Source organism: Scyliorhinus canicula, chromosome 5, assembly GCF_902713615.1.
Source record: "Scyliorhinus canicula chromosome 5, sScyCan1.1, whole genome shotgun sequence".
Taxonomy (NCBI): domain Eukaryota; kingdom Metazoa; phylum Chordata; class Chondrichthyes; order Carcharhiniformes; family Scyliorhinidae; genus Scyliorhinus; species Scyliorhinus canicula.
The window spans coordinates 220,988,748-221,044,582 of NC_052150.1; the positions used below are offsets into that span (position 1 = coordinate 220,988,748).

The window sequence follows — 55,835 nt, forward strand, 5'->3', positions numbered from 1 at the left end:
GCGAGGGTTACCCTCATCCCCATCCAAAAGTACCCTAAAACTTACGGTATTGTGGTCACCACTCAAAATGTTCCCCAACTGAGACCTCAACCATCTGTCCCAATGCCAGGTCCAGTACTACACCATCCCTAGTCTATTGCATCAAGCCTTACTGGATACACCTTACAAACTCTGCCTCATCCAAGCCCCTAGCACTAATGGGAATCCCGTTCAATATTGGGAAATTAAAATCCCCTACCACAACAACCATGTTACTTTTGCACCTATCCAAACTCTACCTATCTGCTCCTCTTATCTCTTGGGGGTGGTGGGATGGGGCCTGTAATAAAGTCCAATTTAGATGCAACCTGTCCATAGGAGCAGAAGTAGGCCACTCGGCCCACTGACTGCTCCGTCATTCAATCATGGCTGAGATTCCTCCCCCCCCCCCCCCCCCCCCCAATTCTCCTGCCTTCTCCCCATAGGGCAGCACGGTAGAATGGTGGTTAGCATCAATGCTTCACAGCTCCAGGGTCCCAGGTTCGATTCCCGGCTGGGTCACTGTCTGTGTGGAGTCTGCATGTCCTCCCCGTGTGTGTGTGGGTTTCCTCCGGGTGCTCCGGTTTCCTCCCACAGTCCAAAGATGTGCAGGTTAGGTGGATTGGCCATGCTAAATTGCCCGTAGTGTCCTAAAAAATAAGGTTAATGGGGGTTGTTGGGTTACTGGTATAGGGTGGATACGTGGGCTTGAGTAGGGTGATCATTGCTTGGCACAACATCGAGGGCCGAAGGGCCTGTTCTGTGCTGTACTGTTCTAATTCTAACCCCTGATCCCCTTATTCTGGGGCAGGGAAATCCCAGCGGTCCAGAAATCTGAAACTCCCTACACCAGTTTAGCCACATATTTAGCTGCACTATCTTCCTATTTCTAGTCGCGCTGGCGCAGGGAGTAATCCTGAGATTACAACCGTACAGGACATGCTTTTTAGCTCACTGCCCAACTTCCTGAACTGCACAGGATGTACATGCACCACAAGAAGATAGTTGACTATTGTCTTCTCAAGGTTAATTAAGGATGGGTTGTAAACATTGGCCTAACGGGTGTCTCTGAATTGAAGAGCAAACAAAAATCAGCAATTCATAACTTTTTTAAAAAAAAATTGTATTTATATAACAACGTACCGCAATAAAATACCAACAATAACAAGTCATAAACATTTGCCCATCCTCCATGAACAACAAAACATTAACAACTTAAATTAACAATATTAAGTAACCATAGAATTTTTTGATGAAAAATAAATAAATAAACAATAAAGAACACCCTCTTCTTTCCCCCCCCCCCCCCCCCCCCCCGGGTTGCTGCTGCTATTGACCAAGATACCTATCTTTGAGCCAGAAAGTCCAGAAAAGGCTGTCACCGTTTATAGAACCAATGTATTGATCACTCCCGGCTCTGCCGCAACTCCAAAAATCACGAGTCCCCAACCTGGTTTGTGCAATTCATAACATTGAACACCTCTTAACACATTTCCTCTTCACCTAATTTTTTCCATAGATTACATGGGGTATAAATCATACTTCAGTGATACTGAGCCATGGTTAGACCACATGAGTGCATATTGTTCTGGGGACCTAATATTGGGAAGGTTGTATCGGCCTTGGAGAGAGTGCAGAATGACAACTGGATTACCTGAGGCAAGGACGACAGTCAGGGACGTTATTATGAGATGAAGTTTCCAAAAAGTTCTATCTGAGGGGATTGGGGCAACTGGGTCTGTATACACGTGAAGGTAAAAAAATGGGATCACATTGAAAAGTATAAAATTCTGACCGGACTGGACTCGGGGAGTATCCAGAACAAGGGGTCACAGCCTCAGGGGAGGCCATTTAGGACACATGAGTAGAAATCTCTTGAAGAGTGGTGAGCATGTGGAATTCTATACCACAGAAGGCTGTGAAGGCCAAAACGTAGTGATATCTGTGTGTGGTACAGTGATGTGTGTGTGGGCAGTGTGGTACAGTGATATGTGTGGGCAGAGTGGTACAGTGATATGTGTGTGTGGGCAGTGTGGTACAGTGATGTATGTGTGGTACAGGGATATCTGTGTGTGGGTCAGGGATATACAGAGAAAAGTACAGCAAAGGAACAGGCCCTCCAAGCCCGTGCCGACCATGCTGCCCGTCTAAACTGAAATCTACACTTCCAGGGACCGTAACCCTCTATTCCCAACCTATCCATATATTTGTCCAGATGCCCCTTAAATGTCACTATTGTCCCTGCTTCCACCACCTCCGGCAGCGAGTTCCAGGCACCCACTACCCTTTGTGTAGAAAAAAAAACTTGCCTCGTACATCTCCTCTAAACCTTGCCCCTCGCACCTTAAACCTATGCCCCCTAGTAATTGACCCCTCTACCCTTGGGAAAAGCCTCTGAGTATCCACTCTGTCTATGCCCCTCGTAATTTTGTATGCCTCTATCAGGTCGCCCCTCAACCTCCGTCGTTCCAGTGAGAACAAACCGAGTTTATTCAACCGCTCCTCATAGCTAATGCCCTCCATACCAGGCAACATCCTGGTAAATCTCTTCTGCACCCTCTCTAAATCCTCCACATCCTTCTGGTAGTGTGGCGACCAGAATTGAACACTGTGTGTGTGGACAGTGTGGGTCAGGGATATCTGTTTGTGTGGGTCAGGGATATCTGTGTGTGTGTGTGTGGACAATGTGGGTCAGGGATATCTGTGTGGACAGTGTGGGTCAGGGATATCTGTGGACAGTGTGGGTCAGGGATATCTGTGGGTCAGGGATATCTGGACAGTGTGGGTCAGGGATATGTGTATGGGGACTGTGGGTCAGGGATATCTGTGTGTGTGGACTGTGGGTCAGGGATATGTGTGTGTGGGGACTGTGGGTCAGGGATGTCTGTGTGGGTCAGGGATATCTGTGTGTGTGGACAGTGTGGGTCAGGGATATCTGTGTGGACAGTGTGGGTCAGGGATATCTGTGTGTGGACAGTGTGGGTCAGGGATATCTGTGTGTGGACAGTGTGGGTCAGGGATATCTGTGTGTGTATGTGGACAGTGTGGGTCAGGGATATCTGTGTGGACAGTGTGGGTCAGGGATATGTGTGTGTGTGGACAGTGTGGGTCAGGGATATCTGTGTGTGGACAGTGTGGGTCAGGGATATCTGTGTGTATGTGGACAGTGTGGGTCAGGGATATCTGTGTGTGGACAGTGGGTCAGGGATATCTGTGTGTGTGGACAGTGTGGGTCAGGGATATGTGTGTGTGTGGACAGTGGGTCAGGGATATGTGTGTGTGGACAGTGTGGGTCAGGGATATCTGTGTGTGGACAGTGTGGGTCAGGGATATCTGTGTGTGGACAGTGTGGGTCAGGGATATCTGTGTGTGTGGACAGTGTGGGTCAGGGATATCTGTGTGTGTGTATGTGGACAGTGTGGGTCAGGGATATCTGTGTGTGTGGACAGTGTGGGTCAGGGATATCTGTGTGTGTGGACAGTGTGGGTCAGGGATATGTGTGTGTGTGTGGACAGTGTGGGTCAGGGATATGTGTGTGTGGACAGTGGGTCAGGGATATGTGTGTGTGGACAGTGTGGGTCAGGGATATGTGTGTGAGTGTGGGTCAGGGATATCTGTGTGTGGACAGTGGGTCAGGGATATGTGTATGTGTGGACAGTGTGGGTCGAGGGGTATCTGATTATTTTGCTGACAGTTTCCGGATTTTCACTGATTCTGATTCCGGGTTGGACGGAAGCGGCTGTCACGTGATGGGGATGTTGTAGCAAAGTCGGAAGAGATACAGAGACAGTGAAACACACACAGAGATTGAGACACAGCGAGATAGAGAGACAGACACACACAGTGAAACATACATGGAGAGACTGAGACAGAATTAGATAAAAAGAGAGAAACAGAGTGAAACCCAGATACAGACACAGTTACAGAGGGAGAGAGTGCAGCAGCTCCTCAGTCTCCCTGTCTCTCTCTGACCCACTTTCCCAGTCAGTCCCTCCCTCCTCACTATCCCAGTCCCTCCCTCCTCACTATCCTAGTCCCTCCCTCCTCACTATCCTAGTCCCTCTCTCCCTCCTCACTATCCCAGTCCCTCCCTCCTCACTATCCCAGTCCCTCTCTCCTCACTATCCCAGTCCCTCCTCTCTATCCCAGTCCCTCCTCTCTCTCTCTCCCAGTCCCTCCTCTCTCTCCCAGTCTCCCTCCCGGTCACCGATGCTCCGGCTCCAGGTGCTGTCTGGCCACCTGGCCCCGGACTCCGGGCAGCTCCGGGCCCCGGGCTCCGGGCAGCTCCAGCCTCGGGGACAGGGACACGGGAGGCCTGGCGGAGCCCCGGAGGTGGTTGTGGTTCACGGAGTGAGGACAGCGATCGGCAAAGCCAAGAAAGGAAGCTTCAAGGTACCGGGAGAGAGTGAAAGGGAACAGATGGAGAGGGAGTGTGTGGAAGGGGAGAGAATGGAGAGGGAGTGAGTGTTGAAGGGGGAGAGAGTGGCGAAGGAGTGAGTGTGGAAGGGGAGAGAATGGAGAGAGAGGGGAGGGAAAGGGAGGAGGGGGGAGGGAGAGAGTGGAGAGGGAGTGAGTGTGGCAGGGGAGAGTGGAGAGGGAGTGAGTGGAAGTGGAGAGGGTGAGAGTGAGAAAGGGGAGAGGGAGTGAGTGTGGGAGAGGGAGTGAGTGTGGGAGAGGGAGTGAGTGTGGGAGAGGGAGAGAATGTGGAGAGGGGGCGAGAGGGGGTGAGTGTGGGAGAGGGAGTAAGTGTGGAGTGGGGGCGAGTGTGGAAGGGGCGATAGAGTGGAGGGGGCGAGTGTGGAGGGGGACAGTGTTTGGAATGAATGATTGGAGGAGGGGAGAAGGAGGTGGTTCTTGGGTAATGAGGGAGTGAATGAGTTAATATCTCTAGTCTGTGAACTTTGATCCTTGCATTTGGCCATTGGCCGAGTTTGTCTGGAATGTCTGAACTTTGAACAGTGGGGAGTTGGCAACTGGAGATATTCCCAAACACCTGGAGCCTTGACATCTCCCCCTGCCCACATTAAAACTCTCAGTCTCGTACCAATCTCTCATCCCCCACCCCCTCGTTCCCAATCCCCCCCATTCCCCACCCCCTGTCCCTAACCCCCTCATTCCTCACACCCCCATTCCCCACCTCCTATTCCCTAACTCCCACGTCCCCTAACTCCCACGTCCCCTAACTCCCACGTCCCCTAACTCCCACGTCCCCTAACTCCCACGTCCCCTAACTCCCACGTCCCCTAACTCCCACGTCCCCTAACTCCCACGTCCCCTAACTCCCACGTCCCCTAACTCCCACGTCCCCTAACTCCCACGTCCCCTAACTCCCACGTCCCCTAACTCCCACGTCCCCTAACTCCCACGTCCCCTAACTCCCACGTCCCCTAACTCCCACGTCCCCTAACTCCCACGTCCCCTAACTCCCACGTCCCCTAACTCCCACGTCCCCTAACTCCCACGTCCCCTAACTCCCACGTCCCCTAACTCCCACGTCCCCTAACTCCCACGTCCCCTAACTCCCACGTCCCCTAACTCCCACGTCCCCTAACTCCCACGTCCCCTAACTCCCACGTCCCCTAACTCCCACGTCCCCTAACTCCCACGTCCCCTAACTCCCACGTCCCCTAACTCCCACGTCCCCTAACTCCCACGTCCCCTAACTCCCACGTCCCCTAACCCCCACGTCCCCTAACTCCCACGTCCCCTAACTCCCACGTCCCCTAACTCCCACGTCCCCTAACTCCCACGTCCCCTAACTCCCACGTCCCCTAACTCCCACGTCCCCTAACTCCCACGTCCCCTAACTCCCACGTCCCCTAACTCCCACGTCCCCTAACTCCCACGTCCCCTAACTCCCACGTCCCCTAACTCCCACGTCCCCTAACTCCCACGTCCCCCTAACTCCCACGTCCCCTAACTCCCACGTCCCCTAACTCCCACGTCCCCTAACTCCCACGTCCCCTAACTCCCACGTCCCCTAACTCCCACGTCCCCTAACTCCCACGTCCCCTAACTCCCACGTCCCCTAACTCCCACGTCCCCTAACTCCCACGTCCCCTAACTCCCACGTCCCCTAACTCCCACGTCCCCTAACTCCCACGTCCCCTAACTCCCACGTCCCCTAACTCCCACGTCCCCTAACTCCCACGTCCCCTAACTCCCACGTCCCCTAACTCCCACTCCCCTAACTCCCACGTCCCCTAACTCCCACGTCCCCTAACTCCCACGTCCCCTAACTCCCACGTCCCCTAACTCCCACGTCCCCTAACTCCCACGTCCCCTAACTCCCACGTCCCCTAACTCCCACGTCCCCTAGCTCCCACGCCCCTAGCTCCCACGCCCCCTAACTCCCACGCCCCCTAACTCCCACGCCCCCTAACTCCCACGCCCCCTAACTCCCACGCCCCCTAACTCCCACGCCCCTAACTCCCACGCCCCCTAACTCCCACGCCCCCTAACTCCCACGCCCCTAACTCCCAAGCCCCCTAACGTCCCACGCCCCTAACTCCACGCCCCCTATCTCCCACGCCCCCTAACTCCACGCCCCCTAACTCCCACGCCCCCTAACTCCACGCCCCCTAACTCCCACGCCCCTAACTCCCACGCCCCCTAACTCCCACGCCCCTAACTCCCACGCCCCTAACTCCCACGCCGCCCCTAACTCCCACCGCCCCCTAACTCCACGCCCCCTAACTCCCACGCCCCCTAACTCCCACGCCCCCTAACCTCCCACGCCCCCTAACTCCCACGCCCCCTAACTCCCACGACCCCTAACTCCCACGCCCCCTAACTCCACGCACCCCTAAATCCCACGCCCCCTAACTCCCACGCCCCCTAACTCCCACGCCCCCTACTCCCACGCCCCTAACTCCCACGCCCCTAACTCCCACGCCCCCTAACTCCCACGTCCCCTAACTCCCACGCCCCCTAACTCCCACGCCCCCTAACTCCCCGCCCCCTAACTCCCACGCCCCCTAACTCCCACCCCGCCCCCTAACTCCCACGCCCCCTAACTCCCACGCCCCCTAACTCCCACGCCCCTAACTCCACGCCCCCTAACTCCCACGCCCCTAACTCCCACGCCCCTAACTCCCACGCCCCCTAACTCCCACGCCCCCTAACTCCCACGCCCCCTAACTCCCACGTCCCCTAACTCCCACGCCCCCTAACTCCCACGCCCCCTAACTCCCACGCCCCCTACCTCCCACGCCCCCTAACTCCCACGCCCCCTAACTCCCACCCCCCTAACTCCCACGCCCCTAACTCCCACGCCCCCTAACTCCCCACCCCCTAACTCCCACGCCCCCTAACTCCCACGCCCCCTAACTCCCACGCCCCCCTAACTCCCACGCCCCCCAAACTCCCACGCCCCCTAACTCCCACGCCCCCTAACTCCCACGCCCCTAACTCCCACGCCCCCTAACTCCCACGCCCTAAGCTCCCACGCCCCCTAACTCCCACGCCCCCTAACTCCACGCCCCCTAACTCCCACGCCCCCTAACTCCCACGCCCCCTAACTCCCACGCCCCCTAACTCCCACGCCCCCTAACTCCCACGCCCCCTAACTCCCACGCCCCCTAACTCCCACGCCCCCTAACTCCCACGCCCCCTAACTCCCACGCCCCCTAACTCCCACGCCCCCTAACTCCCACGTCCCCTAACTCCCACGTCCCCTAACTCCCACGTCCCCTAACTCCCACGTCCCCTAACTCCCACGTCCCCTAACTCCCACGTCCCCTAACTCCCACGTCCCCTAACTCCCACTTCCCCTAACTCCCACGTCCCCTAACTCCCACGTCCCCTAACTCCCACGTCCCCTAACTCCCACGTCCCCTAACTCCCACGTCCCCTAACTCCCACGTCCCCTACTCCCACGTCCCCTAACTCCCACGTCCCCTAACTCCCACGTCCCCTAACTCCCACGTCCCCTAACCTCCCACGTCCCCTAACTCCCACGTCCCCTACTCCCACGTCCCCTAACTCCCACGCCCCTAACTCCCACGTCCCCTAACTCCCACGTCCCCTAACTCCCACGTCCCCTAACTCCCCACGTCCCCTAACTCCCACGTCCCCTAACTCCCACGCCCCCTAACTCCCACGCCCCCTAACTCCCACGCCCCCTAACTCCCACGCCCCCTAACTCCCACGCCCCCTAACTCCCACGCCCCCTAACTCCCACGCCCCCTAACTCCCACGCCCCCTAACTCCCACGCCCCCTAACATCCCACGCCCCCTAACTCCCACGCCCCCTAACTCCCACGCCCCCTAACTCCCACGCCCCCTAACCCCCACGCCCCCTAACTCCCACGCCCCTAACTCCCACGCCCCCTAACTCCACGCCCCCTAACTCCCACGCCCCCTAACTCCCACGCCCCCTAACTCCCACGCCCCCTAACTCCCACGCCCCTAACTCCCACGCCCCTAACTCCACTGCCCCCTAACTCCCACGCCCCCTAACTCCCACGCCCCCTACTCCCACGCCCCCCTAACTCCCACGCCCCCCTAACTCCCACGCCCCCTAACTCCCACGCCCCCTAACTCCCACGTCCCCTCCCACGCCCCTACCTCCCACGCCCCTAACTCCACTCCCCCTACTCCCACGGCCCCCTAACTCTCCCACGTCCACCCTAACTCCCACGTCCCCTAACTCCCACGTCCCTACTCCCCACGTCCCCTACCCCACGTCCCCTACCTCCCACTCCCCTAACTCCACGTCCCCTAACTCCCACGTCCCCTAACTCCCAAGTCCCCCTAAGCTCCCCGTCCCCTAACTCCCACGTCCCCTAACTCCCACGTCCCCTAACTCCCACGTCCCCTAACTCCCACGTCCCCTAACTCCCACGTCCCCTAACTCCCACGTCCCCTAACTCCCAGTCCCCTAACTCCCACGTCCCCTAACTCCCACGTCCCCTAACTCCCCACGTCCCCTAACTCCCACGTCCCTAACTCCCACTCCCCTAACTCCCACGTCCCCTAACTCCCACGTCCCCTAACCCCCACGTCCCCTAACTCCCACGTCCCCTAACTCCCACGTCCCCTAACTCCCCGTCCCCTAACTCCCACGTCCCCTAACTCCCCGTCCCTAACTCCCACGTCCCCTAACTCCCACGTCCCCTAACTCCCACGTCCCCTAACTCCCACGTCCCCTAACCCCCACGTCCCCTAACCCCCACGTCCCCTAACCCCCACGTCCCCTAACCCCCACGTCCCCTAACCCCCACGTCCCCTAACCCCCACGTCCCCTAACCCCCACGTCCCCTAACCCCACGTCCCCTAACTCCCACGTCCCCTAACCCCCACGTCCCCTAACCCCACGTCCCCTAACCCCCACGTCCCCTAACCCCCACGTCCCCTAACCCCACGTCCCCTACCCCCACGTCCCCTACCCCACGTCCCTAACCCCCACTCCCCTAACCCCCACGTCCCCTAACCCCCCACGTCCCCTAACCCCCACTCCCCTAACCCCCACGTCCCCTAACCCCCACTCCCCTACCCCACGTCCCCGTAACCCCCACGCCCCCTAACCCCCACGTCCCCTAACCCCCACGTCCCCTAACCCCCACGTCCCCTAACCCCACGTCCCCTAACCCCCGTCCCTAAACCCCACGTCCCCTAACCCCCACGTCCCCTAACCCCCACGTCCCTAACCCCCCACGTCCCCTAACCCCCACGCCCCTAACCCCCACGTCCCCTAACCCCCCACGTCCCCTAACCCCCCACGTCCCCTAACCCCCACGTCCCCTAACCCCCACGGCCCCTAACCCCACGTCCCCTAACCCCACACGTCCCCTAACCCCCACGTCCCCTAACCCCCACGTCCCCTACCCCCACGTCCCCTAACCCCCACGTCCCCTAACCCCCACGTCCCTAACCCCCACGTCCCCTAACCCCCACGTCCCTAACCCCCACGTCCCCTAACCCCCACGTCCCCTAACCCCCACGTCCCCTAACCCCACGTCCCCTAACCCCACGTCCCCTAACCCCCACGTCCCCTAACCCCCCCTCCCCTAACCCCCACTCCCCTAACCCCCACGTCCCCTAACCCCCACGTCCCCTAACCCCCACGTCCCCTAACCCCCACGTCCCCTAACCCCCACGTCCCCTAACTCCCACGTCCCCTAACCCCCACGTCCCTAACCCCCACGTCCCCTAACCCCCACGGCCCCTAACCCCCACGTCCCCTAACCCCCACGTCCCCTAACCCCCACGTCCCCTAACCCCCACGTCCCCTAACCCCCACGTCCCCTAACCCCCAACGTCCCCTAACCCCACGTACCCCTAACCCCACGCCCCCTAACCGCACACGTCCCCTAACCCCACACTTCCCCTAACCCACCCACGTCCCTAACCCCCACGTCCCCTAACCCCCACGTCCCCTAACCCCCACGTCCCCTAACCCCCACGTCCCCTAACCCCCACGTCCCCTACCCCCACGTCCCCTAACCCCCACGTCCCCTAACCCCCACGTCCCCTAACCCCCACGTCCCCTAACCCCCACGTCCCCTAACCCCCACGTCCCCTAACCCCCACGTCCCCTAACCCCCCACGTCCCCTAACCCCCACGTCCCCTAACCCCCACGTCCCCTAACCCCACGCCCCCTAACTCCCACGCCCCCTAACTCCCACGTCCCCTAACCCCCACGTCCCCTAACCCCCACGTCCCCTAACCCCCACGTCCCCTAACCCCCACACGTCCCCTAACCCCCACGTCCCCTAACCCCCACGTCCCCTAACCCCCACGTCCCTAACCCCCCACGTCCCCTAACCCCCACGTCCCCTAACCCCACGTCCCCTAACCCCCACGTCCCCTAACCCCCACGTCCCCTAACCCCCACGTCCCCTAACCCCCACGTCCCCTAACCCCCACTGTCCCTAACCCCCACGTCCCCTAACCCCCACGTCCCCTAACCACCCACGTCCCCTAACCCCCACGTCCCCTAACCCCCACGTCCCCTAACCCCCACGTCCCCTAACCCCCACGTCCCCTAACCCCCACGTCCCCTAACCCCCACGTCCCCTAACCCCCACGTCCCCTAACCCCCACGTCCCCTAACCCCCACGTCCCCTAACCCCCACGCCCCCTAACCCCCACGTCCCCTAACCCCCACGCCCCCTAACCCCCACGTCCCCTAACCCCCACGTCCCCTAACCCCCACGTCCCCTAACCCCCAACGTCCCCTAACCCCCACGTCCCCTAACCCCCACGTCCCTAACCCCACGTCCCCTAACCCCCACGTCCCCTAACCCCCACGTCCCCTAACCCCCACGTCCCCTAACCCCCACGTCCCCTAACCCCACGGCCCCTAACCCCCACGTCCCTAACCCCCACGTCCCCTAACCCCCACGTCCCCTAACCCCCACGTCCCCTACCCACGTCCCTACCCCACGTCCCCTAACCCCCACGTCCACTAACCCCCACTCCCCTAACCCCCACGTCCCCTAACACCCCACGTCCCCTAACCCCCACGTCCCCTAACCCCCACGTCCCCTAACCCCCACGTCCCCTAACCCCCACGTCCCTAACCCCCACGTCCCTAACCCCACGTCCCCTAACCCCACGTCCCCTAACCCCCACGTCCCCTAACCCCCACGTCCCCTAACCCCCACTCCCCTAACCCCCACGTCCCCTAACCCCCACGTCCCCTAACCCCCACGTCCCCTAACCCCCACGTCCCCTAACCCCCACGTCCCCTAACCCCCACGTCCACCTAACCCCCACGTCCCTAACCCCCACGTCCCCTAACCCCACACGTCCCCCTAACCCCCACGTCCCCTAAGCCCCCACGTCCCCTAACCCCCACGTCCCCTAACCCCCACGTCCCCTAACCCCCACGTCCCCTAACCCCCACGTCCCTAACCCCCACGTCCCCTAACCCCCACGTCCCCTAACCCCCACGTCCCCTAACCCCCACGTCCCCTAACCCCCACGTCCCCTAACCCCCACGTCCCCTAACCCCCACGTCCCCTAACCCCCACGTCCCCTAACCCCCACGTCCCCTAACCCCCACGTCCCCTAACCCCCACGTCCCCTAACCCCCACGTCCCCTAACCCCCACGTCCCCTAACCCCCACGTCCCTAACCCCCCGTCCCCTAACCCCCACTTCCCCTACCCCCACGTCCCCTAACCCCCACTCCCCTAACCCCCACGTCCCCTACCCCCCCGTCCTAACCCCCACGTCCCCTAACCCCCACGTCCCCTAACCCCCACGTCCCCTAACCCCCACGTCCCCTAACCCCCACGTCCCCTAACCCCCACGTCCCCTAACCCCCCCCGTCCCCTAACCCCCCCCGTCCCCTAACCCCCCCCGTCCCCTAACCCCCCCCGTCCCCTAACCCCCCCCCCCCTAACCCCCCCCCGTTCCCCTAACCCCCCCCCCGTCCCCTAACCCCCCCCCGTCCCCTAACCCCCCCCCCCCCTAACCCCCCCCCGTCCCCTAACCCCCCCCGTATCCCCACGCCCCCCGTTCCCACGCCCCCCGTTCCCCACGCCCCCCATTCCCCACGCCCCCATTCCCCACCCCCATTTCACACCCTATCCCCTAACTCCCACGTCCCCTAACCCCCCCATTCCCCACCCCCCCCTCCCCCGTCCCCACCCTATCCCCTACTCCCACGTCCCCTAACCCCCCATTCCCCACGCCCCCCCATTCCCCACGCCCCCCATTCCCCACGCCCCCATTCCCCCGCCCCCCATTCCCCCCCCCCCATTCCCCACGCCCCCCATTCCCCAGCCCCCCATTCCCCACGCCCCCCATTCCCCACGCCCCCCATTCCCCCCCCCCCATTCCCCACCCCCCCATTCCCCACGCCCCCCCTTCCCCACCCCCGCCCCCATTCCCACGCCCCCCATTCCCCACCCGCCAATTCCCCCCACCCGCCAATTCCCCCCACCCGCCAATTCCCCCCACCCGCCAATTCCCCCCACCCGCCAATTCCCCCCACCCGCCAATTCCCCCCACCCGCCAATTCCCCCCACCCGCCAATTCCCCCCACCCGCCAATTCCACCCCACGCCCTGCCAATTTCCCCCCCACTTCCCAAGTCCCCCCATCCGCCATTCCCCCCACGCGCCAATTTCCCCCCACCTCGCCAATCCCCCCACCCGCCAATTCCCACCACGAGCCCAATTCCCCCCACGCGCACAATTCCTCCCCCCCACCCGCCAATTCCCCCCACCCGCCAATTCCCCCCACCCGCCAATTCCCCCCACCCGCCAATTCCCCCCCACCCGCCAATTCCCCCCCCACCCGCCAATTCCCCCCACCCGCCAATTCCCCCCACCCGCCAATTCCCCCCACCCGCCAATTCCCCCCACCCCCAATTCCCCCCACCCGCCAATTCCCCCCACCCGCCAATTCCCCCCACCCGCCAATTCCCCACGCCCCCCATTCCCCACGCCCCCCATTCCCCCACGCCCCCCCCATTCCCCACGCCCCCCATTCCCCACGCCCCCCATTCCCCACGCCCCCCATTCCCCACGCCCCCCTTCCCCACGCCCCCCATTCCCCACGCCCCCCTTCCCCACGCCCCCCATTCCCACGCCCCCCCATTCCCCACGCCCCCCATTCCCACGCCCCCCCATCCCCACGCCCCCCATTCCCACGCCCCCCATTCCCCACGCCCCCCATACTCCCCACGCCCCCATTCCCACGCCCCCCAGTCCCCACGCCCCCATTTCCCCACGCCCCCCATTTCCCACGCCCCCCATTCCCACGCCCCCCACTCCCCACGCCCCCCACTCCCCACGCCCCCCTCCCCACGCCCCCCCCTCCCCACCCCCCCTTTCCCCACGCCCCCCTTTCCCCACGCCCCCCTTTCCCCACGCCCCCCTTTCCCCACGCCCCCCATTTCCCCCGCCCCCCATTTCCCACGCCCCCCCATTTCCCACGCCCCCCATTTCCCACGCCCCCCCATTTCCCACGCCCCCCATTTCCCACGCCCCCCATTTCCCACGCCCCCCCATTTCCCACGCCCCCCATTTCCCACGCCCCCCATTTCCCACGCCCCCCATCCCACGCCCCCCCATTTCCCACGCCCCCCCCTTTCCCCCCCCCCCCATCCCACGCCCCCCCATTTCCCACGCCCCCCCATTTCCCGCCCCCCCATTTCCCCACGCCCCCCCCATTTCCCACGCCCCCCCCATTTCCCACGCCCCCCCATTTCCCACGCCCCCCATTTCCCACGCCCCCATTTCCCACGCCCCCCATTTCCCACGCCCCCCATTTCCCACGCCCCCCCATTTCCCACGCCCCCCATTTCCCACGCCCCCCATTTCCCACGCCCCCCATTTCCCACGCCCCCCATTTCCCACGCCCCCCCATTTCCCACGCCCCCATTTCCCACGCCCCCCATTTCCCACGCCCCCTTTCCCCCCCCCATTTCCCCGCCCCCCCATTTCCCACGCCCCCATTTCCCACGCCCCCCATTCCCCACGCCCCCTTCCCCACGCCCCCATTCCCCACGCCCCCCATTCCCACGCCCCCTTCCCCACGCCCCCCATTCCCCCCGCCCCCTTTCCCCACGCCCCCATTCCCAGCCCCCCACCCCCGCCCCCCACTCCCCGCCCCCACTCCCCACGCCCCCCACTCCCCACGCCCCCCATCCCCACGCCCCCACGCCCCCCTCCCCACGCCCCCCACTTCCCACGCCCCCCACTCCCCACCTCCCCGCCCCCCACCCCCCACGCCCCCCATTCCCCACGCCCCCATTCCCCACGCCCCCCATTCCCCACGCCCCCCACTCCCCACGCCCCCCACTCCCCACGCCCCCCACTCCCCACGCCCCCCACTCCCCACGCCCCCCACGCCCCACGCCCCCCACGCCCCACGCCCCCCACGCCCCCCATTCCCCACGCCCCCCCCATTCCCCACGCCCCCATTCCCCACGCCCCCCATTCCCCACGCCCCCCCATTCCCCACGCCCCCCCATTCCCCACGCCCCCCATTTCCCACGCCCCCCCATTTCCCACGCCCCCCATTCCCCACCCCCCCCATTCCCACCCCCCCATCCCCATTCCCCACCCCCCATTCCCCATTCCCCACCCCCTGTCCCTCACCCCCCCATTCCTCACACCCCCATTCCCCACCTCCTATCCCCTAACTTGTCCCCCAACTCCCTCGTCCCCCAACTCCCTCGTCCCCCAACTCCCTCGTCCCCCAACTCCCTCGTCCCCCAACTCCCTCGTCCCCCAACTCCCTCGTCCCCCAACTCCCTCGACCCCCCCGACCCCCTCGTCCCCCGACCCCCTCGTCCCCTGACCTCCTTCGTCTCTTTTTTAAAAATAAGTTTGAGGTACCCAATCCATTTTTTCCCCATTAAGGGGCAATTTAGCGTGGCCAATCCATCTATGCTGCACATCTTTGGGTTGTGGGGCTGAAACCCACGCAAACACGGAGAGAATGTGCAAACTCCTCACGGACAGTGACCTGGGGCCGGGATCGAACCTGGATCCTCGGCGTCGTGAGACAGCAGTGCTAACCACCGTGCCCCCCCCCCCCCCCCCCCCCCGAATCTCTAACCTCCTCTATTCCACACCCCTCAGGCTCCAACCCCCATTTACCCACCCCCTCAATCTCTAAATCCCCTTATCCCTAGTCCTCTCGGTCTCTGCACCCTTATTTTCCACCTCCGAGACCCCCCCCCCCCCCACACACACCTGCCTCTGACTTAACGGGGGCGCCCGAGTAACTTCTGTGATCCCTACAGGACACGGGACCAGGTGAACTGCTATCCGCTGTCATGTTAGCTGTGCTGAGAGATGTCGGACTTCAGCCTCATCATCTTGGGGACATATGTGTTGGTAACTGAAGCCTATCTATCCTGTTACTTTTTTTTATTGAAAAGTCCCTTTTTGTTTTTCAATCTTTAATCCAATTCAGAAGAGAGAGTGCTGTCATCAGGGATCCAGGCTGACTCTCCTCCAGAATATTCAGGGAGTGTTGAACTCTTGTGATGTAGCCCTTGTTCCATTGTAGCTCATCTGCACACTGGAATCAAATAAATGACCAATGGAGTTCTGGCGGCATGGTCACACAGTGGTTAGCACTGTTGCTTCACAGCACCAGGATCCCAGGTTCGATTCCCGGCTTGGGAAGCCTGCACGAGTGCTCCGGTTTCCTCCCACAAGTCCCGAAAGATGTGCTGTTAGGTGAATTGGTCATTCTGGCGACTAGGGGCTTTTCACAGTAACCTCATTGCAGTGTTAATGTAAGCCTACTTGTGACACTAATAAAGATTGTAGAAGAGTCGTATCGGACCGGAAATGTTACCCTCTTCACAGATGCTGCCAGACTCGCTGCGTTTATCCTGCATATTCTGCTTTAATTTCAGATCTTCCGCTTCTGTGATATTTTGCTTTTATATTTCATAAATGACCAGAAAAAAAATCTCTCTCTATGTCGAGGGATGTAATAATAATGATAATCTTCAATGTCACAAGTAGGCAGCCCGGTAGCATTGTGGATAGCACAATCGCTTCACAGCTCCAGGGTCCCAGGTTCGATTCCAGCTTGGGTCACTGTCTGTGCGGAGTCTGCACGTTCTCCCCGTGTCTGTGTGGGTTTCCTTCGGGTGCTCCGGTTTCCTCCCACAGTCCAAAGATGTGCAAGTTAGGTGGATTGGGCATGATAAATTGCCCTTAGTGTCCAAAATTGCCCTTAGTGTCCAAAATTGCCCTTGGTGTTGGGTGGGGTTACTGGGTTATGGGGATAGGGTGGAGGTGTTGACCTTGGGTAGGGTGCTCTTTCCAGGAGCCGGTGCAGACTCGATTGGCCGAATGGCCTCCTTCTGCTCTGTAAATTCTGTAAAATTCTGTAGGCTTACCGTAACACTGCAATGAAGTTACTGTGAAAATCCTCGAGTAGCCACATTCCGGCGCCTGTTCGGGTACACAGAGGGAGAATTCAGAATGTCCAAATTACCTAACAGCACGTCTTTCTGGACTTGTGGGAGGAAACCGGAGCACCCGGAGGAAACCACACAGACACGGGGAGAACGTGCAGACTCCGCACAGACAATGACCCAAGTTGGGAATCGAACCAGGGACCCTTGCGCTGTGAAGCAATAGTGCTACCCACTGTGCTACCGTGTTACAAGAATCATCATAGAATCCCTACAGTGCAGAAGGATGCCATTCGGCCCATCAAGTCTGCACCAACCCTCTGAAAGAGCACCTTACTCAGGCCCACGTCCCTGAACTATCCCCGTAACCCCACCAAACCTTTGGATACTAAGGGGTAATTTAGCACGGCTAATCCACGTAACCTGCACATTTTTGGATTGTGGGAGGAAACCGGAGCACACCCACACGGGGAGAACGTACAGTCAGTCACCCAAGATGGGAATTGAACCTGGGACCCTGGAGCTGCGAAGCAGCAATGTTAACCACTGTGCTATCCTGAGGAGGCTTCCCTTAAATGTTCTTCTGGAACCTTTAATGTCTGCTTTCCAGGGTAATTAGTATTTTGCCTTCACACCTTAACTGAAAGAAGACACCTCGGACAGTGCTGCACTCCCTGGGTGCTGCACTCGAAACATCAGCCGGCTTCCTGTGCTCGAGTCTCCCGGAGTGGGGCTTGAACCCGCTACCTTCTGATTCGGAGATGAGAGTTGGCAAAGGCCAAGTTTCTTTATTGTTCCACCGGCGAGGCTAACATTGCTGCCCATCCCTATCTGCCCTTGAACTGAGTGGCTTGCCTTTGCTGAAGGCAGTGAAGCGTTGTGGTGACTTGAGAATTATTATTCGACTATTATTAGTCAAATGCGTCATTTTAAAGAAAGAAGTTCTTCATATAAACAGCAAAGTTTAACAACAACAGTAATAACTATGAAAACAGGAGCAGTAGTGAACCGATCTTGTTCACAGAACACTCTTGCACACTGCGAACCCCGCCCCCCCCCCCCCCCCCCCCACCCAGCTCGCACATGCTCAGAACCCTCCAGTAAAACAATTACATTGGAGAAAGAACACTCAAAATGACACTCTGCCGGGGAGGCAGTGGCACAGTGGTGTTGTCGCTGGGCTAGTAATCCAGAGATCCCGGGTGATGCTTTGGGGACCTGGGTTCAAACCCCACCAATGCAGATGGTGAAATTTGATTAAATAAAAAAAACGGAATTAAAAGTCTAATGCTGACCATGAAAGCATTGTCCGTTCAGTCAGCAGTTCAGAGGGAAAATGCAATGTTAGCATTCATGTCGAGAGGACTAGAATACAAGACCAGGGATGTATTAAGGCCATAGTCAGACCCCATTTGGAGTATTATGAGCAGTTTTGGGACCCGTATCTAAGGAAGGATTTGTTGGCCTTGGAAAGGGTCCAGAGGAGGTTCACAAGAATGATCCCTGGAATGAAGAGCTTGTCGTATGAGGAACGTTTGAGGACTCTGGGTCTGTACTCGTTGGAGTTTAGAAGGATGAGAGGGGATCTTGTTGAAACTTACAGGATACTGCGAGGACTGGATAGAGTGGATGTGGAGAGGATGTTTCCACTTGTAGGAAAAACTAGAAGCAGAGGACACCATCTCAGACGGAACGGACGATCCTTTAAAATCGAGATGAGGAGGAATTTCTTCAGCCAGAGGGAGGTGAATCTATGGAACTCTTTGCCGCAGAAGGCTGTGGAGGCCAAATCACTGAGTGTCTTTTTAAGACCGAGATAGATAGGTTCTTGATTAATAAGGGGATCAGGGGTTATGGGGAGAAGGCTGGAGAATAGGGATGAGAAATTATCAGCCATGATTGAATGGCGTAGCAGACTCGATGGGCCGAGTGGCCTAATTCTGCTCCTGTGTCTTATGGTCTTATTGTCGATTGTTATTTTTTTAAATATAATTTTTATTGGAATTTTTTACAGAAAATATAAAACATAACGACAAACAATGAAATGCCACAAAATAACCCATAATAACTGTAACACCCCCAGACCATATCGACGCATGTATCCCATCCCCCACCCCCCCCAACCCCAATGAACAACAAAAGAACTTAAAAATAAATTTAAATTAAATAAACAAACATAGTCATCGTCCGCCCCCCCCCTCACCTTTTCCCTCCCCCTCCCCCCCCCCGGGTTGCTGCTGCTACTGTCCCTGTACCCTATCGTTGAGCCAGAAAGTCGAGAAAAGGTTGCCACCGCCTAAAGAACCCTTGTACCGACCCTCTCAGGGCGAATTTGATGTTCTCTAGCTTAATGAAACCCGCCATGTCATTGATCCAGGTCTCCACGCTTGGGGGCCTCGCATCCTTCCATTGTAGCAAGATCCTTCGCCGGGCTACTAGGGACGCAAAGGCCAGCACACCGGCCTCTTTCGCCTCCTGCACTCCCAGCTCCACCCCAACCCCAAAAATCGCGAGTCCCCATCCTGGCTTGACCCTGGATCCCACCACCCTCGACACCGTCCTCGCCATCCCCTTCCAGAACTCCTCCCTTTGTCGATTGTTATTAAAAAGCCATCTGGTTTACTAAGCTTTGACAAAGAGTCATCGGACTCGAAACGTTAGCTCTTCTCTCTCCCTACAGATGCTGCCAGACTTGCTGAGATTTTCCAGCATTTTCCCTTTCGTATCTGGTTCACTCATGTCCTTTAGGGAAGGAAATCTGCTCTCCTTACCCGGTCTGGCCTACAGACCCACAGCAATGTGGTTGACTCTTAAATGCACTCAGGGATGGGCAACAAATGCTGGGCCGGCCTGCAAGGCCCACATCCCCTGAACAAATGTTTTTAAAAAGGCCACTCGGCCCATCATGTCTGCGCCAGCCGCAAAATGAGCTGCATCCCCTTTTCCAGCATTTGGTCTGTGACCCTGACTTGAGGTTGCCAATCCAGACACCTTTACAATTGAGTTGAGGGTTTGTACCTCTCCTACCCCTTCAGGCAGCGAGACCCCCACAACCCTCTGGGGGCAGAGTCAGCCGGGTAAGGGCAGCAGATTCCCTTCCCCGGATGGTCACCCTCACTGACGATGAGCTTTAATTCCAGATTTAATGATTACATTTCAATTCTGTTACAGCTGCTGTGGGTGGGATTTGAACCCACGTCCCCGGAGCATTAACCTGGGGCCTCTGGGTTACTAACCCAGTGACATTACCGCTACTCCACACTCCCCCGCGTTGGTGAATGCATTTTCCCGTCTACAGAGGTAACGTTAAGGGATTGCAGGTTGTGAATTGGAGAGCGTGTGTGTGGATGAGGGCACTGCTGATCCTCCTACAGGGACAGCACCGTGACGGAATGTCACTCACAGTCTGGGGCCCATGTCAACCACTTGATGCATTTTCAGTGATAAGAAATGCAAGCCTTGATGCGCTATCAATTACGACGAGACGAGAGTAGAGTGTAATCGAGGCTTTATTACACAGAGATGTGCGGCCTCCTGCAGCAGCTGACGAAATGGCTGCTGTACGGGGAGCACACATATTTATACTCCGCCTACTGGGCGGAGCCAGCAGGCAGGGATCTACCCCCCATACCTGTAGTACAGGGGCCTTACCGTAATACCAGTATATACAATATAATACAACAGTGGTTACTGCCGCAAACATCCTATGTCGCCGCATTAATCGTTCCTTTGATCTTCCATTAGGTAATGTCTTGCAGCCGGGTGCTGGAGCGTTTATGGCGAGGGTAGCTCAGTTCTCGAGGTACTTGCTTTCATTTCGTTTTGTTTCCTTCCAAATTGTTTTGACCCATAGATTCTGTCGTCTAACCTGTTTACCGTTTCTCCAGCGGCATTCCCGAGTCTGTCCCTGTGTACAGCGTCAACCGGCAGTGTTCCTCAGGACTTCAGGCTTTCATTAACATTGCAGGTGAGTGTGTGGGTCTCCGTGCGTGGGAATAATCCCCATCCACACCTGTGTAGGGCCTGGAGTAGAGGAGCTGTTGCCTCATTAACCATCCGTAACACAGGAAGAAAGCCTTCCGTCTGTATCGTGTTTTCACAAGCAGTGCAGCACTTTGTGAAGCGTGGTCACGGTGGGCAGCACGGTAGCACACGTGGCTAGCACTGTGGCTTCACAGCGCCAGGGTCCCAGGTTCGATTCCCGGCTTGGGGTGCTCCGGTTTCCTCCCACAGTCCAAAGTTGCGCAGGTTAGGTGAATTGGCCGTGCTAAATTGCACTTCGTAGCCAAAGAGGTTAGGAGGAGTTATTGGGTTATGGAGATAGGGTGGAAGAAAGAGCTTAAGTGGGTCGGTGCATACTCAATGGGCCGAATGGCCTCCTTCTGCACTGTATGTTCGATGTTCTCTGTCACCGTTGAAACATGGCAGCCAGTTTGGACACAGCAAGATCCCGCAAACAGCAATATGATAACGGAAAAAGTACTTGAGGGGGAGAAAGTTGCAGGGCGGTGGGGAATGCGCAATATGTAATGGAAAGGCGTGGAGTCAGCACAGCAGAGTGGGTAGCCATTCGGCCCATCGGGTCTATGCCAGCTCTCTGTCGAATATACCCCGTAGCTCTGCAAGTTTAATTTCCTTTTGACGTTATTGAAGATGCTGAATCGTATTGACAAGGTGGCTGTAGGGAGGATGTTTCCTCTCGTGGGTGAGTCCCAAACTAGGGGGCACTGTTTTAAAATTAGGAAGCCCCCCTTTTAGGACAGAGGTGAGGAGAACTTTTATCTCGGCGGGTTGTGCGACTTTGGAACTCTCTGCCTCAGGAGGCGGTGGAGGTGGGGTCACTCAATATTTGGAAGGTCGAGGTAGACATGATTCTTATTGGCTGAGGGAATCAAAGGTTATCGGGGGGGGTAGATGGGAATGTGGAACTCCACATACGGATCATAAGAACACAAACTATGAGCAGAATTAGACAATTCAGCCCCTCGAGCCCGCTCCACCATTCAATGTGATCGTGGCTGATCCCATCCTGGCCTTCACATCACCGTCCTGCCCGTTCTCTGTAACCCTTCAACCCATTACTCATTAAAAATCTGTCTATCTCCTCCTCAAATTTACTCAGTGTCCCAGCATCCACCACACTCTGGGGTAGTAAATTCCACAGATTCACCACCCTTTGAGAGAAGTAATTTCTCCTCGTCTCTGTTTTAAATCTGCTACCTCATCATAGAATCACAGAATCCCTTCAATGCTGAAGGAGGCCATTCGGCCTATCCAGTCTGCACTGATCCTCTGAAAGAGCACCCGCCCAGGTCCACTACCCCGCCTTTTCCCTGTGACCTAACCTGACACCCCTGGACATTTAAGGAGCAATTTTTCATGACCAGTCCACCTAACTGGCACATGTTTGGAATGTGGGAGGAACCCGGAGTACCCGGAGGAAACCCACGCAGACACGGGGAGAACGTGCAGATTCCGCACGGACAGTGACCCAAGGCCGGAACTGAAATAAGAAAAGTATAGCACAGGAACAGGCCCTTCGGCCCTCCCAAGCCTGCGTTGACCATGCTGCCCGTCTAAACTAAAATCTTCTACACTTCCTGGGTCCTCTATTCCCATCCTATTCATGTATTTGTCAAGATGCCCCTTAAATGTCACTATCGTCCCTGCTTCCACCACCTCCTCCGCCACCCTCTGTGTAAAAACAAAACTTGCCTTGTACACCTACTCTAAACCTTGCCCCTCGCACCTTGAACCTATGCCCCCTAGTAATTGACATCTCTACCCTGGGAAAAAGCCTCTGACGATCCACTCTGTCTCTGCCCCTCATAATTTTGTAGACCTCTATCAGGTCGCCCCTCTGTCGTTCCAGTGAGAACAAACCGAGTTTATTCAACAGCTCCTCATAGCTAATGCCCTCCATACCAGGCAACATCCTGGTAAATCTCTTTTGCACCCTCTCTAAAGCCCCCACATCCTTCTGGTAGTGTGGTGACCAGAATTGAACACTATACTCCAAGTGTAGCCTAGCTAAGGTCTATACAGCTGAAACATGACTTGGCAATTTTTATATTCAATGCCCCGGCCAATGAAGGCAAGCATGCCGTTTGCCTTCTTGACTACCTTCTCCACCTGTGTTGCCCCTTTCAGTGACCTGTGGACCTGTACACCTAGATCTCTCTGACTGTCAATACTCTTGAGGGTTCTACCATTCACTGTATATTCCCTACCTGTATTATACCTTCCAAAATGCATTACTACACATTTTTCTTGATTGAACTCCATCTCCAAATGATCTAAATCCTGCTGTATCCTCTGACAGTCCTCATCGCTACCCGCAATTCCACCAAACTTTATGTCGTCCACAAACTTACTAATCAGACCAGTTATATTTTCCTTCAAATCATTTATATATACTACGAACAGCAAAGGTCCCAGCAGTGATCCCTGCGGAACACCACTAGTCACAGCCCTCCAATCAGAAAAGCACCCTTCCATTGCTACTCTCTGCCTTCTATGACCTCGCCAGTTCTGTATCCATCTTGCCAGCTCACCTCTGATTCTGTGTGACTTCACCTTTTGTACCAGTCTACCATGAGGGACCTTGTCAAAGGCCTTACTGAAGTCCATATTGACAACATCCACTGCCCTACCTGCATCAATCATCTTTGTGACCTTCGAAAAACTCAAGTTAGTGATGCACGACCTCTCCTTCACAAAACCGTGCTGCCTCTCGTTAATACGTCCACTTGCTTCCAAAGGGAGTAGATCCTGACTCGAAGAATTCTCTCCAGTAATTTCCCTACCACTGACGTAAGGCCTGTAGTTCCCTGGATTATCCTTGCTCCCCTTCTTAAACAAAGGAACAACATTGGCTATTCTCCAGTCCTCCAGGACATCACCTGAAGACAGTGAGGATCCAAAGATTTCTGTCAAGGTCTCAGCAATTTCCTCTCTACACACCCTTCTCCAGGCTCAACATCCACCAATTTCTTCTCTTTGGTGAATACTGATGCAAAATATTCATTTGGTACCTCACCCATTTCCTCTGGCTCCACACATAGATTCCCTTACCTGTCCTTCAGTGGGCCAACCCTTTCCCTGGCTACCCTCTTGCTTTTTATGTACATGTAAAAAGCCTTGGTATTTTCCTTAACCCTATTTGCCAATTACTTTTTGTGACTCCCTTCTATCCCTCCTGACTCCTTACAAAAGTTCCTTCCTACTTTCCTTATATTCCGCACAGGCTCTGTCTGTTCCCAGCCTTCTAGCCCTGACAAATGCCTCCTTTTTCTTTTTGACGAGGCCTACAATATCTCTCATTATTCAAGGTTCCTGAAATTTGCCATATTTATCCTTCTTCCGCCAGAACAGGCCAGTCCTGAATTCCTTTCAACTGACATTTGAAAGCCTCCCACGTTAGATGTTGATTTACCCTCAAACATCCGCCCCCAATCTAGGTTCTTCAGTTCCTGCCTAATATTGTTATAATTAACCTTCCCCCAATTTAGCACATTCACCCTAGGCCCTTGTCCACCAGCATTTGAAAACTTACTGAATTGTGGTCACTGTTCCCGAAATGCTCCCCTACTGAAACTTCTACCACCCGGCCGGGTTCATTCCCCAATACCAGGTCCAGTACAGCCCCTTCCCTAGTTGGACTGTCTACATTTGTTTTAAGAAGCCCTCCTGGATGCTCCTTACAAACTCTGCCCCGTCCAAGCCCCTAGCAGTAATTGAGTCCCAGTCAATATTGGGGAAGTTAAAGTCTCCCATCACAACCCTGTTGCTTTTATTCCTTTCCAAAATCTGTCTACCTATCTGCTCCTCTATCTCCTGCTGGCTGTTGGGAGGCCTGTAGTAAACCCCCAACATTGTGACTGCACCCTTCTTATTCCTGATCTCTACCCATATAGCCTCGCTGCCCTCTGAGGTGTCTTTCCGCAGTACATACTGGCCCAATTCCCTAGTTGTCTCTCAAATGTTTTCACCTTCTGACCTATTGCTCCGGTACCCACCCCCCTGTCATACTAGTTTGAACTCTTTCCCCCCCCCATGTGAACCTGGGTTCTTGTCGCTGTGATGCAACAGTGCTAACCACTGTGACGCCCTATCCTAAAACTATGACCTCTTGTTACAGATTGCCTAACGAGAGGAAACATCCGCTCTACATCTACTCTGTCCATACCTATTATCATCTTGTATACGTCAATTAGATCTCTAATTCTTCTTAACTCGAGAGTATAGCCCAAAACTGCTCAATCTCTTCATTTAAAAAAAAAATCTAGAGTACCTAATTCATTTTTTCCAATTAAGGGACAATTTAGCGTGGCCAATTCACCTACCCTGCACATCTTTGGGTTTTGGGAGAGAAACCCAGGCAAACACGGAGAATGTGCAAACTCCACACGGTCAATCACTCTTCATAAACTAAATCCCTCCTCTCCGGAATTAATCTAGCGAATCAGTCATCATCTTGAGGATGCTCGAGGGGCCGAATGGCCTACTTCTACTCCTGTTTTGTATGTTCGTATGTCTTTGCTTCCAACACCTTTGTAGGCAGCAGGTTTCAGGCTTGTTCAAGGGGCTGACACAGGTATGTTGGACAGAATGGTCTCCCATGCTCTAGCATTTGAAGGGTTAAAGTAATCACTTGAAGTCCGAATTGCTTTGTAACAAATCTATTTTCCTTGGATGTAGCAGTGGATTCTATGATGAGCACTCAGTCACTGACTGAAGCAATGTGTTTCTTTGCAGGTGGTATCAGGAACGGCTCCTATGACATTGGTCTGGCCTGTGGGTAGGTTTATTGTTGGGTAGAGTGTCCTGCACCAGTTCTGTGCCCCTGCCTCGCTGACCCACAGTCCTCAGAAGCAGCGGCCGTGATTGGGATATGACTGGAACGTTTGCTAGTATCCCTCGGTATCCCCTTTCGCAAGTACCGCAAGTCAGGCCACCGGTTTCCTTGCTCGTAATTTGAACGGGTTTTGGGCAAAGTCCGCAAATGGATCGTGCGCCATCCGTGGCAGGAAGTGACGGGCTGAATGGGCCGTTTGGTCTTCCAGCGTGAGCCGGGCTGGTGGACCTTCGACCAGATGCGGGGAGATTGGACTTGAGACCCTGAAACAGCGATTGCGAGTGGCGAATTGTTGGGTTTTGCCCAGTGTTAATTAAGACAACCCTGTTAATAATATAATAATCGGCTATTGTCACGAGTAGGCTTCAATGAAGTTCCTGTGAAAAGCCCCTAGTCGCCACATTCTGGCGCTTGTTCGGGGAGGCCGGTACGGGAATTGAACCCGCGCTGCTGGCATTGTTCTGCATTACAAGCCAGCTGTTTAGCCCACTGTATTGTTTGGGCAATCCGGCATTGCCACATCATATTGATTCTGACCAGATGTGTTGGTGGGACAAATATCTCTTGCGTTGTGCTGGTTGAAAGCTGCCAACTCTTCTACGTGCCTCTGCTGCGGCCCAATTTGCACGATGAAGGCCCTTCAGCCCATTGAATCCTGTCCTCCCACGTCACTCCACTCAGCCCTCCCTTCTCTAGTTCACAGCTGCCCTACATTTGTGTCTCGGACTCTCTGGGAAGAACGTTCAAGAGGAAACCTGTTTTACTTGATCCAATTTAAATTTAATCCATTTTAAATAATCCACCATTCCTGCCTGAACGAGAACCCACGGCATTGACAGCCATTGAACCCTGCTCGGTTTTAACCTCAAATAGTCTACAACAGACCCACAAATGAGATGGAATTAACCACCGTGATGGAGAATTTCAGGAACCCCAGATGCCCAAGGTGTCCTGTTCACCCCCCTCCCCCATCCCCGCAATTGTACTTCAGATAATCTAACGTGGTAAGTTCTGAATCCGTGTATATTTCAAAATCACTGTTGCATTTTCTTTTTTTTTTTTCTTTTTTTTTATAAATTTAGAGTACCCAATTATTTTTTCCAATTAAGGGGCAATTTAGTGTGGCCAATCCACCTATCCTACACATCTTTTTTGGGTTGTGGGGGTGAAACCCACGCAGACACGGGGAGAATGTGCAAACTCCATACGGACAGTGACCCAGGGCCGGGATTCGAACCCGGGTCCTCAGCGCCGTAGGCAACAATGCTAACCACTGTGCCACCGTGCTGCCCAACTGTTGCATTTTCAACGTGGGTTTCATTAAAGTGAAGACTTTCGCATGCCATCCACTTCAACCGTGGAAACATTGGCACAGTTAGAAATTACTGCTCCCCCACCCCATTGCCCCTCCCAGTGTTGGGTTGTACACGGAGAGAGCTCTACAAGGACAATTTAGCATGGCCAATCCACCTAACCTGTGCATCTTCTGACTGTGGGAGGAAACCGGAGCACCCGGAGGAAACCCACACATGAATTGGTTTAGGAACTGCGAACGTGAAGAGTTTGCTGCTCCGCGTTGGTACCGATTGGTTGCCTTTCTTCAAATTATTACAGCCGAGACAGAGGCCATTTGGCCCATCATGTCTGTACTATCTCTTTGAAAGAACAATCCGTTTCCACTGCCCTTTCTCCATAATCCTGCAAATTTACATCCTTCAAATATTCATCCCATTCCCCTTTTGAAAGTTACAACTCCACCACCTTTTCAGGCAGCACCTTCCAGATTGTAACAACAAGCTACGTTCATACAGAAAATGTTCCTCACCCCTGGCTCTTCTGCCCTTCGCCGTCATTCTGTCTCACCTGGTTGTCGGCCCTCCTGCCAGTGGAAATAGTTTCTCCTCATTTACTCTGTCAAAACCCTTCATGTGTTTGAACCCCTCCATCGAATCCCACCTTGACCCTTCTCTGCTCCAAGGGAAACAATCGCAGCTTGTCCCCCCCAATCCCAGCGACCCCTTGGGTAGATCTCCTCACCGCCCTCTCCAAAGCATCAACGCCCTTCCTAACGCGCGGCACCCAAAAGCTGACACCGCTGGCGCTGAGCCAAGTGAAGAAGTGGCTGATGGTTCGGATCACTTTGAAGGACAATGTGCTTGTTTTGTTTGATGCAGAGTTGAGAGCATGAGTCGGAGGAGTGCGGGCGGTGTCGACAACCTCGGGGACATCAGCAGTCGGATGATGGACAACGAGAAGGCCAGGGACTGCCTGATTCCCATGGGGTAACGAATCATCTTCTCTCTGAACCTTAGCATTATACGTCAACCATCATTGAGTGGCTCCTTCCTTAAATGGTCAACATTCTGAGATAACACGCTACCCTAAACTGTTATAAACCAACAGCGCACATTCTGCCATAACATCAATACATTCATTGTTTGAAACTGCCTCTTTGTTTAAGATGATATAAAGGAAAAGTGATTCATGAGGTACCTGTTGCAGCAGGGTAGGTCTGGGGGCTCAAATCTCTTTGACTAATTGATTAGAATTGGCTACACCTAACGTTCTGTGACAGCTCATCAATGGGAACTATCCCAATAACATGCAAGCATCGGCAAGGAAAACTTAATTCTTCAAATGTTGAGCATGTGAAGAGTTCTTGTACCTCGGGATGTTCCCAAGCACTTTTCAACCAGTGAGGTATTTTTGAAGTGCGACTATTGTTTTAATACAGAAGCCAGTTGATGTGTAGATGAATTCTTCCTGTCGGGAACCGTGGTGACCCGAGTGCTGATTTCTTCTAGGATAACGTCCGAGAACGTGGCGGAGAGGTTTGGGATCTCCAGGGAGAAGCAAGACATCTTTGCGATGGCCTCTCAGCAGAAGTACGTTACACCCAGCCCCAAACCCAGCAGCTCAGTATGTACACCAATCCGACTAATAGAACCGTGGGATTTTCACAGCATGACCCGAGACTGTTTGGCCCGTCCTGTTGGTGCTAGAACCTAATCCCACTGCTTTGTTCTCGCTTCCCCCCCCCCCCCCCCCGTTGGCTGTGCATCATCGCTCTGTTTCAGATAAGCAATGGTCTGTTCCCCATTCGCTTGGTGGCGAATCATTGCACATTCCAACAATCCTCCCACCGCTTATTAACAGTGACAACTTTAATTTAGTTTAATGGGGGAGATTAGCGATCGAGTGTTAACGTCACTGGACTAATCCAGAGACCCAGCCAGGTTTGTGGGTTCAAACCCAACCACAGCAGCCGGTGGAATTTAAAACCAATTAATAAATCTGGACAACTATCATCGATTGTCCTAAAAACCCATCTGCTTAACTAATTCCCTTAGAGGAAGGAAATCTGCCATCTTTACCTGGCCTGGCTTACGTGGCTCAAAACCTGTAGCGTGTATTGAGTTATAAAATGCCCTTTGGCCGTCTGTGTCAGCTATCAAGCACCTATCTATTCCAATCCCATTTTCCAGCACTCTGTCCGTAGCCTTGTCCACTTTGGTGTTTCAAGTGCTCATCGAAATGCTTCTTAAATGTTGTGCGGGTTCCTGCCCCCACCACCCTTTCAGGCAGTGAGTTCCAGAGTCCCAACACCCTCTGGGTGAAAATGTTTTCCCTCAAATCCCCTCTAAACCTCCTGCCCCTTACCGTAAATCTATGCCCAAATATTATTGATCCCTCTAGTAAGGGGAAAAGTTCCTTCCTATCTACCCGATCTATGTCCTTCATGGTTTTGTACACTTCAAACAGATCCCCCCCCCCCCCCCCCCCGTCCCTCAGCCTTCTGCTCAAAGGAGAAGAACCCCAGCCTATCCAGCCTCTCTTCATAGCTGAAACGCTCCAACCCAGGCAACATCCTGGTGAATCTCCTCTGCATCCCCTCCAGTACAATCACATCCTTCCTATGGTGTGGTGACCAGAACTGCTCACCGCACTTTAGCTGTGGCCTAACCAGCGTTTTATACAGTTCCATTATAGCCTCATTGCTCTTATATTCTATGCCTCGGCTAATGAAGGCTAGTATCCCTGAAGCTTTAACTTAACAACCTGTCCTGCTGTGTTCAGGGATCTTTAGACACGCACCTCAAGGTCTCCCTGGTCCTCTATACCTCCTCATGACCTACCATTCATTGTGAATGCCCTTGACTTGTCGGTCCTCCCAAAATGCATCACCTCACACTTTTCAGGCTTCAATTCCATTTGCCACTGTTCTGCCCGTCTAACCAGCCCGTCTACATCGCCCTGTAATCTAAGGTTTTCCTCCTCACTATTTACCACACCATCAGGTTTTGTGTCATCTGTGAATTTACAGCTCAGACCCCCACATTCTCATCTAGATCATTAATGTACACCGTAAACAGCGAGGGACCCAGCACCTACAGTACACCACTAGACACAGGCTTCCAGGCTCAGAAACGATTGTCAACCATCACCCTCTGCTTCCTGCCACTCAGCTAATTTTGGATCCGATTTGCCAATTTGCCCTGGATTCCATGGGTTCTTACCACCTTGACCAATCTCCTATGCGGGACCTTGTCACAAGCCTAACCGAAGTCCATGCGGACTACACCGTGGGCAGCACGGTAGCATTGTGGATAGCACAATCGCTTCACAGCTCCAGGGTCCCAGGTTCGATTCCACGCTTGGGTCACTGTCTGTGCGGAGTCTGCACATCCTCCCCGTGTGTGCGTGGGTTTCCTCCGGGTGCTCCGGTTTCCTCCCACAGTCCAAAGATGTGCAGGTTAGGTGGATTGGCCATGATAAATTGCCCTTAGTGTCCAAAATTGCCCTTAGTATTGGGTGGGGTTACTGGGTTATGGGGATAGGGTGGAGGTGTTGACCTTGGTTAGGGTGCTCTTTCCAAGAGCCGGAGCAGACTCGATGGGCTGAATGGCCTCCTTCTGCACTGTAAATTCTATGATCAACCACACTGCCCTCATCGACACACCTAGTCATCTCCTTGAAAGATTCAGTCAAATTTGTGAGACATGATTCCCCTTCTTAACTGCCCTTTGAAATGGCCGACAAGTCACTCAGTTCAAGGGTAATTAGGGATGGGGAACAAATGCTGGGTCTTGCCAGCCATGAAGAAAGACACCCCTCCACACACCCACAGGAGGAAATATCCTTCCTGTATAGGCTCCCTGGTTTCTCCTCTCCCATTCCAATCTCCAGTCACGATAGAGCAACTGTGTTGAACACCACATCCCCGCTGTGTCTGAATGCGCCCAATATTGGCAGATGTTCAGGAAGTTACGGGTTTGCTGCTGCTGGTGGGAGTGGAGGCGGGGATCGGGTTTATGATTCATGATGCTTAAGGCAACACGGCTGTGAGAATGGGGACAGTTGAGTCGGCCTTTTGCTGTTCGTCCGGTTCCGATGGTAAAGCCAACTGTCCTCGAGGCTGAATGGCCCCATCCTATCCCTGTCAAATTGTAAGAAGTCTTACAACACCAGGTTAAAGTCCAACAGGTTTGTTTCAAACACGAGCTTTCGGAGCACAGCTCCGAAAGCTCGTGTTTGAAACAGACCTGTTGGACTTTAACCTGGTGTTGTAAGACTTCTTACTGTACTCACCCCAGTCCAACGGCGGCATCTCCACATCTTGTCAAATTGTAACATTCCTCCCGCCATAAAATATATTGCGTTTTGACTTATTTATTCACTGGGTGTGGGTGTCGCTGGCAAGGCCTGCATTTCTCTGCCCATCTCTGGATGCCCTAGGCTTCTTTACCAGGCATTGCAGGTTAAAGTTCAGAGTCAACCACATTGTCGGTGTTGACTATAGGCCAGACCAGCTAAGGTCTGGAGCATCGTACGGCGCCAGGGACCCTGGTTCGATTCCGGCCTCGGGTCACAAGTCTGTGCGGAGTCTGCACTTTCTCCCCGTGTCGGCGTGGGTTTCCTCCGGGTGCTCCAGTTTCCTCTCTCAGTCCAAAGGGGTGCAGGTTAGGTGGATTAGCCATGCTAAATTGCTCCTCAGTGTCAAAGATGTGTAGGGTAGGTGGGGTTACGGGGATAGGGCGGTGTATTGGGCCGAGGTAGGGTGCTCTTTTGGAGGGTCGGTGCAGCCATGATGGGCTGAATGGCCTCCTCCTGTGCCATAACAATTCCGTGCTTCCTGTGCCCACGTTGTTCTGGGAGTGGCGCCCAGATCTCCCGGGGGGGAAAAGTGTTGGGTTTTCATACCATGCCGGAGAGCTGGATTAGGTGCATCCACGTCCGTTTTGCATTGCAGGGCAGCCAAGGCCCAGAGGACAGGCACCTTCGCTGCGGAGATCACACCGGTTCAAACGACCATCCGCGACGAAGCCGGCAACGAGAGAACCATCACCGTCACCCAGGACGATGGGATCCGAGCCAGCACCACCCTGGCTGGCCTCGGCAAACTGCGGCCCGCCTTCAAGGAGAATGGCACCACCACCGCAGGTACGAGCCCTGGCACCTGGACACGCCCACAGGGGTTTCTCCCTGTTACATTAACCGAGCTCCCAACACCACACTGGCCGGATCTTTCCTGGGCATCGCTGGCAAGGCCGGCCTTTGTTGCCCATCCCGAGTTGCCCCATGAACCGAGAGGCTTGCTCGGCCGTTTCAGAGGGTAGTTAAGGGTCTGGAGCCACATGTACATCAGACATGTCACAGATAAGGGTGGCCGATTTCCTCCCCTAAAGGATATTAGTGAGCCAGATATGTTTTTGTGGCATTACTGAGATTAACTTTATCTTCCGGATTTTGTTAATTGAATTAAAATTCCATCATCTGCCCTGGTATTTGAACCCATGTCCGCTGGCTCTCTGGATTACTAGTCCAGTGACAGTGCGCCGCCAGGGGCATATGGCCAAAGGAGAACACTACGTGCACGTTCAATTGATGTTAATCTTCCTCGTTCTGGCACAGAGACTATCTATCGAAGGTGAGAAGGTGGCATGTGAGGAATCTTGTCTTTAGAGAGGACCCACTAGCGGCCTCCTTGTTCTCGATCCTTTTCTCGTTGTAACCTTGCACAGCGATGTGCTTCGAATGAGGGATGTCAGTGCCCGGAAATGGGGAAACTCTTGACTTATCTCCTCTGTTGCTCTTGTTAACCCATGGAATCTCAGAGTCAGGGGTCGTCCATTTAAAACGGAGATTATTTTTTTAATCCCAGAATCTTTACCGCAGAGAGCTGTAGGGGCTGCATCATTAAGTATGTTCAAGGCTGAGATAGACCGATTTTTAATCGGTAAAGGATTCGGGGGTTATGGGGATAAGGCAGGAAAGCGGATTACAGCATCAGATCAGCCATGATCTTGTTGAATGGAAGAGCAGACTCGATGGGCTGAATGGCCGACTTCTGCTCCTACTCATGGTGGCTGTGGTGGTTAGCTCCTGTTGTGAAGTGTTGTTGAGGTTAGAAAGCCGCCTGCTTTATTGTGCTGGTAGTGACCCTAACCCGATTGGTCTGTGACCGACCTCCCTCACTCCCTCTGATGTCCCGCGGCGGCTCTTGTGTATTTTCAGTGTCAACACTGATGATGTTGTTCTTGTTGCCAGGGAACTCGAGCCAGGTTAGCGATGGTGCTGCTGCAGTTCTGGTGGCGAGACATTCCACGGCCGTTGAGCTTGGCCTTCCCATCCTGGGCGTGCTGAGATCTTACGCAGTTGTCGGAGTCCCACCTGACGTCATGGGGATCGGCCCCGCCTACGCCATCCCAGCAGCGCTAGAGAAAGCAGGTAAGGTGAGCCGGGTCACATGTGCCGATGCACAGTGAAAAGTATTTATCTGCGGCCGAGGGAACGTACGCAGTACGTACATAGTAGACAACAAGAATAATCAACAGAGAACATTGACAAATGGTACATCGACAAAACAGTGATTGGTTACAATGTGGAACAAGGGGCCAAACAAAGCAAATACATGAGCAAGAGCAGCATAGGGCGTCGTGAATAGTGTTCTTACAGGGAACAGATCAGTCCGAGGGGGAGTCGTTGAGGAGTCTAGTAGCTGTGGGGAAGAAGCTGTTCCTATGTCTGGATGTGCGGGTCTTCTCACATCTGTATCTTCTGCCTGATGGAAGGGTCTGGAAGAACAAAGAACATACAGCACAGGAACAGGCCCTTTGGCCCTCCAAGCCTGTGCCGACCATGCTGCCCGTCTGAACTAAAATCTTCTAAAAGAACAAAGAAAAGTTAGAGCACAGGAAGAAGGCAAGGCCTGGGTGGGAAGGGTCTCTGATAATGCTGCCTGCCTTCCTGAGGCAGCGGGAGGTGTAGACAGAATCAATGTGGGGGGTGGCAAGCTTGTGTGATGCGTTGGGCTGCGTTCACCACACTCTGCAGTTTCTTGCGATCTTGGGCCGAGCAGTTGCCGTACCCAAGCTGTGATGCTGCCCGATAGGATGCTCTCTATGGCACATCTGTAGAGGTTTGTGAGCGTCGATGCAGACATGCCGAATTTCTTTAGCTTCCGCAGGAAGTAGAGACGTTGTTGGGCTTTCTTGACTGTTGCATCAATGTGAGTGGACCAGGACAGACATTGGGATCAGGCAGAGTAAATTCCAACATGGCTCTGTGGCCCAATGTATACAATAACAACTTGAACTTGCATAACCCCTGCAACCTAAGTAAATGTTCCTCCATGCCGCACAGGAATGTTCTCGAACAAAATTTGACTTTGAGAAACAGAAGATATCAGATGGGACGACAAAACCACCATCCTGAATGCCGGCTTTAAAAAAAAAATTTTATTCAAGTTTTTTAATAACAATAACAATAACAAATTTTCTCCCCGCAATTTAAAACAAACAAGGCGTGTTTCCACACCAAAACTAAAGAACTCTTCCTCCGCCCCCGCCAAAATAAATAATAACAAATAGCAATACAAGAAAGAAGAAAATAACATAACAAACCCACCGCCGCAAACCCCCCCCCCCCCAACCATCCCCAAACCCACCCCCCCCCCCCAGTTGCTGCTGAGACCGACCACTCTCTACCCCTTCGCCAGGAAATCGAGAAAGGGCTGCCACCCGCCGAAAGAACCCCTGTACCGACCCCCTCAGGGCAAACTTCATCCTCTCCAACTTGATGAACCCAGCCATGTCGTTGATCCAGGCCTCCGAACTCGGGGGCCGCGTATCCCTCGACTGTAACAGAATCCTGCGCCGGGCTACTAGAGACGCAAAGGCCAGAATGCCGGCCTCTCTCGCCTCCTGCACTCCCGGCTCCGAAGCTACCCCAAATATCGCGAGCCCCCAGCCCGGCCTGACCCTAGACCCAACCACGTCTGACAAAATCCCCGCCACCCCCTTCCAAAACCCCTCCAGAGCCGGACATACCCAAAACATATGGGTGTGGTTTGCCGGGCCACCCGAACACCTCCCACACCTGTCTTCCCCTCCGAAATACCGGCTCATCCTTGCTCCCGTCATGTGAGCCCTGTGCAGCACCTTCAGCTGAATTAGGCTGAGCCGTGCACAAGAGGAGGAAGAATTCACCCTTTCCAGGGCGTCCGACCACGTCCCATCCTCAATCTCTTTCCCTAGCTCTTCCTCCCATTTCGCTTTGAGCTCATCTACTGAGGCCTCCTCCTCCTCCTGCATCAGTTGGTAGATAGCCGAGATCTTCCCTTCCGCGACCCACGTCCCCGAAAGCACCCTGTCCTGCACGCCTGTTGGTCTCCAGACTCATACCCGCACAGGATGCCACCTCCAGTCTCTTCCATGCGTCACCCTCCCCTTCCGTCACCCACCTGCGAATCATCGCCACGTTCGCCGCCCAATAATATCCACACAGGTTGGGCAGTGCCAGGCCCCCTACCTCCCTTCTTCGCTCCAAAAATACCCTCCTTACTCTCGGGGCCTTCCGCGCCCACACAAACCCCAGAATCGACTCATTCACCCTTCTGAAAAAATCCTTCGGGATCAACATGGGGAGGCACTGGAAAAGAAACAAAAACCTCGGGAGCACTGTCATTTTAACCGACTGGACCCTGCCCGGCAACGAGAGCGGCAGCGCATCCCACCTCCTGAACTCCTCCTCCATCTGCCCCACCAGCTGCGAAAAGTTAAGCCTATGCATAGCCCCCCAGGTCCTAGCCACGTGGACCCCAAGATACCTAAAGCTCCCCTCAGCCCCCCTCAATGGTAGTTCCCCTATCTCCCTCTCCTGACCACCTGGGTGCAGGACAAACAGCTCGCTTTTCCCCACATTGAGCTTATATCCCGAAAAGTCCTCAAGTATCCTCAGCACCTCTGGCATCCCCTCAGCCGGGTCCGCGACATACAGCAGCAGATCTTCTGCATACAGCGACAACCGGTGCCCCCCCCCCCCCCCCCCCCCCCCCCCTCCCCCCCGCCCCGCACAATCCTCCTTCAACCCTTCAAGTCCCTCAGTGCCATGGCCAGGGGCTCAATTGCTAACGCGAAGAGCAGGGGAGACAAGGGGCACCCCTGCCTCGTCCCTCTGGAAAGCCAAAAGTCCTCTGACCTCCTCCCATTCGTCACCACACTCGCCACCGGGAAGCTGTACAGCAACCTCACCCAGCTGATGAACCCCTCACCAAACCCAAACCTCCGCAACACCTCCCACAGGTAACTCCACTCCACCCTATCAAAAGCTTTCTCCGCATCCATGGACGCCACTGTTTCTGACTCCTCAGCCACCGGCGCCATCATCATAACATTCAGGAGCCTCCGCACGTTGGCATTCAATTGTCTCCCCTTTACAAACCCCGTTTGATCCTCATGAATCACCGTCGGGACCACATCCTCCACCCTCCTGGACAGCACCTTTGCCAACAACTTAACATCTACGTTAAGGAGCGAGATCGGCCTGTAAGACCCACACTGAAGGGGGTCCTTGTCCCGCTCCAGGAGCAAAGAGATAATTGCCCTGGACATGGTCGGGGGCACAGCTCCCCCCTCCCTGGCCTCATTCAGGGTCCTCACCAGCAGCGGGCCCAGCAAATCTGAAAATTTCTTATAAAATTCCACCCACCGGGAACCTGTCAGGCCCCAGCGCTTTCCCTGTCTGCATGCTGCCCAACGCCTCCACCAGCTCCTCCAACTCAATTGGGGCCCCCAAACCCTCCATCCGCTCGTCCCCTACTCTTGGGAACTCCAGCTTATCCAAAAAGCGGTCCATCCCGCCTGCTTCCCCGGGGGGTACCGCTCGGTACAGCCCCTCGCAAAAGGATCTGAACACCCCATTGATGTCCTTTCCACCCCACACTAAGTTCCCACCTGCATCCGTGGCTCCCCCAATTTCTCTAGCTGCCTCCCGCTTCCGGAGCTGGTGAGCCAACATCCGACTTGCCTTCTCCCCGTACTCATATACGCCCCCTGTGCCCTCCTCCACTGCGCCTCTGCCTTACGGGTGGTTAAAATGTCAAACTCCACCTGGAGACTGCGCCGCTCCCTCAGAAGCCCCTCCTCCAGGGTGTCTGCATATCTCCTATCCACCCTGACCATCTCCTCCACCAGCCTCTCCCTCTCGACCCTCTCCCCCCTCTCCCTGTGTGCCCGAATAGATATAAGCTCCCCTCTAACTACTGCCTTTAGCGCTTCCCAAACCATCCCAACCTGCACCTCCCCGTTGTCATTGGTTTCCAGATACCCCTCTATACCCCTACGGATCTGCCCGCACACTTCCTCCTCTGCCAAAAGCCCCACATCCAACCTCCACAGCGGGCGCTGATCCTTCCCCTCTCCCAGCTCCAGGTCCACCAAATGTGGAGCATGATCAGAAATGGCTATCGCCGAACTCTCTGGATCAGCGCCCTGCTAAGCACGAAAAAGTCAATCCGGGAGTACGCCGTATGAACATGGGAGAAAAAGGAGAACTCCCTACCCTCCGGTTCCAAAAACCTCCAAGGGCCCACCCCTCCCATCTGATCCATGAACCCCCTCAGCACCGAGGCCGCCGCCGGCCTCCTGCCCGTCCTAGTCTTCGAGCGGTCCAGAGCCGGATCCAGCACCGTGTTAAAGCCCCCACCCAGAATCAATCCCCCTGTCTCCAGGTCCGGGATCAGGCCCAGCATACGCCGCATGAAGCCCGCATCATCCCAGTTGGGGGCATAAACATTAACCAAGACCACCCGCTCCCCCTGAAGTCTCCCACTCACCATCACATATCGACCTGCACTATCCACCACCACTTTGGATGCGACGAGCGACAGGCTCTTACCGACCAAAATTGCCACCCCACGGTTCTTTGCATCAAGCCCCGAGTGAAACACCTGTCCCACCCAACTCTTTCTTAGCCTCACCTGATCCGTAACCCTGAGGTGCGTCTCCTGGAGCATAGCCACATCCGCTCCCAGCCCCCTCAAGTGAGCCAAGACCCGGGATCGCTTCACCGGACCGTTCAGCCCCCTCGCATTCCATGTGACCAACCGAACCCAAGGGGCCGTCCCCTTCCCCCTACGCCGATCAGCCATAGCCCTTCCTCAACCCACCACGTGCCCAGGGAACCCCCCAAGCCCGCTCCCCACAGTGGCAAACCTCCCCGCCCCCCCTTCACCATCTATTCCCTCACAGTCCCTGCAGCAACAACCCGGCGCCCACCCCCCCCCACGCCCCACCCCAAGCTAGGGCCCCCCTAGCTGTGTTACCCCCAACATTATGCTTCCGTGAGTCAGCTGACTTCTGCTAACCCTCGCTACTCTCGCCATAACCACGACCCCCCCCCCCCCCCCCCGATGCAACAGCGCCGGCCCCGTCCCCAAATCCTCCAGCGCGGGAAGAAAGCCCGCGCTTCCAACCCGCCCCTCGACCCAACACGTGGGAAAAAGACGGATACATGACCCATCGGGACCCCAAACTACTCCCCAGCCCACCAGTGGAAAAAACAAAAAAATGCACCACAATAAATAACCAACAGCCCCAAAGAAACCCCGAAAGAACCCAAATGACCATAACTCAAATAGTGAAAACAGCGAAAGCAAACAGGAAACAGCCATCAGCAAACACAGCCACTATGGGCGAAAGGATACCTAAGAGGGCAAAGCCTCCAAGCAAAGTACATTTCCTCCCAGTCCTCAGACCGAATCCAAGTTCTCAGCCTGGACAAAAGCCCAGGCCTCCGGAGAGTCAAAGTAGAGCTGCTGGTCCTTGTACGTGACCCAGAGGCGAGCCGGCTGTAGAAGGCCAAACTTCACCCCCTTCCTGTGGAGCACACCCTTCGCTCGATTGAAGCCAGCTCTTCTCCTCGCCACCTCCGCGCTCCAGTCCTGAAAAATCCGAACATCCGTATTCTCCCACCTGCTGCTCCTCTCCTTCGCCCACCTCAACACGCACTCCCGGTCAACCAAGCGGTGAAAACGGACCAGCACCACCCTGGGCTTCTGCTGCAGCACTCGATGGGCGCCTTCCAGCTCCAGGGGACCACAAAACGACCCTGCACCCATCAGCGAGTTTAACATTAGGACCACATAGGCCGCCAAATCCGAACCTTCCAGCCCCTCCGAGAGGCCCAAAATCCGTAGATTCTTCCGGTGGGAGCGGTTCTCCATCTCCTCCATCCTCGCCAGCCATTTCTTGTGCAGTGCCTCGTGCGACTCCAGTTTCACTGCCAGGCCCAAAAGCTCATCCTCATTCTCCGAAGCCTTGTGCCGCAGCTCCTGAATCTCTCCGGCCTGAGCCGTCTTGAGTCGCCACCAGCTTGTCCAGCAGGACCTTAAATGGCTCCAAAATCTCGGCTTTGAGCTCCTTGAGGGAGCGCTGAAGCAGCTCCTGCTGTTCCCGCGTCCACAGCTCCCATGCCGCTGCTGCTTCCCCGCCTGCCGCCATCTTACTTTTCATAAGAACATAAGAACTAGGAGCAGGAGTAGGCCATCTGGCCCCTCGAGCCTGCTCCACCATTCAATTAGATCATGGCTGATCTTTTGTGGACTCAGCTCCACTTTCCGGCCCAAACACCATAACCCTTAATCCCTTTATTCTTCAAAAAACTATCTATCTTTACCTTAAAAACATGTAATGAAGGAGCCTCAACTGCTTCACTGGGCAAGGAATTCCATAGATTCACAACCCTTTGGGTGAAGAAGTTCCTCCTAAACTCAGTCCTAAATCTACTTCCCCTTATTTTGAGGCTATGTCCCCTAGTTCTGCTGTCACCCGCCAGTGGAAACAACCTGCCCGCATCTATCCTATCTATTCCCTTCATAATTTTAAATGTTTCTATAAGATCCCCCCTCATCCTTCTAAATTCCAACGAGTACAGTCCCAGTCTACTCAACCTCTCCTCATAATCCAACCCCTTCAGCTCTGGGATTAACCTAGTGAATCTCCTCTGCACACCCTCCAGCGCCAGTACGTCCTTTCTCAAGTAAGGAGACCAAAACTGAACATAATACTCCAGGTGTGGCCGCACTAACACCTTATACAATTGCAACATAACCTCCCTAGTCTTAAACTCCATCCCTCTAGCAATGAAGGACAAAATTCCATTTGCCTTCTTAATCACCTGTTGCACTTGTAAACCAACCTTCTGTGACTCATGCACTAGCACACCCAAGTCTCTCTGAACAGCGGCATGCTTTAATATTTTATCGTTTAAATAATAATCCCGTTTGCTGTTATTCCTACCAAAAAGGATAACCTCACATTTGTTAACATTGTATTCCATCTGCCAGACCCTAGCCCATTCACTTAACCTATCCAAATCCCTCTGCAGACTTCCAGTATCCTCTGCACTTTTCGCTTTACCACTCATCTTAGTGTCATCTGCAAACTTGGACACATTGCCCTTGGTCCCCAACTCCAAATCATCTATGTAAATTGTGAACAATTGTGGGCCCAACACGGATCCCTGAGGGACACCACTAGCTACTGATTGCCAACCAGAGAAACACCCATTTATCCCAACTCTTTGCTTTCTATTAATTAACCAATCCTCTATCCATGCTACTACTTTACCCTTAATGCCATGCATCTTTATCTTATGCAGCAACCTTTTGTGTGGCACCTTGTCAAAGGCTTTCTGGAAATCAAGATATACCACATCCATCGGCTCCCCGTTATCTACTGCACTGGTAATGTCCTCAAAAAATTCCACTAAATTAGTTGGGCATGACCTGCCCTTTACGAACCCGTGCTGCGTCTGCCCAATGGGACAATTTCTATCCAGATGCCTCGCAATTTCTTCCTTGATGATAGATTCCAGCATCTTCCCTACTACCGAAGTTAAGCTCACTGGCCTATAATTTCCTGCTTTCTGCCTACCTCCTTTTTTAAACAGTGGCGTCACGTTTGCTAATTTCCAATCCACCAGGACCACCCCAGAGTCTAGTGAATTTTGGTAAATTATCACTAGTGCATCTGCAATTTCCCTAGCCATCTCTTTTAGCACTCTGGGATGCATTCCATCAGGGCCAGGAGACTTGTCTACCTTTAGCCCCATTAGCTTGCCCATCACTCCCTCCTTAGTGATAACAATCCTCTCAAAGTCCTCACCTGTCATAGCCTCATTTCTATCAGTCGCTGGCATGTTATTTGTGTCTTCCACTGTGAAGACCGACCCAAAAAACCTGTTCAGTTCCTCAGCCATTTCCTCATTTCCCATTATTAAAACTCCCTTCTCATCCTCTAAAGGACCAATTTTTACCTTAGCCACTCTTTTTTGTCTTATATGTTTGTAAAAACTTTTACTGTCTGTTTTTATATTCTGAGCAAGTTTACTCTCATACTCTATCTTACTCTTCTTTATAGCTTTTTTAGTAGCTTTCTGTTGCCCCCTAAAGATTTCCCAGTCCTCTAATCTCCCAGCAATCTTTGCCACTTTATATGCTTTTTCCTTCAATTTGATACTCTCCCTTATTTCCTTAGATATCCACGGTCGATTTTCCCTCTTTCTTCCATCCTTCCTTTTTGTTGGTATAAACCTTTGTTGAGCACTGTGAAAAATCGCTTGGAAGGTTCTCCACTGTTCCTCAACTGTTCCACCATAAAGTCTTAGCTCCCAGTCTACCTGAGCTAGTTCTTCTCTCATTCCCTTGTAATCTCCTTTGTTTAAACACAAAACACTAGTATTTGATTTTACTTTCTCACCCTCCATCTGTATTTTAAATTCCACCATATTGTGATCGCTCCTTCCGAGAGGATCCCTAACTATGAGATCATGAATCAACCCTGTCTCATTACACAGGACAAGATCTAGGACCGCTTGTTCCCTTGTAGGTTCCATTACATACTGTTCTTGGAAACTATCGCGGATACATTCTATAAACTCCTCCTCAAGGTTGCCTTGACCGACCTGGTTAAACCAATCGACATGTAGATTAAAATCCCCCATGATAACTGCTATACCATTTCTACATGCATCAGTTATTTCTTTGTTTATTGTCTGCCCCACCATATCGTTACTATTTGGTGGCCGATAGACTACTCCTATCAGTGACTTTCTCGCCTTACTATTCCTGATTTCCACCCAAATGGATTCAACCTTATCCTCCATAGCACCAATGTCATCCCTTACTATTGCCCGGATGTCATCCTTAAATAACAGAGCAACACCACCTCCCTTACCATCCACTCTGTCCTTCCGAATAGTTTGATACCCTCGGATATTTAACTCCCAGTCGTGACCATCCTTTAACCATGTTTCAGTAATGGCCACTAAATCATAGTCATTTACGATGATTTGTGCCATCAACTCATTTACTTTATTCCGAATACTACGAGCATTCAGATAAAGTACACTTGTGTTGGTTTTTTTACCTCTGTTTTGAATCTTAACATCTCCAGTTTTATTCCTTTTGTTATTACTGGGCCTATTCACTGAGCTCCCCTCAGTCACTGTACCTTGTACTGTCGCTCTTTTAGATTTTTGACTATGTCTTCTCTGCCTTCCACTTTTCCCCTTACTTCCTTTTGCTTCTGTCCCTGTTTTACTACCTTCCAACTTCCTGCATCGGTTCCCATCCCCCTGCCACATTAGTTTAAACCCTCCCCAACAGCTCTAGAAAACACCCCCCCTAGGACATCGGTTCCAGTCCTGCCCAAGTGCAGACCGTCCGGTTTGTACTGGTCCCACCTCCCCCAGAACCGGTCCCAATGCCCCAGGAATTTGAATCCCTCCCTCTTGCACCATCTCTCGAGCCACACATTCATCCTATCTATCCTGACATTCCTACTCTGACTAGCTCGTGGCACTGGTAGCAATCCTGAGATTACTACCTTTGAGGTCCTACTTTTTAGTTTAACTCCTAACTCCCTGAATTCCGCTTGTAGGACCTCATCCCGTTTTTTACCTATATCGTTGGTGCCTATGTGCCTATCACCCCCCCCCCCCCCCCCCCCCCAGAATGTCCTGCAGCCGCTCCGAGACATCCTTGACCCTTGCACCAGGGAGGCAACATACCATCCTGGAGTCTCGATTGCGTCTACAGAACCGCCTGTCTATTCCCCTTACGATCGAGTCCCCTATCACTATAGCCATGCCATATTTCTTCTTCCTGCCCTGCTGGGCAGCAGAGCCAGCCACGGTGCCATGAACCTGGCTGCTGCTGCCTTCCCCTGGTGAGCCATCTCCCTCAACAGTATCCAAAGCGGTATATCTGTTTTGCAGGGAGATGACCGCATGGGACACCTGCACTGCCTTCCTACTCTTGCTCTTTCTTTTGGTCACCCATTTTCTATCTCCCTTAGCAACCTTCACCTGCGGTGTGACCAACTCGCTGAACGTGCTATCCATGACCTCCTCAGCATCGCGGATGCTCCAAAGTGAGTCCATCCGCAGCTCCAGAGCCGTCAAGCGGTCTAACAAGAGCTGCAACTGAACACACTTCTTGCACGTGAAGGAGCCAGGGACAGTGGACGTGTCCCTGAGCTCCCACATCGCACACGAGGAGCATGACACGGGTCTGGGATCTCCTGCCATGTCTTAAACCCTTGGTAAACTTAAACAACTAGAATTTCAAAATAAAAATAAATAAATTAGACAATGAAAAGAAAAAGAGAGACTACTTACCAGTCACTTACCAGGGTTAAAAAGCACCTCCTCACACTCTGCACCGAATTACCTCACTGCACCAAATTACCAAGTTTCAATCCCCACTCTGGATGAGTCTCACTCCGGATGTGTCTCCTGGAAAAGTGCCTCTCGCCGTTCTCTGTGGTAATACCGACTTCTGGATCGCTCCACTGTGAGTCCAGTCCATCCATCGGCCGCTGGGCACACCGGCTGTGTTTCCCCCCCGGGGGGAAAAGTCGAAACAGCGCCGTTGCGGGCTCTTAAAAGAGGCCAAAAGTCCAAAAAAAGCGGGAGCTGCCGAACGTGTGGCTTAGCTCCGCATTGCCGCCACCGGAACCTGATTGCCGGCTTTAAGCAGCGTCTTCAAAGAGGAGAGGGTTGGAAGGGAGAGCTATGGGAAGCAATCCAGAGTTCGGGGGCCCAGGCAGTCAAAGGTATGGCCAATAGTGAAGTCATGATAATCAGCAGTGAGTAAATTGGGGGGTGCAGGGATTGCAGTGGGCTATACATCTGAGGAGGTTACAGGGACACGGAAGGATGAGGGCCCGTGTAGGATTTGAGGTTGAGATTTCTTCTAAAAACACGGGTGGCATGGTAGCACAGTGGTTAGCATTGTTGCTTCACAGTGCCAAGATTCCGAGTTCGATTCTTGGCTTGGGTCACTGTGCGGAGTCTGCACTTTCTCCCCGTGTCTGCGTGGGTTTCCTCCGGGTGCTCCAGTTTCCTCCCACAAGCCCCGAAAGACCTGCAGGTTAGGTGGATTGGACATTCTGAATTCTCCCTCAGTGTACCCGAACAGGCGCTGGAATGTGGCGACTAGGGGCTTTTCACAGTAACTTCATTGCAGTGTTAATGTAAGCCTACTTGTGACGCTAATAAAGATTATTATTATAAAAACTGGGACCTTCTGGGCCAGGCGGCAAGTATGAATTGATGCCACGAGAAACCAGCTTTGTACCAAGGGGACCCGGCAGCAGTCTGCACCTCGAGTGTTCGTCATCTGACCCGGCTACAGAGCCAGGGGACCAGGCTGAGTGATCACTGACAGAGAGTGGAGATGTCCCAGTCCCTCAAACCCACCGTCCACTCCCCGCCGGAGCCAGATGAAAGGTGAATGTAGCCTTGCCTTTCTTTGATTAGCGCAGGCAGCTCCCCTGCATCCTCATCCCTGATGGAGCTGACTATGGCCAATCCATAGGGCGGACTCATTTAAATAGAAAATGATGAATGTAACTTGTTAAAACCTGGGGCGGAATTCTCCGCTCCCGCAATAAATCGGGAAGGCCGTCGTGAACTCGGCCGAGATTCGCGACGGCCTCGGAGACCGCTCCTCTCACCTTATTCATCCCCACCCGGGGGGCTAGGAGCGGCGCTCCGTAACTCTCGGCCGCTGAAGGCGGCGCGCCAAGAATGACGTGACGGCGGCGCCTAAGTGACGTCAGCCGTGCATGCGCAGATTGGGCGACTCCAACCCGCGCATGCGCGGCTGACGTCACGACGGCTGACGGCTCAAACCCGCGCATGCGTGGTTGCCATCTTCCCCTCCGCTGCCCCGCAAGACGTGGCGACTTGATCTTGCGGAGGGGAATGAGTGCATCGCTTTCAGACGCCGGCCTGACGATCGGTGGGCACCGATCGCGGGCCAGTCCCCTCCCGAGCACGGCCTTGGTGCTCAATCCCCTCTCCGCCCCTCCGCCGGTCGTTGTGAAAAACGGCGAGCGGCGATTCTTCCGAGCGGAGGGTGGGAGAATCGCGGGGGGCGCCAGGGGGGGCGTGTCGTGAGTCGCCCGGCCCTCCCGCAATTCTCCCACCTGGCGTGGGGAGCGGAGAATCGTGCCCCTGGACGCCTCACGAGCTTAACCTTCCAAAGCTAGTGCAAAGGCAAAATCCTGCCAATGTTGGAAATCTGAACTACGAACAGAAAAAGCAGGAAATATTCAGTAGATTTGGTTTAATTCGGAAATGGTGGTGTTGGTAACATAATGCTGATTTTTTTTTTCAACGCAGTTTATTACAAACTTGTATCAAAGTAGGTTACAGCAAATAAACACCCCGGGAAACATTATTCCCAACAATCAACTATAGAGTTTGTACAGATTTTTCTCCTTTTTCACCCCCCCACTCCCCATAACTCACCCCCCTGTGACGAACAGCTCCTAAACACGGTCACAAACATCCCCCACCTTTTCTCAAACTCTCCCGCTGAGCCCCATAACTCATACTTTACCTTCTGTAACCGCAGGAAGTTACACAGGTCACCCAACCAAGCCGCTACCCCCAGTGGCAATGCTGACCGCCACTCCAGAAACATTCGCCGTTGTGCAATCTAAGAGAGGTTCAATCCTTCCTGGCTACCTTGTAACCCTCTGGAGTCATGCCAGATCCTTGCTTCCTCAACCTTATGTAAGCTTCGTTCTTCCTCTTGACTAGAAGCTCCACTTCTCTTGTCATTCAAGGCTCCTTCATCTTACCATTCCTTCCTCATCTCAGTGGGATGAAACTATTCAGCACTTGCAGCAAGTGCTCCTTAAACAATCCCCACATTACTGTTGTACATTTCCCAAAGAACAATTGTACCCACTTTATGCTCCTCAGTTCCTAATAGCAGTATAATTTCCCCTTCCCCAATTAAATGCCTTCCCATACTGTGTGTTCCTATCCCTCTCCATGACTATGGTAAAGGTTAAGGAGTTGTGGTCACTGTCAACGAAATGCTCTCCCACCGAGACATCTGACACCTGGCCTGGTTCGTTGCCGAACACCAAATCCAATATGGCCTCTCCCCTAGTCGGCCTATCTACATATTGAGTCAGGAATCCTTCCTGGACACCTGACAAAATCTGCTCCATCCAAACCATTTGCACTAAGGAGGTTCCAGTCAATATTAGGAAAGTTGAAGTCACCCATGACAACAACTCTGTTACTTCTGCACCTTTCCAAGATCTGCTGCCCAATCTGTTCCTCCATCTCTCTGCTGTTATTGGAGGGGGGGGGGGGGGGTGGTCTATAGAAAATTCCCAATAAAGTGACTGGCCCTTTCTTGTTTCTGACTTCCACCCATACTGACTCAGTAGACAAAGCTCCTCAACTACCTCCTTTTCTGCAGCTGTGATGCACTCCCTAATTAACAGTGCCACTCCCCCTCCTCTTTTACCTCCCTTCCTATTCTTCTGAAAACATCTAAACCCAGAACATCTAACAACCATTCCTGCCCCTGTGAAATCTATATCTCCGTAATGGCCACAACATCATAGTTCCAAGTACTGATCCATGCTCTAAGTTCATCGCCCTTATTCCTGATACTCCTTGCATTGAAACAGACACACTTTAACCCATTCCACTGAGTGTAACTTTGCCCTATCAACTGTCCATCCTTCCTCACAGACTCGCTGCATACTATTGCTGCCTGTTCAACAGCTACCCTATCCTCTGATCCATAGTTCTGGTTCCCATCCACATGAGCCACGTATCTGAAGCCTTCTCGCCTGCACCAGCCCTGTAGCCATGCGTTCAGCTGCACTCGCTCTCTGTTCCTTACCTCACTTGCACGCGGCACAGATCGCAATCCTGAGATCACTACTCTGCTCTTCCAACCTAACTCCCTAAATGTGGAGATGCCGGCGTTGGACTGGGGTGAGCACAGTAAGAAGTCTTACAACACCAGGTTAAAGTCCAACAGGTTTGTTTCAAACACGAGCTTTCGGAGCACTGCTCCTTCCTCAGGTGAATGTGAGAGGTTACGGATATAGGGCGGGGGAGTGGGCCAAGGTAGAATGATCTTCTGGAGGGTTATTGTAGAATCGATGGGCCGAATGGCCTCCTTCTGCACTGTGGACCACTGTGCTAACTCTCTAAAATCGGTTTTTGGATCCTCATCCCTTTTCTTGGAGGTGGGTACAGTTTTGTCTTTAAAAAGCGGTTAAACAGTTACATGGGCAGGGTGGGTATAGAGGGATATGGGCCAAATGCGGGCAAGTGGGACTAGTTTAGTGATAGAAACTGGGCAGCATGGACAAGCTGGGCTGAAGGGCCTGTTTCCATGCTGTAAACATCTATGACTGTATAAGGAAGAGGAAGTGAGAGACCTTGCAGCGCATGTCCACGGGTCCTTGAAGGTGGCAGAACACCACAAAGGAAGGTGGTCCTTTGTGGGGCAGCACGGTAGAAGTGGTTAGCACTGTGGCTTCACAGCGCCAGGGTCCCAGGTTTGATTCCCTGCTGGGTCACTCTCTGTGCGGAGTCTGCATGTTCTCCCCGTGTCTGCGTGGGTTTCCTCTGGGTGCTCCGGTTTCCTCCCACAGCCCAAAGACGTGCAGGTTAGGTGGATTGGCCATGCTAAATTGCCCTTAGTGTCCAAGAAAAAGTTAGGAGGGGTTATTGGGTTACGGGGATAGGGTGGAAGTGAGGGCTTAAGTGGTTCAGTGCAGACTCGACGGGCCGAATGGCCTTCTGCTGCACTCTGCGTTCTATGTTCTAACGACAGATGGACAAAGTGGTCAAGTTTGTCTGCAGCTCTGGTCATCACAGTCAGGAAGGACATAATTACTCTGGAGGGAGTGCTGAGGAGATTCACAAGAATGTTGCCAGGGCTGGTAAATTGCAGCTGTGAGGAAAGAATGGGTAGGCTGGGGTGAATTCCTCAGAACAGAGGAGGCTAAAGGGTGACATTAAATTGCCCCTTAATTGGGAATTTTTAAAAAAAAAAATGTCATTGGATTTTCCATCCACCAGAGCAGATAGATGGGGCCGGAGTTTAACACCTCAATGGACAGGCAGCTTCTCTGACAGTGCAGCACTCCCTCAGTTCTCCATAGCAGTGGCCAGCGTTTGGTTCTGTACCCCAGCTGTGGAGTGGGACTTGAACCTAGAACCCTGCGACTCTGAGGCGCAAGTGCTACCAACTGGGCCACGTGCTGACTCGCGAAGGAACAGAAATTGAGAGGCTATGGGGGTGGTGGGGCTGATTGGATACCTTTTGCTCGGAGCTAGCACAGAGGCAGGATAGGTGGAATAGCCTGTGCTGTATTATTCCGAGTACTGATCCCCGTTGACCAAAGCCATGGTCTGATGTTCATCCAAGGACGGTGTTTGATCTGATTCTTGAACTTTCATTTTTCTCCCCCCTCTACCAGGGCTCACGGTCAACGACATCGATGTGTTTGAAATAAACGAAGCATTCGCTAGTCAGGTGAGATACACTCGTACTCAATGCTGAGAACTATGTTGAATGTGGGGAATCTATTACAGAAACATTTGAAGTACACAGCAGGCCAATTGGAGGAATTGTGCCCGGGCTTGTCCGTGTTTTCCCTTGCAGATGTAGCCATTTACCCACAAGCGTGTCCAATGTCTTTCATCTTTTCATTTTTATTTCCAAACGCGGTAACTCGTAATGAGTAAATACACGGCACGGTTAGCACTGCTGCCTCACGGCACGGTGGCACGGCGGTTAGCACTGCTGCCTCACGGCACGGTGGCACGGCGGTTAGCACTGCTGCCTCACGGCACGGCGGTTAGCACTGCTGCCTCACGGCACGGCGGTTAGCACTGCTGCCTCACGGCACGGTGGTTAGCACTGCTGCCTCGCGGCACGGCGGTTAGCACTGCTGCCTCACGGCACGGTGGCAGTGCGGTTAGCACTGCTGCCTCACGGCACGGTGGCAGTGCGGTTAGCACTGCTGCCTCACGGCACGGTGGTTAGCACTGCTGCCTCACGGCACGGCGGTTAGCACTGCTGCCTCGTGGCACGGCGGTTAGCACTGCTGCCTCGCGGCACGGCGGTTAGCACTGCTGCCTCACGGCACGGCGGTTAGCACTGCTGCCTCGCGGCACGGTGGCAGCGCGGTTAGCACTGCTGCTTCGTGGCACGGCGGTTAGCACTGCTGCCTCGCACCACGTTGGCATGGCGGTTAGCACTGCTGCCTCATGGCACGGACAGCCCATTCCCAGTTACCCTCGAGTAGTTGGTGAACTGCCTTCTTGAACTGCTGCAGTCCACGTGGTGTAGGCCTTGCGAGGGAAGGAACTCCAGGATTCTGACCCAGTGACACTGAGGACCGGCGATATATTTCCAAGTCAGGATGGTGAGTGACCTGTCAGAGAGTTTGCCAAAGCTGGTGATCCCTTGTGTCTCCTCCCTTGCCCTAGGCGATAGAGGCCATGGCTTTGGAAGATGGTGCTAAAGGAGGAAGAATTCATGCAGTACATCCTCTCAATGGTACTCATTGCTGCTACTGTGCATCCGCAGTGGAGGGACATTCTCCTTTCAACAGGCACGCATTCATTCCCATTTATTTCATAGAATAGAATCCCTACCGTGCAGAAGGAGGCCATTCGGCCCATCGAGTCTACAATAACCCGCCAGAAGAGCACTCTACCTCGGCCCACTCCCCCGCCCTACACCCGTAACCTCTCACATTGATCACGGCCAATCCACCTAACCTGCACAACTTTGAACTGTGGGAGGAAAGCGGAGAAAGAATAAAATAATTTTTAAGAAGTATGGAACTGCTGACTCCTCGCTTTCTCTCTCTTTACTTCCACAGGCTCTGTACTGTGTTGAGAAGCTGGGTCTCCCCATGGAGAAGGTAAACCCGAATGGTGGTGCCATAGCACTGGGCCACCCACTGGGCTGCACTGGGACAAGGCAGATTGTTACCCTGCTGAATGAGCTGAAGCGCAGGGGAAAGAGGTGAGTGTGTCTGTCTGTACAGTGCACCTGCCTCTATGTAGCAGAAGCACGGGGACCCATCTTACATTGATCATTAGGCAAATGGAAGGGTTCAATCTCCCAAGTCCCTGCTCCCCATCGGGGTGACTACCATTTTAAACACGTACACGATGAGGAAAATTCAGGGATGAGAAAAGGTTATTCAGCTCAACTAACTCATCCTAGTGAATTTTATGTCTGGTTACTCTGTTGTCAAATGCCTTGGAATAATTTATGATGCTAAAGGCGCTATATAAATGCAAGTTATGGTTGAAAGTCAAATAAACTATTGGTCGAGTATTTTTTTTTACCTGTAATTCCGAAAACCGAACACATCCAAAACTACACTTAATTTTTCTCAACCTCATTGACCTTCTGCGTGGGGAGTCCTTGACACGACCCAAACCATCACAAACCTCACTGACTGCACCCGACCTGACATGATGGGGAGGAAGTGGCGAAGTGGTATTGTCACTGGATAGTAATCCAGAGACCCAGAGTCATGCTCTAGACACCCGGTTTCGAATCCCACCTCGGCCGATGGTGAAATTTGAATTCAGCAAACAAATTTGGAATTAAAAGTCTAATCATGACCGTGAAGCGATTGTCGGAAACGTCATCTGGTTCACTGATGTTCACTAATATTTAGGGAAGGAAATCTGTCGTCCTTACCTGGTCTGGCCTACATGTGACTCCAGATCCACAGCAATGTGGTTGCCTTGTAAATGCCCTTGGGCAACAAATGCTGGCTCAACCAACGACCCCCACATCCTATGACCCCAAACTGACACAAAGCTCACTGATTGCACCCGACCTTTAGCACGGGGAGCCGCGGTGTTTGACTCCACATCAACACTCTGAACCCTCTCCAGGAAGCAGAATCATGGATGACGCCACGGGTGGGAACATATTAGAGCTACCCTGTATTTATCATTTAGTGTCACATCTGGTTTAGCACAGGGCTAAATCGCTGGCTTTGAAAGCAGGCCAAGGCAGGCCAGCAGCACGGTTCAATTCCCGTACCAGCCTCCCCGAACAGGCGCCGGAATGTGGCGACTAGGGGCTTTTCACACTAACTTCATTGAAGCCTACTTGTGACAATAAGCGATTTTCATTTCATTTTCATCTCACTTTTCCATCCATTTTATTGACTTTAGAGTACAGCTAACCGAGACTTTGGCCATCGTAATGTAAATAGGCCATATCCGAAAATTGAAATGATGTGAAATCCAAAACGCGATCAGCCTCGAGGGGTTCGGATGACAGATACTCGACCTATACTTGCATTTCTGTCGTTTGACATCCCAGAGATTAGAGCAATATCCCAGGAATCACCTGGCTTTTTAAAAAAAAAGTAATGTTGATTGCTGAATTAATATTGGTCACAGGGCAGCATGGGTGGCGCAGTGGGTTGGCCCTGCTGCCTCACGGCGCTGAGGTCCCAGGTTCGCTCCATGTGGAGGTCACTGTCCATGTGGAGTTTGCACATTCTCCCCGTGTCTTCCTCATGGTCTGCTTTCTAGTCGGAGACCGCTGTTTTATTTTTAAAAAAATGACGTTTTGCTTGAATTTGCAGAGGCTATGGCGTTGTATCCATGTGCATTGGGACAGGAATGGGAGCTGCTGCTGTGTTTGAGTACCTGGCAAACTGAGATCTTCGGTATTGAAGACCACAGTGGAAAAACTGCTCGACTACCAATTATAACACAAGAACCTCTAATTGACTGCTTCGTGTGCTCTTACCTGCTTATTCTTGCGTTTTGTCCTCCACAGACGATAACTTTTAAAAGTGAAATTTGCACAGTTATTAGCTGAAAGGATGCTAAGTTTTCATGTTTTAAAAATCATTTACTGTATCAAATGACTAAAAAACACCAGTGACTAAACACTAGTTTCTTGTATCGGCAACTTATCCTCTAAATTATAGAAATAAATACTTTCTTATCACTTGTCACTTGCCCAAGGTGGACAAGGTCTCATAGCAAACAGTTTATAGTTGTTTCCAGTGAGTTGGTTTTGTTTTATTTGCCCAGCTGAGTAATGTCTAATCCCAAAACTCTTTCACAGTTTGACGGTTACACTGTATATTTATTCCTCTAATTCAAAACTAGGGAAATCTTCCAGCCTCTCTAAGTCCTCATGAACTCAGTCTTCAGGTCACAGCTATAGGTTGAGAGGCGGTAGATTTAGAACTGAGATGAGGAGGAACTACTTCTCGCTGAGGGTGGTGAATTTATGGAACTCGCTGCCCTATAGTACGGTGGACTCAGAGTCATTAAATGGTTTAAAGGAGATAGATATATTTCTGATAACAAAAAACAGGTTAAAGGGATATGGGGAACAGGTGGAAGGTGGATTTAAGACCAGGAAAAGATCAGCCATTATGATTGAATGGCGGAGCAAACTCAAGGGGCTGAATTGCCTACTTCTGCTCCTAATTCTTGTGTTCAAATTCTGCGCCCCACCCATTGTCGTATAAACAATAAGGTTTGCATTTTCTCTGCTTAAGGTAAAGGCCTGTTTTTTTCACATCTTGCTCTCTACCTCTTAGTTGGTTGCAGACCTCACAAGACAAAACAACTAACTGATATCTGTCTGTGATATGCCTGTGTATATAGGGAAGCCTGTAACCTAATCTCAAAATGGCTTCAAGACAACAGAAAACGCAACAACATTTCTCGCTAGATACAAAGCTAATAAGTTACCTCTGAGTCCAACTCTCCTTTCATCTCAGACTTAAAGGGGTAATTTACTGAACCTCTGTTTACAACTTAATAGCACCTTTCAGGCACTTTGGGAGGCTTTGTTCAGGTCTATTCATGGTATACTCAACAATAACCTGTTGGCATTGTCACCCAGCATCTCCCTCTCAACATTTGAGTCTTCCTCAAATCTCTACAATTAAACCATCCAGGCTTCCTGTTAGGCAGACTCCGACATAAGTCACATGATTCCTTTCATCTCCCCTACATTTAAAGCTACAGTCCCAATATTTAATAATCTTATCAACCAAAGGGTACAATCCCAAATAAAATGATCTAATAAACCTCTTAATTGTAACCCTCTCCCTAATTCAGGGTTCCCTGTTGCGTTGTCCTCCTGGTCAAATGATGGACAATAACTGCCCAGGTCTGATGCTCGCGTTCTGGGGAATGAATGAGCTGAGTTGATTTTCTATCAATACCTCGTCTGGACACCACGTCTTCAGGGTTGGGTGTTGCCTTGATAGAATTAATAATTTTTGGGGAGTTTGGAAGCCAGCAGAATAATTACGGGACAGGACATCAGTCTTCTATTATACCGGGATTTCCACTTTGTCACAAAGTGGAAAATGTGAATTTTATTTTTGTTGCAGAGATTAACCTCAGCTGATTGAAAAGGAGGGGCCCAGGATGGTTGCATGCTGCCCTTTCAAATTATTGCTTAAACTGGAGACAAATGGCCAAGCCCATTAGCCTAGCTGCACGTACACTCTCCTAAATAGCCACCCGTTCGCTTCTGTCGCCTCATTCCGATGAGTGATCTCCTCGCTGTGCATCTCTTCAACCCCCTCAGTCTAACAGTCTGCAGGCTTTGAAAACCAACATTGACCCCCCCCCCCCCCCCCCCCCCCCCCCCCCCCCCCACCTCCCCCCTATTCAGCCAGTGACCCTCACCAAATCTATCCAATCACCACATCACCAAAAATCTATCCTGGTCCACTCACGTCGACGCTATCACCAAGAAAGCACAACAGCGCCTATATTTCAGGAAACTAAGGAAATTCGGCATGTCCACATTAACCCTTACCAACTTTTACAGATGCACTATAGAAAGCATCGTATCGGGCTGCATCACAGCCTGGTATGGCAACTGCTCGGCCCAGGACCGCAAGGAACTTCAGAGAGTCGTGAATACCGCCCAGTCCATCACACGACCCTGCCTCCCATCCATTGATTCCATCTACACCTCCCGCTGCCGGGGGAAAGTGGGCAGCATAATCAAGGATCCCTCCCACCCGGCTTACTCACTTTTCCAACTTCTTCCATCGGGCAGGAGATTCAGAAGTCTGAGAACACGCACGAACAGACTCAAAAACAGCTTCTTCCCCACTGTCACCAGACTCCTAAATGACCCTCTTGTGGACTGACCTCATTAACACTACACCCTGTATGCTTCATCCGATGCCAATGCTTATGTAGTTACATTGTATATCTTGTGTTGCCCTATTATGTATTCTCATGTATTTTCTTGAATTTTGTTTAATTCCCTTTTCTTCCTTGTACTGAATGATCTGTTGAGCTGCTTGCAGAAAAATACTTTTCACTGTACCTCGGTACACGTGACAATAAACAAATCCAATCCAATCCAATCCAATCCTATTCCCTCCTCCTGGCTTTCCGTATCGGTGGTCTGGCCCCAGATCCCTGGCTGGACAACTTGGAGCACGTCCAAATTTGCCAGCCTGGCACGGACCCGTGGGATATTCGGGGAAGGAATCTTTGAATCTTTCCCTTCTCTTTACCCAAATGCCACACAAAGCAATAATGCCCCCTTTCCGTCCCAAATGGTCAGGAATGTGGGACTGAAGTGCAGCCAGATGTCGGAGATCCTCTTCAAATAATTTCTCATTCGCTAACAATCTGCAGCATGGACTCGCTCATCCTGGCGATTTGCCAGAGTACTATAAATCACGGTTGCCGTCCTCCATTTCAGCAACAAATTACCGTCTAAACTGGGTACAAAAACGCAATTAAAACTCGGATATGCTTGGCCATGCATTAAACATCCGTCCCAGGTATTTGCTCAGCACAGCGATGGGGTCGTTCTGGTAATATGTTTTGCTTCATGTCTGAAAAAAATCAGTTTTTTTCTTCCTTAACACTAGGCTGACTTGATCTCGGTCTGCTTTCTAATAAAGATGCTATTTTTGAATCTATTATCACTGGTCTGAGTCTCTGCTGATAGCGACATTTCAATTTGTTGACCTCTGAACCAGGGGCTGGTTTAGATCATTAGGGGCTGGTTTAGCTCACTCAGCTAAATCGCTGGCTTTTAAAGCAGACCAAGGCAGGCCAGCAGCACGGTTCGTTTCCCGTACCAGCCTCCCCGGACAGGCGCCGGAATGTGGCGACTAGGGGCTTTTCACAGTAACTTCATTGAAGCCTACTCGTGACAATAAGCGATTTTCATTTTCATTTCTTGAGAGCTGAAAGGGTTGAGAAAATGTGCTCAACTCCTATTGGCCCTTTTGTCTACAAAAACTCCCAACTTCTATTTACATGATGTCTCTAACATAATAAAACATCCCAAGGCGCTTCAGGTGAGCTTTAAAAAATTGAACAATGATACCCAGCCTTATAATGAGATATTGCAGATGACCAAAATTATAGTCGAAGAGGTGAGTAAAGAAGGCCGAGAAACAGGGAATGACCGAATTGAAGAGGAGCTGAAGATACGGTCACC

At 53.3% G+C, this 55,835-nt stretch overlaps 1 protein-coding gene across 1 annotated transcript; it reads left to right on the plus strand.

The window, feature by feature from the left end:
- The first annotated feature begins 4,113 nt into the window (after positions 1-4,113).
- On the plus strand, positions 4,114-52,381 carry acaa1 (acetyl-CoA acyltransferase 1). Its single transcript, XM_038798561.1, has 12 exons — positions 4,114-4,410; positions 15,727-15,820; positions 20,605-20,662; positions 20,748-20,827; positions 25,618-25,660; positions 27,892-27,999; positions 28,522-28,602; positions 31,968-32,158; positions 33,266-33,445; positions 48,814-48,869; positions 50,227-50,372; positions 51,967-52,381. The coding sequence occupies exons 1-12, from the start codon at positions 4,228-4,230 to the stop codon at positions 52,040-52,042; spliced, it is 1,296 nt and encodes a 431-aa protein (XP_038654489.1). The 5' UTR covers positions 4,114-4,227; the 3' UTR covers positions 52,043-52,381.
- Positions 52,382-55,835: the final 3,454 nt, after the last annotated feature.

What these genes read in the sequence shown, in the direction of transcription:
- acaa1 (XM_038798561.1), top strand. Translation starts at nt 4,228, where the DNA reads ATGCTCCGGCTCCAGGTGCTGTCTGGCCACCTGGCCCCGGACTCCGGG. An exon ending in TCTTGGGGACATATGTGTTG is followed by an intron (nt 15,821 to 20,604) that starts GTAACTGAAGCC and finishes ATCTTCCATTAG; the next exon opens with GTAATGTCTTGCAGCCGGGT. An exon ending in CTGAAGCGCAGGGGAAAGAG is followed by an intron (nt 50,373 to 51,966) that starts GTGAGTGTGTCT and finishes TTGAATTTGCAG; the next exon opens with AGGCTATGGCGTTGTATCCA.